Genomic DNA, 61,649 nt, shown 5'->3' on the forward strand with positions numbered 1-61,649 from the left:
AAAAAATATAATAAAAAATTGAATGTATTATTACAGTCATCTTGTTTGAACCAAAATGAAGATGAGGATGATTATAATGGTTGCTCAGATGTTTTAACATATGAAAGTCACTTACAAAGCAGTGATCAGGCAACTTATGATGAAAGTGATCACTTGCTTGCTTCAAACTCATCTGCTGGACGAAGGAATTCAGTTAGGCGAAATGCTTGGGGGAATGCATCTTATGCTGAGTTAATCACTCAAGCAATTGAAAGTGTACCTGATAAAAGATTAACCCTGATGCAAATATATGACTGGATGATTCAGAATATTCCTTATTTTCATGAAAGAGCAGATGGGACCAATTCAATGGGATGGAAGGTTTTATTAATGAACATTTATGTTTTATAAAAAATAATTCAAAATTATTTGTTTTGTATTCAATTTAGAATTCAGTAAGGCACAATTTGTCTCTACATGATCAATTTTCTCGCATTCAAAATGAAGGAACTGGAAAAAGCAGCTGGTGGGTGGTGAACAAGTCCATGTTAAAGTCAAGATTACCAAGAACAAGGCGAGCCACAATGGGCGACACTGCTCTACTTGATAAAAAAAGATTAAAGGCTGGGAAAAATCTCAAAAGATTACTTGGCTATACAAGTACAAGTATGTTGTACAATGAGGATAAAGGTGAAGATGGAGATGAAAATATCGCTATTGATGTAACAGTTAACACTGGTCATAGTTCACCAAAAACTGCTGAGGGTAAAGCAAAACGTGAGGCCACATTATCCCCTTCAGATAAGAGCTACTTGCAGGAAGACAAACGTTTTGGTCATTCATTAGGAGGTGTTTCCAAAAAAATTAGAACTTGTTCAGTTTCCACAGAAAATTCTGTTCCGAACTATGAAGTGGCTGTCCCACAAGATAGTTGCAGTCAGAGAAGATCATCTTTCACAGTTAGTTCATCAAGTAATGATTTTGAGGATGATACTGCTCAAAAGCCACAATCTAAAAAAGCTCAGTTAATCAATGTGCTATTAAATAGACAAAAACTGAAAAATTCTATGATAGCCCAACAAAAGCAACAACATCATCACCACCAACTTCAAAACCAACAAAACTTACATCCAATTTCACCAACATCAGTTTCATATGTGGTTTGTACAAGTATGCCACTAACTATTCAACCAGGTCAGTTGTGTTTAGCTATGAGTTCATTTAACAACAACAACAACAACATTGCTTCATCACTGCAACTCCAGCCTCAGGCTCTTCAATTTCAATCTTCGCACTTACAGCTGCAACAACCGCAAATACAGTTTCAAGCAAGACAAATCAGTCAAATACTGCAACTGCAACCTCAGCATATCCACATTCAACAGCAACAACTACAACTACGGCCACAATGCTTACAGGTTCAGCCTCAACATTTGCAGTTCCAATCTCATCAACTACTACTTCAACCACAATTACATATACAGCCACAAATTCAGCAGCAGGCCACCAACAACATAATTTTAAATGTTCAACCTCCTAGTAACCAGATTCCACCATTGACTATAAACACATCAACTAATGACCAACCTTTTGTTTTATACGTGGCCACAAGCAAAAGTAATGCTGCAGCAAATCAAAGCCAATCTAGCCAGGTTAGTTTGAAAAATTGATAAATATTTGATTTTTTGTATAAATAACCTGTGTTATAATCCAACAGCTACTGCTTACCGGAAGGCAATCTTTTTCTGATCAGGATATTGATATATCACAAGGAAGGTTGCTTCAGCAAGCATCACAAAGTGCAACTTTTGATCCTAACAGATCACTATTACATATCAACAAACCAAGCACATCTGCAGACTCTCAGATGATCAACAAATATATAAATACAGATTTGAACAAACAAGCACTGAACATGACCCTGACAGATCCAATGGCCTGCAATAAAGAGGAAAGTGATGAAAGTGATGATGAAAACTTGCTTCTTCAACAACACCTTTGGCAACAACAGCTGCAACATCAGCAGCAGCAACAACTACAACATAAGCAGCAGCAACTGCAACATCAGCAACAGCAGCAACAATATTATCAGCAGCAGCAACTACAGCAGATCCAACAACAAAGTTTATCTGAAAGATGTTCTTCACAGCAGTCACAAATCTCAGGCATGTCAGAAAAGAGACAGAAAATGTTGTTGAACCTGTTGCATTCGGAAAGATTTTGTGAAATTCGTAGGAACAACCCAGAATTTAATAAAAAAATTGTAGAAATTTTGGAAAGAAAGAAGAAAATGTTACAACAGTCTCTATTTAGTTTAGTTAATGTTCCTGCTGAATCCTGTTCCCGGCAACAACATCTAGGGGGAACGTTTTCAAGAGCAGAAAGGTTTGGTGAATGTTCTAGAAGTGAACAACAACAGTCTCAACAACATTGCCCGTTTCCTGAGCAACCGCCACAAAGCCATTTTGACATAGTCAATAATTACATATCAAATTTGAGTTCCTCGGATGACAATTCAGAAAAAAATGTTCTCCCAGATGATAAAGAACAAAATCAAGCAATCAGCAGCAGTAATATCGTGAGTGATGGTGATGACGACGGTAACTTGCCACAATTAGATGGCGCCGTTGATAGAATGCATACTGAGGATTTGGAGACAGAATCTAAAATGTCAATAAATGATGATGAAGTTGACAAAGTAATCAATGACATTAACTTTGAGGAAAGTATAAATGAGTTATTTAACGTTGAAAGTTTGTTGAATTGTAATGATGACTTTACTCACTCATTTCCAAATGACTCTCTCTAGATTGGATCTTTATCACCATCAAATAGACGGCTTAAAGCTTGTTCACTTATGAACGATGTTTGAAGTGCTCGTGTACTTTTAGTTCGTTCATCAAACATTTACAAGCCTTTTTTGTAATATAGTAATTTGGATTGCAATGTTTTTAGAACAGTCATCTTTATGTAGTTTGAGACAAGAATGTTACTTGGTCAACATCTTGTATTTGTGTGTCCAAGTTGAAGCTAAATGTTTTAAAAAAAAAGTTCCTTGGTTGCTATTAAAATTAAAGCATAAAATTAACTTTAAGCTTGTGCAATTAGCTATGATGTTGAAAATGATGATGCTGATGATGTCGCTGATGATGTCGGTGATAATGGGGATGAGGTCATGGTTTCGCTTTTTAGCTGTTTAATGATATTTCAGCATCATTAACCTTATTCAAGACCCAGCATCATCAACTTATTCAATGCTTGTAAATTATAAAATTATCACTTTTCAAAAAACGACTGCAAAACATTTATATTTAATTAGCGATTTATATTCATATTTAATTGTACCGTATTAATTTCATATTTATTGGTGTTTCAAGCTCCACGAACCATCTTTGAAAAGCGTATTAATTATAATTTTTCAGTTAAGAAAAGTCAAACAAATCAGTCCAGCTGTTCTGTAACTAATCATATTTATGCTACAATATTTCTAATACCAAAACTGACGTATTTGATTTAAATTTTTGGTCTGATTGAAATCTGTACTCATGTCATTTGTTGTTTATTTGACAGAATTTTGCGATCGTGCAAGCAATCATGGTGGCAGTATACAATTGTATATATTTTTAAGGTTGTGTCATTCTGCTGATTTGATGGTGGACTTGTAGGCGTGTGTGATGAAAATGTTTGTGAAGATGTCTATTCATTCATCACTACACACCGCTAGTTTTTCCATCCATTCATTCATTGTGTAGAATATTGAAATTTGAGTACTTCCGTCTAATGAAAATATTCCGTCTCATAGCAGCAAATCAATGAATTTTGATTTGATCCTAATGTACTGAGTTTATTTTAATGTTTTTACCATCATGTAGACCTGATAGTTTTCATAAATGCATAAAATTTTTGGAACAACTTAATTGTTGATTCATTATATATAAGCTTCTAGGTTGAGTTTTTTACTACTATTATCTATAAAATGTTTAATATTAATCGTTCTTTTTTGTGTCAAATGTTGCTCTTGTTTTTATAAAAGTGATTAATGGTTATTAATATTTCACTTATTATAAGCATAACGGCAGCTTAACTAAATAACGATTATATTTATGACTTTCAAAGTATTAAACAAATAAGACTTTTCATTCTTGTGTTATTTTTAACTGATCGAATGAATCGTTAAATTTCCCGCATTACGAATTTTGATCTGCGACCAAGAATTTCGGTAATATTTTGCTGTTAATAAAATATTTATACAAAAATTATGGGCACGGAAACATGGTGCCACCTTTTATTGGAAAACATAGATTCGGTAACATTGAAAACCTGGTGCTCCTCATTAAACGCTTAAAAGATTTTATATTTAGTTCAGACAGGTTATATGACGTACCCACTCTACTTGTTGGGTTGAACCTAGTGAAAACTGGTCAGAAATTAATCTTGCGCAACACGAAAAACAGATCAAGTGGAAAAACATTGGCGTTGGGTACAAATTTTTACTTAACGAATATTTTTTGCAAAACAGCAATTAACTTCATGTTTTATGAAAGATACAAGGGCTTATGTATAGAATTGATTGATTTTTTCTGTCTCCAGTCTTTTTTTAAGTTTTTTAAACGTCTCAGTCTCGTCGTGTCTCAGTTTTTATAATCTTTGAATGAAAATGTTGAAAAACCAAAATATTTTCTGTAGTCCTCCATATATCTTCTTTGATAAATTTTGCGTAAGTTTCTCTTTCTTTAAAATTCAAAAATCAAATTATATTTCAAAATTTTCCTTCATTTTTAGTACGAGAAAGTAGATATATTTCATTAATTGTAAGTCAGTTAATATTTTGAACAATTAACTAGTTAGGAAAACGACAAAATTGGTCATCATTTTTTAATCCACGTCAAAATGACTGTTTTATCTAACATTGTTTGGACTTATGTGTTTGTTGTTCCTAAATTTGTTGGTGGTTGTATTAAAAAGAGCCAAAGAGATATTAACATTTCTCTGTTTGCCATTTTTGTCATCGACATTTTCAATGTCTTCGTTCGTATTGGGGAAGTATATTAGAAATTGGAAAGAATTGAGTTAGAGAAGCTGTCATGTCTGCTTTTTCACAATCTATGTTTAATGACATTGAATCAAGAATAACACCAAATGCTACATTTATTTAAAATATTATAAATTTGCGTTCGCGTTTGAATTAATAAGAATTTTATATTGTTATAATGATGATAAACAAAAGTGGGTCTAAAAATATTATAAAATTACGAATATTTATGCTGGTCCAGGTTAACGTTGCACTATTGTTCGTTTTCTTTTTCATGTTTTTGCAGGTGCAGGTAACTCACAAAAGCACATTTTAGTCAACACACTATTTCACCAATTTGGCATAGTAAGCAGTACGTCTCTGTTGACCAAAATGTTTTGTATGAATTTTGAATTACCAAAAAACACCTTAGTTTGCAATATAATCTACTGAAATAATAAAAGCGCTCTTAAAAGAAGTTTTAACCTGTTAACCATGGTTTTAACTCGGGCAACTGAGGAATCTAGTGAGGCGCGCGCGTTTAGCCTAGTACGTGTTAAGCATTCACATTCACATTAATGCACCTTTGGCCGTTGTGAGAGATGGTGTTCTGTTAATTATGTACCTAATACCTGCAGTAGCAGAATCACAAATTCTCGACTACATGATATGCTGGATATGCTGGTAAAAGACAATAATTAAAGCAGTAATTTATGAAATCAACCAAATTTCTAGCGTTTTTTATTACATTTCTCAATATTTCGAACCAAACTCTTGTCGACATTTGGTTCGAAATATTGAGAAATGTAATAAAAAAAACTTTCCAACGCTAGAAATTTGGTGTATTTCATTAATTACTGAATATATATATTTGATATATATATATATATATATATATATATATGATCAGTGTTGGGGAGTAACAAATTACTAGTAACAAAATTACTGTAACAAATTACTTTTTCCAGTAACAAGTAATTGTAACAGATTACTTTTTGTGCAGGGTAACAAGTAACCGTAACAAATTATTTTTTTGCAGTAACAGTAACAAATATTATGCACTTTTGTTCTTCGTTACTTTTTTCAGCAGTGCGTGATTTATAACCATCATTGGTTGTCCTGTTGCGGCTCAGTCGTTCATTAGACGAACCATTTCCATGACTTGCCAATTTAATATTCTATGCTTGTATGCACTTCCTTTTCTTGTTTATGTTTACTCTCAGTCTCAGCATTTCACGTGGTTTGTGATTTAGTAAGTTGCGCGGATTTAGTTGGCATAATGGAAGACGAGAAGGAATTGGATTCAACTGATAATGAAGTAGGCCAAGTAGCTTGGATGGAACAACTGAAGGAATATTTTAACGTAGTTGAAGAAGAAGGAAAGAATGTGAGAGTACAGTGCAAGCGGTGCTTACCAAAACGAACGATTCTTAGCACATCGAAGATCAGCCCAGCGAATCTTTTAAAACACGTGGAGGTAAGGTTTTTTTCAATGTTAGCGAAAATTTGTTTTTTAATAAATTATCGGTTTTTTCGGAACGAAATAATGCCTGAATGGGATGCAATGAATTATCTACAACACCCAATTTTTATTCCGCATTCATCCGATGAATTAGCAAATGCTGTTATTTACAACTGAATTGAACAACATACATAACTGAATGGATATTAGCTTGTGTTTGTCTATTTTTTTAAATATTAACGAAATAATATTTAAAATTGAATGATGTGTGAACTTGTACAGAAGAAACATCAAAACATCTTGGAGAAAGTAAAGGAATGCCGGAAGAGGAAGGCTACTAGTGAAGTGTCCGACATGCCTGCAAAGAAAGCCTGCATACAAGCAACTGTGACAACATGCACCCCACTTGGTAGTTCTGTAATTTCGCAGGCGAAGGTCGATCAGCTGGTGACAAACTTCATTGTCGAGTATATGGAGCCAATGAGCGTCGTCGAATCTCAACTCTTCATCGAGCTTGTTCAAGGTCTCCAGCCAACAAAGAAAGTTTTGTCGAGAAAAACTCTTAATGGTTAGTTCAATCTCTATAATATAATATGATTTTTTGTGGTTCGTTACATTAATTGCTTATTTTGAACGATGTCAAATAAAAGTAAATACAATCCTTAAGACCCTACTAAATTTGCAACACGCGTCTTTCTGTTTACAGATAAGTTGGACAAACTCGCGGACACGATGAAGGAAAGCATCTGTGCAGCGCTCAGCAAAGTCGATCATGTGTGCACAACAGCGGATATCTGGTCATCCAACAACAGGAGCTTTCTAGGCATCACAGTGCACTGGATTGATCCTGATACTCTGGAAAGACGTTCAGCGGCTTTGTGCTCTGAGGACAATATTGCTGAAGTTTTTGTAGCTCTTGAGGTCCCACAATTTCGTCCCAATGACATCCTTTTCTTGAAAGAGTATTGTTGTGTTATGCAACCACTGGCAGCTGCATTGGACATACTCCAAGCAGAAACGAAGTGTTTTATTGGGTTTTTGTTGCCAACGTTAATGTCATTGCGTACAAAGTTACTAACAGTAAAACCAACTTTGAAGTTGACAGCGCCTTTGCTTACTGCTGTTTTATCCGGCCTTGATAAGCGATTTCAAGGTTATGATGAACGTCATGATTTGATCATAGCTAGTGTCATATTGCCTCAGTTTCGTATGAGATGGATTGACAATAACGACAGGAAAAAGATTGCTCGTAGTTTACTGTATGGCGAGTTGCAGGCTGCTAAACAGCAGCAGCAGGTCACTGAGCCTGATACTGATGACAAGCATGAGTCAGGTACTGTGTCAGATGATGAATTTTTTTCGTTTGCAAATGAACCACGTGACAACGTTGATGCTGCTGCAGAACTTGACTTGTATTTAAGTGATAATTCTCGTGAAATTGCATGCCTGCAAAAATACCCGGGTATTTTGAAGTTGTTCAAGAAATTCAATACACCATTACCTTCAAGTGCACCGGTTGAGAGACTTTTCAGTTTAGGTGGTCAGATACTGGTTCCTAGAAGGAATCGGATGACTGATGAGCATTTTGAGCGTCAACTGCTTTTGCGGGCAAATAAATTATTTTCTGCCAAATAAGTGATTTGTGTACATTGTAAATTTAGGTGCTACCAATTACATGTATCTTATTGACTATCTTTCTATGTATTGTATATGTATATTCATGTGCGCACCTATTAATGTTGATATTGAGAATATATGAAAGAGTACTTGCAGCGTCTGTTTACATGTATGCTGTACTGTAGTAACAAAAAAGTAACTTTGTTACTTTTTATAGTAACAAGTAACAGTAACAGATTACTTTTCTATAAATATAACAAGTAACAGTAACAAATTACTTTTTCCCAAAGTAACAAGTAAAAATAACAAATTACTTTCAATGAGTAACAAGCACAACACTGTATATGATATACATATATATTTGATATACATATATATTTGATATACATATATATTTGATATATATATTATATTTGATATATTTTGGTAACAGACTGTTGTTAACGCAACACTCCAAAAATTCAACACTACTTTCAACATTGTTCAACTTTTTTATTTCTTTTTAATTCATTAATGTCAGAAAAATTAGACATTTCATTGTTTTAAAAATTTTATTAAATAAATTTGCAGATAGCTATTTCGAGTTATAGATAATTCATCTTCAGTGCATTATATTTAATGTATGTAAGGTATTTGATAAGATCATGCATCTTCAGTGCATTATATATAATTTTTTTTAATTTATTTAATAAAATTTTTAAAACAATAAAATGTCTAATTTTTCTGACATTAATAAATTCAAAAGTAATATAAAAAAGTTGAACAATGTTGAAAGTAGTGTTGAATTTTTGAAATATTTGATATATGTATATATATTTTTATATATTTGATATATATATATATATATATGATATATACGTATATATTTGATATATATATTATATATATATATATATATATATATATTGGGTTTAGACTATCATAAATACAATTATTTATAAAGATCACTGCGTTTTCGACATTATTCAAATTGTAGTTGAGTTTCTCAATTTTTCTAACAAGATTTTTATCAGTTTATTAAGGTTAAATAAAAAACTTTTAAAATTTGACATTTTTGACAAAACATTATTAATAACGTTATTACTACAGAAAAGCTCTTTTCGGTATCAACTGCCATCATCAGTGTAGTTATATGGTTAAATTATGATGAAAAAACAGCTATTGCCACCAATCACCCAGATAATCGTACAGAAACTCAATGAAACTAGACAAAACAATTTCAAAATTTAAAGAGTTGAAAATCGAAAGGCCAATATTAGATTGCCCAACCAGATATAATATGATGACATCATCATACAATGCAAACAGTTTGGTTCAACCTCGATTACTATTTTTCTGGAAACAAATAGGACAAACATAATTCATTAGCTACTGCACTCCTTCAAAACATCTTTGTAATGATTGTTTTAATTTGTTGAAAAAAATATTAGAAACGTTTCCTTTTATACTGACAACATTTAAAAATCATTTTTGTTATTGATTTCTTATTATTCACAAGTTGTTAAATTTAATTCAAATTGACATAGTGGTGGATAGTGGGAAGTCTGTTACATGTTTTTAAGAAATTATGCTTGAAAAAATTAAGTTCTGGAGCGAAACCGAAAACCAATAAAGACGGATATTATTTCAGGAACGAAGCCGAACCGAAATTCGTTTTGCTGACTAAACGGACTAAACTGTGAACCGAAACGAAAAAATTAGGGTTCGATGCCCTGCATAGGACAGCGTTGTATGTGTTGAATCAACAACAAACAGACTCAAATGTCTATGCCTACGAAAGCAAAATTTTTTTTCAATAATCTTTCTTTGGTTTATTATCCGTTGCTACGATAGCGCAAGCGCAAAGAGGTTTCTAGAAGTTTCTTGTATTTTCGTTATCTTTATTTAGAAAGGTTTCCGCGAGTCGCCGGCTAAATTTACCGCGCGTTCCGAGTTTTGGCTTCTTTGTTGTGTAGTTGATCACCAAATCTTTGTTTATTGTTTCAGATTTGTTCTCTGACAAGAACTGATTTACAAACGTGCTTGGTAATTGTGGGCAGTCAAACCATTTTAAAAAATGTCGGTCATTGGAATTGATATTGGTTACCAGACCAGTTACATTGCTGTCGCCAGGCAAGGTGGGATCGAGACCATAGCCAATGAATACAGTGACAGATGTACTCCGTAAGTTTTGGTCTTCTTTGGAATGGCTGTCTTGTTTTGTGTTAAAAGTTAAATGGTGATTTTGAATTTTAACTTTTTTGTTAATGGTTTTAATTTAATTAAGTAAGTTAATTTTTAATTAATTAATAATTAAATATTAATTAGTATTATTATTAATTGGTTAGTTAATTGGTTAAGCTTCTAACCTAATTAATTAATTAACTTTATTTAATTTAATTTATCTATTCTCTGTAATTCACAATAAATAAATTATAATCATAATACATAAGTTTATTAAAATATTCAATTTAATTTAATTAATATATAAATAAATTATGATATGTTAAATTAAGATGTTATATAATAAAATAAAACAAATAGAATAAGGTAAAAAAAATTTTTTTTAAAGATTATATACAATTTCTCACACATGTTTGTTTATTTGAATTTGAATAAGTATTGCATTTGATGTTTTTATTTAATTATAAAAATTTACATCTTAGAAAGACTTTAGCTGATTGAAAGCTATGATTACAGAAATATATGAAAAAATCTTCATTTAGTTTTTTATTTTTACACCAGGATGATATAACTATTAGTGTTAAATAATTAAAGTTAAAAAAAAAGTTTGGTAAATATAGTTATATATAAATTTGTGTTTTTGAAATTTTGAATAGTTTCTATTTATTTGAGTTATTATAAACAAGATAGGATAGGATTAATTTATTCATATTTCAACAGTACTTGTGTGTCCCTTGGTGAGAAAAGTCGATTTATTGGAGCTTCAGCCAAGCAACAACTGGTGACAAATTTTAAAAACACTGTGTGGGGATGGAAGCCACTGATTGGTAAAAAGTACAAAGACCAGTCAGTGCAAAAGGTTCTACCAAATTTACCATATGAAATAGTTGAAGAGAAGAATGGTGGAATTGGAATAAAAGTTAGTTCTTGTTTAGTGATTTGTGAAAGTGTTGGTATGCAAACCATTTGATTAAATAAATTCTTACTGGTTATTATTTTTAACTGAACTCACATTATTGTTGCCTAATTTGTCAAAAGTAATATTTCTCTAGCTTAGGAGTTAAGAATTTTTCTGAATCTATCTTATTTCTCTAATTTTAACATGCTCCTAAGAAGATTTTAACTTTCCACAAATAAGTTGTTCTAGACGTGAAAACTTTTCTTAGTAGGTATTTCATTCTATGCATTTAAAGTTTTTTTTAAATGTTTTTAAAATCTAAATTTCTAATTCAAAAATTACACTGAATTATAAGGTAATTATATTTTTGTTTATTTTACAAATTCGTTTCAGGTTTCCTATTTAAATGAGAAACGTGTCTTTTCACCAGAACAATTCCAGGCAATGATGCTAACAAAACTGAAAGAAACTGCAGAAAACAACTTGAAGTCAAAAGTTGTGGATTGTGTATTAGCTGTGGGTAGTTGTATAAATTTATTTAGATTTTTAGAATTTTTAACTTTTAATTTTTCTGATTATATACTACAGTACACACTTTTAAAACATTGATTATGGTATAAGAACAGCATGAATTTTAATGAATTTGTAATTGTCTTGTCATGCACAGGTTCCCTGTTATTTCACTGATATTGAAAGAGCATGTGTCATGAATGCTGCCTCAATTGTGGGTCTGAATGTTTTGAGGTTGTTCAATGAAACAACTGCTACTGCACTCAGCTATGGCATTTATAAGCAGGTGTATATTTTGAAAATATTAAATGAATGTTATATTTGTCATATTTTAATGAATGGGAATTAAACATTTGACCATTTGTTGAATTTATGTCAAAATTTCTCATGCTGAAAAATTAATGCTGTTTATTTAAAGGACCTGCCAGGTACAGAGGAGAAACCCAGGAATGTGATCTTCTTAGATGTTGGCCATTCGAGTCTTCAACTGTCTGCTTGTTCGTTCAACAAAGGAAAGTTGAAGGTAGATAAATATTTTGTCTTTGTATGTTCTAATGTTTCACTCACCTTACCCATTCCAATTCAGAATAATACATTACGTGTATTTCTGCATAAAACTATAAAATGTTTGTGTCGAAATGGTTGTTCTGAACGTTTACTACTTTTTTATATTTCCACTCAATTTCAAATAAGTAATGTTTGAATGTTTATTTTGGTAAAATACTTGTTCTATTTATTTTATGTAAATTAGTTTTTAAATTGTAGATTTTGAATAATCTTAGATGTTTTATCATTTTTTGCTTTTGGCTTTATTTTTTCAAGTTGAATTTTTTCCATATTTGTTAATTGTTGAACTATGTGCTGATTTATTTTTCTTCTTAGATGTTGGCTACAGTAGCTGATCCAGAGCTGGGAGGATTGTGTTTTGATAATTTGCTAGCTGAATATTTTATTTCTGAGTTCAAAAAGAATTACAAGATAGATGTTCATTGTAACCCGAGGGCCCATCTGCGTCTCGTGCAGGAGTGTGAGAGGCTGAAGAAACTAATGAGTGCTAATTCTCAAGAAATTCCTTTAAACATTGAATGCTTTATGGATGATAAGGATGTCACCGGTCGCATGAGCAGGGAACTCATGGAACAACTCTCCAGTCATCTCCTTGTGAAAATTGAAAAATATCTAAGGGATATCCTTGTTAATTCGAGTAAGTTATGTTTTGTTTCAATCTAACAACCTCTTGTTTTTTTTTTAATTGCGCCTATGTTTCTGGAATAAACTATGAATTTGGTTTAAAAAGGATAATAAAAATTATGAAGGTGGTTCGTTGTGTATAGTCAGCAAAAATAATATTACAACAACAGATCTGAAAAGTGAGGATATATATTCAGTGGAAATTGTGGGAGGGTCAACGAGGATGCCTGCCATTAAGGAGCTCATTAGAAAAGTCTATGGAAAGGACGCAAGCACCACATTAAATGGAGATGAAGCGGTTGCCAGAGGGTGTGCTCTGCAGGTACATTTCATAACATCTTACTTATTCAAAAGATTTTTTTAAGTCTTGATCAAGTTACATTAAATGTTGAAATTGTAATTAACTTGAAATTACCTTTGCAGTGTGCCATACTGTCTCCCAACTTCCGAGTGAGGGATTTTGAAATAACAGACACCCAGTATTATCCCATCAAGTTGTCATGGAAAGGCAGTCTTGAAACTGGAGAGTTAGTTCTTTTTCAAAAATTTATCACTTCAAAGTTTAGAAGATACTTTGAAAAAATAAGGCATTGTCAATCTACACATATTTCTTACCTTGCAAAGGAGCTTTACCTTGTATTCGTTATTATTTAGACACTTCTAGAGCAGATTGAGTGCTCCCAAGGAATTTTGTATGCTTAATGCATCTTTTAAACTATCTAATAATGGGACTGATAAATTATAATTTCTTGCTGCCCTTAAGTTTGGCATACTTGTTAATTTGGTTGCATATCACCTTATCATTTTGTTTAACTAACAAAATGTCATTTGCTTGACTCAAATAAAAAACATAAGCATCAAAAAGCATGTTTTCAAAAAACCAACCAGCACAAGCATGGAATCAATACTGTATGTAATACTTTATTTATGTTATGGTTATAGGAAAACAATGCAGCAATAATACTGGACACTGATGCTTTGTCAAATAAAATTGACATTTTTAGATGTGTTTAAAAGGTATTTTTTATTTTAGAGTGGACAGTATGGAGGTGTTTCCAAGATATCATGCAATTCCATTTACAAAGTTACTGACATTCTATAGAAGTGAACCTTTTACTTTGGAAGCTTCTTACAGTTCTAAAGAATTGCCGAAAGATAAACTGAATATTGGTTAGACTTTTTAAATTTTTATTTAAATTAAATCTAGTTAGCTTGTCTCAAAAGTCAATTGCATTTTAATTTTTTCAAACTTATATATATTTAACATTTAGGTAGTTACACCATTGATAAGGTAACACCATCTGCAAATGGAGAAAGTTCAAAGATCAAGGTAAAGGTGCGAGTAAACATTCACGGTCTTTTTGGAGTATCATCGGCTTCAATGGTTGAAAAGATAGAAACTGTTAACGAACCGATGGAAGTAGACAAAAGTAGTGGTGAAACAGCTGGAAACTCAAATGAGGCTCTTAATGCTTCTAAAAACAACTCTGAGCAGCCAATGGATGAACAATCAACGCCACCAGTTGAAGCTAACCAGAACAACAATGCTGGTCATCATCCTGAGAATTCAAATACTGAAAATCCAGAGGTCCTTAGCTGAATGTTTTGTTAAATTTTTTTTGAAAGTTTTTGCTGGCTTATTTAACCAACATTTAAGTGGTTGTTTGTGTCATTTCATTTGATCTCAGATTTTATAACAGTAATTTCGTTGCTATGCTGTAGCAATTTATTATTTTGTATTCTAGAAATGTATTAATTGTGAATTTATCTTGATTCATTATTTTTATTTTTGGAATTTATGACTGTAATAACTGGAGTGTTGATGCTCCATAAAAAACGTTGGTAACTTCATTTTTAGATGTGCAAAATGACTTAATTTCATTCAAATTAATTTCATAGTGACCATTAAAGACTTCCAATGTTGACACAATTGCATTTTCCCCTTCTGTTAATTCAGGCAGTTGCTGAGAAGAAACCAGAGGCTAAAAAGCACAAAGTGCGAACTATTGATTTACCTGTCATTCCATCAAACACCAACGTTAAATCTGTTGACTTAAACAAACTTATTGAGATGGAGGTATGCATTTAATTATCATTTTTATTGAAATTGATAACTCAATGTGATCACAAAAATGAGAAAATTAGATTTAAAAAATTGTCTTATCCAACACTACAGAATGAAATGGTAATGCAAGACAAATTAGAAAAGGAACGTGCAGATGCTAAGAATGCCGTTGAAGAGTATGTTTATGAAATGAGAAACAAACTTTGTGATGAATATGAAAAGTTCATGAAAGAAGAGGTAGGTAGTTAGTTATCCATCATTTTAAATCAGACCACGTTTTTTATATAGTTCATCATTTAAATCTTTGAGATGCTTATTGTAATGCAACTGAAATTTTTTGAAACAGGATAGAGATAACTTTCTGTTGAAACTTGGAGATACAGAGAACTGGCTATATGAAGATGGAGAGGATGAGAAAAAACAAGTCTATATTGACAAACTGGCCAAGCTAACTGTTAGTATGTTTGCATGAGTTTCTTTTTTGTCCAACTTTATTCTTTTCATCTGTTTTTCTCAGCAGTTAACTCACCTTTTAAAATTTCATAATGATACCACAAATTTGTAGGAAATAGGCAATCCGGTAAAAGAGAGGTACCATGAATCAATCAATCGACCAATTGCATTTGACAGACTAGCCCAAGCTATTCATTTGGTTGCAAAAGCTGTTGATGGCTATGCCAATAAGGTATTCACTCACTATACTGTTTTTTTGGGTTTACCATCTTTTTTTTAACCTTTTTTAATAGCACTTAATGGCTGAGAATTGGTTTATCATTCCAGCATAATGAGGTCTTTGTTATAATCCTGTCGACAAGTAACCTGCATGAGTTTTTTCATAAATATAATGAGGTTTCCTTTTACAATTCGCTCTTTAGTGTTTCTCAGAGGTATCAATGACCAACACATGGCACAGAGGGTATTTAAATGCAGATAACTCAACGTACCAGAAACATTCTAACCCACTTTTAGCAGCAGCAGTTTTAGCATCTTAACCATTGCACCATCACATCACTCAAACTTGCATTCCTTAGAGTTTCATTGCCTCTGTTTTATATTTTCCAATTAGTTTAGATTTCTCCAATTATTTTCATTAATACATGTTATTTTTCAGGATGAGAAATACTCTCATTTAGATGCAGCTGACGTTGAAAAGGTAAGAAACTTAGTCATTGAGAAACAGCAGTGGTTTGATACCCATCTTAATATCTGCAATCAACAAAAACCTCATGAGGTCCCAGCTATGACAGCTTCACAGATTTCAGCTCATGCTGATGTTGGTTAAATTATTAATTCATTACTTCATTTTAATACTTCAAAATATGTGAATAGATTTTTCTTAAATATACATTGTCGATCTTGGTTTATTATTGTAATTTCTTTTTATTAAAACGATTCAGTCTCTGTGGTCATCATGCAATCCAATCATGAACAAGCCTAAACCGAAACCAAAGGAGGAACCCCCAAAACAATCAAAAAAAGAAACTGAAAAGCAGCAGACTAATGATAATAACAGTAATGCAAATGGCCCAGATGTGAACGAGCAGCAGAATGAAGCATCTCCTCAACAAGATCAAAGTCAGGATCCATCAGCTACGAACCCAGACATGGATCTAGATTAGAACTTATTTATGGATTATTACAACGAACTTATATGTATTTGTACGACTATGTCATGATTTTCACTAGGTGTTATTTATATCAGACATTATTATATTATTGCTGTTATTGTTGTCTACTGGCTAAATTATAAATTACATTCTTTGAAGCTGATTCAGCATGATGAAGTCTCAAATTGTTTAGCACTAACTTTAATACAAGCATCATTTGGTAAAATGGCTAGATATTGCATCTCAAAAATTAGATATTTGGAAATTGTGGGTTATTCATGAAGTAAATTCACCTGTTTGATGATGAATACCTATTGTTATGACTCACTCGTTTATAGGAGTAAGTTTAGAGAATGAAACTCAAAGTTTCAAAACATCAGCTGCTTATTTAAGTTTGCTGTGCTATGTGCATATTTTTTATGTGGTACATCACTCTAAATAATATGAATTTTTTTTAATTTGGTTAATTTTAATTTCTAATCAATACATTCTTTTGTGTTGACTGTTAATACAATAATTTAGAGCAATTATTTTTTGTGTCAAAAACAAATTGATTTACTACAACTAAATTTAGGAGAACAAAAAGCGAAGTTTTGTCAGATGGATTTTATACAATCATCTCTAGTTCTTTTGCATATTCAATTGTTTTTTCTGCCAGTTCAGTTGAGGGCACCAGATCATCCACTCTTTCAGGTCGATGGAATACAAAATAATTGTTTTCCAGTTTCCAATTTTTCTGTTATTGATTAAATTAAATGATTTAACATCCAAATTTATAGAATTAAATACATGTTGAAATAATTTGTCAAAATTAAACTGCATCTCTGAAGCTGAGGTTACAATATGCAATGTGTAATAATATCAATCAATCTTTCTTCGTTTAGCGTCCAGAGACCCAGTTCCCCGAGGTAGGACGTATAATAATAATAATAATACTATCACTTGTGAATTCTGGAACTAGAATTGTGGGCAGGACTGTAATAAGACATCATTTTAAAATACAGGACAGGTATTTGTATATAGAGAAGTGGTAGTTGATGCAGTCGTGGAAAGAAACAAAATCAGCAACTGGGGATCACATAAATTATATTATATATCAGATATGGTGTGGGGCTTCTTGGCTGAATATAATTTATTGAACGCAATAATAAACGAAAATTACAGAAAATAATGGTGACACAGGTTCACGGAGTTTTTGCAGCAGCCAATGTCTGTTCCTTGAGCTGTGGCCCGTGCGCATAAATTGGAATGTTCCTAACAGAACAATGCATTCGTGCACGAGGTTATTAACGTATAAATAAATTCTCACAAAGGGAATAGGAAAAAATGAAAAATTTAACGTTTTTTGCGTAGTTAATTGCAGCATTGGCTGAGTCTAGAAAGAGCATCCTGGCAGCCTCCTGGACGTTGAGACGCTCATAAGCCTTTTCAAAACATTCTGCAATCTCCTTCCTTTGAAATTAGTTTTGTTCAACAAACATTCATTTAACAAAGCAACAATATTATTAGATTAACAATGAATCTCAACGACACAATAGAATACAATATATATAGTCCAAAGTTCGAGCTGATTAACCACCGTTTCACGAGAGTATTTTTGTCTATACTTGGACTGCGAGACGGTATAGAGGTAGAATGCTGTGATCGAGTTTGAATGAAAAGAAATCCGCGCGCATCATACGCTGTTATTTCAAACACGCATGAGCGTCCGCTGTTTGTAAAAACTTTGAAAAGCGTCGTCGAACACTACGAAAATGGCGATAAACAAATTATGAGGATGGATTAACTAAATTCAGAGCACACAAAACCTTTCGGAAACAATAAACTAAAAATATAATTATTTGTGAACCAGAAGCGAATGTTTTTGAGCTGTCTTGATTTTTGAGCTTAGAAAAAACCATCTCAACCTGTACTATTTCTATCACTTGTATTGAGCAAATGTTTTGTTTTATATGATGATTATTACGGTTTGCAGTTAATATTATAAGATATCGCAGTGCCAAACTTTAATTGCGATTAAACAATAAATTTGAGCTGATAATTTCTGGAAAAAAGTATAACTCCATATACATAACTTTCTACACACGTGTAGTTGACTGCTGATGGCACAATGAGATGCCAATGTTCAATAATTTGATTTATGAGCTTCTTCAAAGAAACTTCTGAATTTGTTTTCTACATTCTACACAAAAACTACTTGTGTGCGCGTTGAAAAATTTTTTAATTTGTTTTCTATATTCTACACATGTGCCAAAATACTAAATTTTAAATAAAAAACTCTTGTTTGCTAATAAGTTCCAGTTTCCTCCCGTCACTTGAAAAATTTTAAATATTCAACATCAACTCTGTATCACCACCATCATTGGTGCTTAGCTGTATAGACCAACTAGAGAAGACTGGCACGTGGGCAGGTGTCCAGCAAATTATTATTACATTACTACTATCTGCAAAAAATCAACACTTTTCAAATTGAGTTATTTGGAAATCGTTTTCTAGCCCAATTTAGTATGGAATAAAAAAGAAAAAAGGTCGAAAACACACCTAATAGTTCAAGCAAAAATGTCCATGAAAAATGTGTAGTCGGCTGATGTACACTGTCTCTTTGCTAGAAAAACCTAATTTAAAAAAGTAATTAAAAGTTTTACATACCAACATTTAAATAAGCTGAATTGAAGTCTATTCGTAGAGTTCTAATTTATTCCAAAACAAATGATGAAACATGGTAGGAATTCTACCTGTTCCTAACAATATTTTTCAAAAATATAACGCTGGAGACATCAGGAACAACAAACACTTTAATAATAACGTGAGTGGGTACAAAACTGAAACTTTGAATCAAGTGCTAACTGAAAATTTCTTTCTTATAACACCAAGACACAGGAAAAGGTGTTAAAAAATAAAAACGTGGGGAGATTTTGTACTTTTGTAGTTAATAGTGCTTGAGCAAATAATTATTTTTCTAGCAAGATTTTTTAATGTTGAAAACGATGTTTGTATTTTAGATGTATGAAACTGGCTTAAATAGCCACCAGTTTACTAGGGAATGTTGTGAAAATATGTCAACATTTCAAGAACAGTAGATCAATTTAAAAAAGTGCAAAGTATACAAATTTCATGTTAGAACAGGCAAAAAAGTTTTTCTAAGAAATATCTACTTCTAGATCAAATAAATTTTTTTTAGTAATTCTTTTCAACTACAAAAAATTTCGTTAAATCGACATGAGAATAACGTCATCCTTATGTTGAAAAAAATTTGTATTAAAATAAATATTTTATCTAGCAAACAGGTGAGGCTCTGTGCAAGCAATACCTAACGCTTTTAAAGGGGAGATTTAGTTGCAGGTGGGTACAAGGGATTTGAAGATTTTTTAGTTGTTACATATCTTTTTACAGAAAAAACTGAAACGTTTTTTAAATTTATTTTTAATCATTTAATGTAGCTCATGAATTAAAAAGTATTGGAATGTTTATAAAGTCGGATCAATGAAGATTCAAGTACAGTTATATTACACAGTTGAATGAGAAAATTGAATGGATATTACTATTAATGTTATCACCACTACTACCTATATTGCATTTTTGAATAATTTACCTTGTTGTAGCTTCCTTCCATCATGTACTGCTCTATTTGAATTGGGTGTTTTATGTAGACGCTATTCTTCAAATCATCACTTTTCAACCGTTCCAATTCCTTTTCAACGAATTAATATAATTGAACCGGGTAAGTAAAAAACCAAATAATATGGTCACTGATATAAACCATACAGTCACAACACATGTAATTTAGTATAATGTGCAACTTATGAAAAACATTTTAAATTACTTTCCAAACAGCAGATGAACAATTAAAAGGAACAAACTGCTTTCAGTAGAGATACTTAAATTAAGCAAACAGACAATTATTAAGACTCAAATGAGTGCTTAAAAGGTCAAAGCTATACTTCGATGAAACGAAAATTAGCTTTAATAACAAAAAATTCAATTAATAAGTTTACAGTTTAATCTAAAAAATTAAAAAAATATGTCAAGAGTGTTATTTCAAAAGAGAAAAAAATGAAATATGTGTTTTCATTGATTTGTATTTGAGCAACTTAATCATTTACAGATTTTCTAAAATTACATACATACATACATATGAACAATCCTTTTTCAATAGCTATCTACTACACAATATCATAAAAAATAAATTACTTGAAAACAAAAAACATTTTTTGTCCACATGAAACAAAATCATCATGCTAACAATGTCTATACTTTAATATTCAGCTGGTTTGATTGATTTTGTAGAATGCATATTAGAGTGATCAAGTTAAATTATGGAAAAAAATTATTGAGAGAGCCAAGTGAAGCACAAAATAAAAATTTGTGATAAACGGTTATGAAGAATCAAACTTATAAGAAATAAAAATAGGAGAAATAAGAGAGAAGTGAGTTTCAAAATATAAAAAGGGATGATCAAGAATATGAGAATATGCACACAAAGCTACAAAGCCTTAAACTCACAAGCACCTCACCAAATGACCTAGGCCTATGATTTACTAAATTTCAGGCAGATAGTATTCAAGTTAGGTAATCATACAATAACAACTCAAGACATGGCTCTTCTGCCTCCTTAGTCACCAACAAATATAAGGTGCTACATTCAATGAATAATATAAAGAGAGCTGATCTATAAACCAGATATTGATGATACAAAACAACTCAAGAAAAGTTAAAAATGAAAAATAAAATCAAAATCAAAAAATGCAATTGATTTGAATATGTGTTATCAGATTATTTGATTACAAAACCTTTCTTACTAACGGTATGAAAGTCAGACAATTTGTTTTCTGACAACAACCTCAACAAATTCAAGCCAAGTAGCTGTGCTTTGTATGGCGATTCCATAAGAGATGAATTCCTTCAAAATTTCAATGATGGGTAGTATTTTAATGCATTCCTTCATTAATAAATCAACGCTCATTGCACAAGGGCCGGGTAAATTTAAAAAGATTGAAAAATTTGTTTATCATCTATAAAATTTAATGTGAAAAATATGTCATTATAATTTTTATAAAAATGATTCTCCTTTTCACTAAATAAAATTATCTCATGATTCATTAACCATGACATGTATAGAAAATTTAACTATACATGCTCAACCAACTCTGCCTCTTTTTTCCTATTTTTATTCAATACAAATTGTTATTCCACATTTCGGTATGTATGTGGGAATACTTGGTTCACAAGGGAACCAGCGCGATTGATTACTTATAGGTCAGGGGAACATAGATCGATGATAGACTATATATTGGTAAGGGCCAAACATAGGAAGTATGTGAAGAATGTGAAGGCGATACCTGGTATGTTGCAGCATAGTATGGTTGTGATGGATATGACATCAAAAGAAATGGGGAGGAGGAAGAAGGATAAGTTTGTGGCAAAGAGAAAGACATGGAAGTTGCAGGATGCAGAGGTGAGGAAGGCATTTGAAGTGAAGGTGGCTGAAAATTGGGAGAGTGGTAAGGATGGAGATGTTTGGGAGAGATACAGGGACTGTGTGTTGGCTACGGCAGATAAAGTATGTCGATGGACGAAAGGAAAGTGTAGGCATGGCGAGACGTGGTGGTGGGATGAAGATATAAGAAGGGTTTTGGAAGTCAAGAAGGAGAGGTTAGGGTATGGAGAATGGACATGATGGAGGAAGCGGAGTCTGAGTATAGGAAGGCTAAGAAGGTTGCAAAACAGGCAGTGGCAACTGCAATGACGAAAGCATCAGATAGGTTAATGAAGGAAATGGAATTTGATGTGAGTTCGAGGTAAATGTTCAAAGTAGCAAAGCAGTCAATGAGGGATAGGAAAGATGTTATAGGGAATAGATGTGTTTGGGATGGATCTGGCAAGTTGTGTATAGATGAGGAGGAAAAAGCTCAGGTGTGGAAAGCTCATATGGAAAGGTTGATGAATGAAGAGAATGAGCGGGATGGAGATGTGGAATCCGCGGTCACACACGGACCTATAGAGAAGGTGACGATGGAGGAAGTAGAGAAAACAGTTAGAGAAATGAAACTAGGTAAGGCGACAGGGGTTTCGGAAGTGGCGGCAGAACATATAAAAGCGAGTGGGGTGATAGGAATTGAAGTTATGATAAGAATTGCTAACAGTATGTTTGATGATGAAGGTATACCTGAGGATTGGCGACACAGTGTGTTGGTGCCGTTGTATAAGGGCAAAGGAGATGTGAGAGATTGTGGGTCATATAGGCGTGTGAAATTGCTAGAGCACGGAATGAAGGTAGTGGAGAGGGTGCTTGAGAGGAGGTTGAAAAATATGGTGACAATTAATGAAATGTTGTGTGGGTTTATGCCTGGTAGGGGAACAGTGGACGCGTTGTTCATGGTGAGAATATTGCAGGAGAATTATAGAAAGAAGAAGATTGTACATGTGTTTTGTGGATCTAGAAAAGGCTTTTGATCGAGTACCGAGGAAGGTCATTGAATGGGCGTTGAAAAAGAAAGGAGTGAATGAGAGACTTGTTAAAGCTGTGATGCAGCTGTATGAAGGGGCAAAGACAAAGGTGAAGGTTGGAAGGGGGATGTCGGACGCTTTTAGTGTTAAGGTAGGAGTGCATCAAGGATCAGTGTTATCACTGTTTCTGTTTGCAATTGTGATGGATGTTGTGTGTGGAAACATAATGGAGGGGTTGTTATTTGAGATTTTGTATGCAGATGATTTAGTCTTGATGGCTGATAGCATGGAAGAATTGCAGTTAAAATTTGACAGATGGAAAAGTGTTATTGAAAAGAAAGGGTTAAAAGTTAATATTGGTAAGACGAAGGTAATGGTGAGTGGGGAAGGTGGGGAGCAAGTGATAAGTAAAATAGACCCCTGTGGGGTATGTGACAGGAGAGTGAAGGCTAACTCGGTATAGTGTATAGGATGTCAGAAATGGGTGCATAAGAGATGTAGAGGTGTGAGAGGGGCACTGAAAAAGGTGGAAGGCACGTTCAAATGTAAGAAATGTGTTCATGGTGTGATTAATATAATAGGACGGACTCAAGGACGGGGTTGAGTGGTGGTATTGAAAGAGTGGAAAGCTTTGTTTACTTAGGAGATAAGCTGAATGCGGATGGAGGATGTTTGAGCGCAGTTACGACTAGAGTTCGTGTGGGATGGATGAAATTTAGGGAACTGGGTGGGGTATTGTGTGGAAAGAAATGGTCAGTGAAGATGAAAGGGAGGGTATATAAAGCATGTGTGAGAGCAGCGATGGTATATGGTGGTGAAACTTGGGTGTTGAGGAGAGAGGAAGAAAGTGTACTGCAGAGGACTGAAAGAGCTATGGTGAGGATGATGTGTGGGGTTAAAGTGAAGGATAGGAGGAGTAGTACAGAGCTGATGTCAATGATGGGACTGAATGAGGACATTGTGACATTGATAAGGAGATCAAGATTGCGGTGGTATGGACATGTGTTGAGATGGGATGAAAGGGTCGGGATTAGGCGAGCGTTGGAGTTCGAGGTTGAAGGAGTGGTAGGAAGGGGTCATCCGCGATTGGGATGGAGAGAGCAGGTGGAGAAGGACAGGGTGAAAGCGGGGTTGCGTGATACTAAGGCGAGTGCCAGATGTGGATGGCGTCGAGGGGTATTTCGGTTTCATCATAGGTAGCCAAACGGCAACCCCCGATCTCGGGGAAAATGCCGTCTAAACGTGTTTTGTTGTTGTATGTGTGTATATATGTATGTATGTATACAGATATTTAGTAAAAGTATGTTCAATATCACACTAGTGTACAAACAATCATTCCTATATCATTATAACACTTCACACTTTTCACTCATCTCCACTCATGCCTACTGCCAACAAAACTATCCTATTTCCACTTTTTTATTCTATATTTCATAATGTTAAACATGCTTGCATGTTTAGCATTCATTATCTTTATTTAGAATTTCTCAGTAAATAACAAATAAGCGTGATGGATTAATATCAATTGGAATAATTGCTGACTTTCTGGAAAACATGAAAACTTACTTGCATGTAAATAAAGAGGTGCACATTATATAAAAAGGTTTAAAATAAATCAATTATTAATCCTACAATAGCCCAAAATGTAAGAACCAATCTTCATTTGCTTAACAGGACTTTCTATAAGCAAGCTGCACTATCTCATTTAAACAATTTACATTGAAAATTTTCTTTGTCAAAAATCAATTTAGTCTTAATTTAATTAGTGCAAAATGTCAAAGTTGACAACATTATTATTTAATAATTAAGTCACCTACTTTCCTGACCTTATTTGAGACAACAGAAAAATTTAGTTTAAATTAAAAGAAAATATATATTGAAAAATTCTGAGAATTAAATTAACAAAGCATATAATAAAATATATTAAATGAAATTACACTAACATGTTACTTAATTTGCCATCACTTTTATAGTCTAGGTAATAGCATTTTAATTGTGCCATGTATCTTTCAAATAAATCTTTGTTTTTCATAGCTATGGCCCACTGAGCACCTATTTCTAACGTATCTCCTAAAATGGAAAATGTTACAAAATGTTTAAATAATGAAAAAAATTATGTGGATTATTGGAACAAAAATTGAATTATTGAAATAAGTGAAAATAATAATATAATCTTACTCGCTGTTACAATGTGCTCAATGTTTAATGTAGAACTCTGAGAAGGTAAGAAATCAATTTGATACTCAACCAAGGTGACCTATTGTGTCGGTTGAAGTGTTATGTATTGTAATGTGAGGAAAATTATTTCAATTTTTTAATTTTTTTATGAAACTATTTTCATTTCAATTAGTTAGTTTGCCTAATCCTTTCTCAACATAAAATATTTAAAAAAAATGTTAAAAATAAAAAAAGCATGAAGTCGTCATATTATTTTGTTTCTGTGTCAAAACTCATCAACATATTAGATCTGTTTCTGTCAAGTCAAAACTCAAAAATTTATATTAGAATAGAAAAAAAGCCGAATCATGATGATGGGCGATAAAACAAACCTTCAACTTTTCCAGCATCTTACCACATTCGTCCAGATTAACCGGCTTTTTATTCCAAATTTTCATTAAATTTGAGCACATCTGAAACAGAACGTTTATATTTTTTGCTTCCGACATTTTATTCGCAGCGGTACACAAAATGAAAAAGTCCAACAAAAAACCTATTTGCAAACACAACAACGAAAAGACGTTGAATAACAAAACCATAGACAGTAAACTTATTTCGTACATTTATAATAGTATATTCCATATAATAGTATATTCCATACATAGAACATCTCATAAATGATTGATTATTAGACTGACGTCATTATATAGAATATAACATTATATGTGACATAGTATACACTCTATATATATGACTGACGTTAACGATTGAACTACACAGGGAATATCGTACATTGCATTTTTGTAAGTAAATTGCCTTGCGAGGTTACCTTCGTTATGCTTAGCTTCGGCATTCGAATAGGTAAGCGGAAGCAATTTCAAGAAATACGTGCTTAAACGTATTACACAAAATTTAAATTAAATAGCTACTGGAGTTCGTGTTCGGCGATCATGAATTTTTTAAATGGAATTGTCCTGTCTTGTCTCTTTCATTATGCTCTCTACTGGAAACAAGAGAAGCGGTCATGCATCCATTATAATCGATGCATGGGAGCTACAGAGGATGATCGTTTGAAGCGTACAGTGTAATGACGTATTTACTTCCAGGTGACTGCTCAGATTTCGCTTCATACATGTAATTGAATAGAGCTATCGATAAACGACAATTCATGACCTTTTATTCATAAAGATATCTACCCTAAACTACCCTTCTTAGTTAGCAACTGTTTCAATGCTGTTTAGTTTTTCGTACTAATTACTCAACCTCTGGTTACCAACTTCTAAAGATGTCGACATGCAAGACTCAGAAGACACTTTTGGCACCTCTTCCTTTAGGCAACCAATAAATACATGATCCCACGTACATTTAAAGAGGGGAAACACATAGCATCTTATTAAACACAACAACAAGTAATAGTACTTTATTTTATAATTTACAACGCAATTTAAAAGCAAATGTTCAATTTTATCAACATCTTCTTTTCTTTACAATTCCTTGAAAATTGGTCTTGCACCTGCAAAAAAAACCTTAAATGTATATCACGTCGTTTATTAAAGGAACATGCCCTTCCGGCATTTTCAGTTTGTACTAAAGCAGCATTGACTGTTGAAACGATTTATACTCACCTTTTATTGATCATTTTTGCATCTAATGGATAGTAAGTATAGGGCTCCAGATTCCCTTTGAGTTTATCTCCTTTACTTTTCTGAAAAATAAAATAAATTTCAAAATGTTAAGATTGATATACCATTTATTATCACTATCTGATTATACAATTTGTAAGGTTAAAGTTTTAACAGAAGTCCGCGTCTGTCAACTTATCCCATCTCAGTCCTTCTAACTACTGTTTGCTTGGTCATTATCGCCCTTTGAAAATACTATCAATAATTCAAAAAAAGACAGTAATTTACACGCAATTAGCTTAATTTTCAATGAAAACTCTGAAAAATTATTAAAATGCAATACAATGATGCAATAAAAAAGAGTAACAACTTTGCAGGTTCCGAAATTTTTTCTTGGTAAAGTACTTTTCTTCTTTGGCTTTTCCTTTTTAATTGATCGATGAATTCCCTTTCCTCCAGCTTAATAGATTGTATAATAAATTGTCATTGTACTTATAAGCGTTAATATTATTTATATTTAGTTGCAATTTGATGAAAAAAGATTCAAGGCCCGTCTCTTCCTGGGTTCAGAGGAATCAACAACACACAAACAGCGTGTGTGATTGTGCTAAGCGACGCACGACATACGAAGCATGTAATAGGTGGGCATCTTTTTGCAATATTCGAACCAGGTCACTCCATGCACTGCAAAGCAGGCGATCTTAACCACTAAGACATCACGCCGCCCATAATGCCCATCATGATATCAATCGATTAATCAATCCTCCTCAGCTTGGATATGAGTTTGAATGAGTTTGAAAAATGCCCATCATGATCGCAAAATGAAATAAGAAAACAATTACGTTTGTAAGATGATTTAGAATAAACTTCGTTGTCAAAGTCGTTGTCATCATCATCTTCATCATCTGTGACGTCATTTTTTCTTCCAATGGATATTTTTCTTTTTCTTGTCTGTATTGAGAAACATCGATGCTTTAAGAGAGAGACATGCAAATGTTAATCAAAGATATTGCGGCGAAATAGATGAACAAGAAAACGTTAAAAAAATTGTTGAAGTAGGACTCCTTCCATATCTATGTTAATTTTTTTATTTCTAATACCCTTCTTATCAACAGTGGGGATATAATATCCTCTGTCTACATAGTTCCGTGCAAACATACAAATCCAACATAACTCAGTCCAAACTACAAAACCAGTTTAGGTTATAAATGTTCTTAAAGCAATATGGACAACAAACTACTGAAACTAAATAAAAAATAAATGATAGAAGTGTGCAGACGTTGAGACCGACCTGAACGAAGCAACGAAAAATGGGGACCTCCAATTATTTAGTGGAGGTATCAAATTATTCTAAATGTTTAATTTTTAGAATTTGTAGGTGGTTATTCCATAATTTTTTTAAACCAGCGTCTAATCCTTACCAGCCCACCTGCACCATTGTTACGCATACAGTCAGTTCAAACTAAAATGCAGCCTCTAAATGATCAAAAATATGTAGTACATAAAATAGTTCTTGCGTATACTTACACCTATGTATGAAACATAATCATCATAGTGTGCACGTTGAAATGTAATTGCAATCAGATAAGTGAAGTTTAATTTAAAAACAGCTCATGCAAAATTGCCTGATAGAAAAGAATTAATTTTTCCAACCTTTGTACCAGAATCACCAGGAAGGTTTACAGCATCTTTAACATTAATCTTCAATTCTGAAAGTTTGTATGGTAATATTATTGAACAGTTACGACTTCACATTATAACATCATTGAAAATAACAAATAATAGTTAATCAATTTTTAAACAAACATATAAACATTATTATCAGACTTCCTTAAATAAGTTAAGGGAAAGTTTAATTTTAAAAACAGAAAATTGACCTACGTAACAAGTTATACGCCAATAATGCAGTTAAAACAGTTTTCCTCAATATGATTGAAAAACATTTTTAATTACAGCTATACTGATAAAAACCTTGAGCCTCCTCACTGATGGGAATAATGAGTCTGCCATCTGGCATAACTTTGAAGTAATCCTTGCTGTTACTCTTCTTCTTCATTTTCTTCAAGTCAGAATTTGAGTCTGAAAATAACAGATGATTGAATAAATTAATGAGTTTTTGAATATCATCAACAATGATACTATCTAACTTTGATACTATCAAATTGATTCAAGAGCAGTAAAAGTTGGTTTAAAGAATAAAAATTTTGCAGCTGCATCAATTTTAATCTTGCAAATAAAAAGAACCACTCTTTGTCAGCAAAATAGAAAAAGCTACTCCCAAAACACTCTGCGTTATATTCTTAAGAATAAACTTCAAATAACTTCTTGTAAGGTCATTTCAATTCTCAAAGCTTTCATTTCGTCATTAAGAAAATCTTAAAAGACAGTGCAACGTGTTAATGCTTGCTATTATTTCCCAAAAGACAACCAGTCCAACAGTATTGGGGCAAGCAAAAGTAACAGCAGAAACATGGATGTGGAAAGCAAGTAGTTGAAAAAAAGAGACAAAAGAATATAAAAATTAATTAAGTCAATTAAGATCAAAAGCTTCGGTCGTGACAAAAAAAAAGATGAAAACTTTTTGAAAAACCTAAAGTTTGGTACGACAAAACATCTCTCGCATGGTTAATTAAATAGAGCTTAGGTAGCCAGCCAGAGTTGGTTAGGTTAGTTAATTTAGGCGCAAAAGAATGCATCAAAGGTTTAATTTAAGAACATGTTTAAAAATTAATTATACTTACAAATAAGATTTTGATTTGCCGATGGGTCCAAAAAGTCAATGATTCCGTTATCTTCCTTTAAATAAAATTTGTCCTCCTGCTCGCTGTCGTTATCGGATTCATCATTTTCAGAGTCGGTATCCCTTAGAAGATCCTCAATGCTACAAATTTTTTAAAATTATTAAATTCTTAACAAAACATAAAAAATGATGGAACTCTTAAGAATGTTCAAACGGTTAACAAATGTTAAACAAAAAGACAGAAATAAAAAAATATCTGAAGCAAACACACAACACATTACACACAGTCGACATGCTGCATACCCGTTCTCTGATTTGTTTTCATCATTACGTTTCTCTTTCTTTGTAGATTTCTCAGTCTTCAACTTTTTTTTCTTATGCCGCTGCTCTTCCTTCCTGATATGATTGAGTATTCGATGGTGTGAGGCAGGAAGGAGCTCGTACAACACTTCAATTCTGAAAATGTACAGTTGGGTTGTGATTGGTTAGTTCAAATTTTATCATCTTAAAATATTTTCGTTTATAGTTAAAACCACAGATTTTAACTGACGCACTTTCATGCATAGGATTGCTTCATAGACAGTTGTTATTAAAAATGGAAAGAGCACTTAAAATAACAACTTTGTAAGTGGAAAATGTAAAAAAGCGTCATAAAAACGGCAAGCCAATTCATGAAATATTCAATATTAAACCTAAGAAAGTGATGATAGAAAAAAGTTGAAACCTCATAACAGGCTAGGATAAATAAATTGAATTTCTAATCGAATCATTGTGACGATTACTACAAATTAATCCGTGAAAACATATTGAAAAATTTTAAACTAAAAAAGCTGACATAATGACAACAATCAAATATAAAAACATTATTAACTATCAACATATCAACGATCAACAATAATAGAACATTCTTGCTATTTTAAATTACGTTTATTTCATTAGCTGTCTATAACATATTAGAATAAGTTAAATCCTATACGCTTTAAACTGATTAGTTGTGATTTCAAAAATTATGTTATTAATGGTTTAGTAGAAAGTTGTAGAAAAATGAGAAATTGCACAAGGGGAAACTAACCCAAACTTCCTGACCAGTATGATATACACTTCTTTAGATTTGAATCTGAAGTGATGTCTGTTGTCATCCTTCATGGACACCAAACTGCTGACCTAGGTTTTTAAAAGAATGCAACAAATCGATGTAATTTATGTATGAAAGATTCGACAATTTCGTAGTTAGTATTGGGCCAAATACGTATAAGAATATCTTATAAAATTGAAAATTGCACCTACCAGTGGTTTGAGGAATTGGTCCATCCTATCTGAGAAGCCCAATAACAACGACTTGAAAAAACTCAACCCGGATCTCACTATTTCCCGACTTTTTGACTTCAAGAGAAGGCATAAATAGTCAACTAAAATTTTTAGCAAATCTGCTTCCACAAGATCTGGTGAATATGAAGGTTATACGACATTAAGACAGTCTCAAATAATTCTACAATTACTGTTTATCAGCTTAATTCTATGCAAACAAATATTCACTGGTAAACAATAAAAAAATAAAGTTTTAATGGCTTAAATTTTAAGTTGCACAAAATAACTGTTTAATCATGAAGAGGATGCAGCCACAATGAGTTAAAAGAAGAGTTGGATCATTCAACCAATCAAGTATTACATATTAACCTCAACAACAATTATCAAGGCAATGAAGAAAACTCGCTCAATGATTTTATTTATGAAGCATGTTTTCAATGCAACTTAGGTGCTCAGTTACACAGTTATTAAACTACTAAAAGGCTAATTTTGTTTAAATGTTATGCCACGTACTCTCTTGGGCTCGACATTAAATATTTGCTTTACTATTCCTTTGAATTTTCTTATTTCCGCTTCGACCACCAATCATTGGATTGTTTAATATTAAACTTCGAAAAATCAATACAATCGATTAAACATTTTAAATTTAAAAAAAAACAATATGTTCTAACATATTGTTTTGTAAGACATAAATTTTCAATAATACATCAATTAAGTTAATCAATTAAGATTGATTAACTTAATTGTGCAAGCAATTTATATGAAGCAAGTACTTTTACCTAAATATCTTTAAAATGAAACAACAACAAAAATCAACCACCTTTGAAATCAAAAATAACTTTGTTAATAGCCAATACCGAGCAGGATACCAAGTGAGCATTTGAACTTGCTAATCCAGGAAACAACATGACCACGAAGTCTAGAAAGGCACCTGTCACAAAATAGATAAACATAAATGAAAATTAAATTATTTTAGCCGTGCTATCAACACCAAACATTGCACCCACTTATCCAGTCAAAATTATTTCCTTCATACAGTCTGACCTAAATTTTTAAACACAATTTTCAGTTGATTTAAAATAAAACTTTGTGCCTTAAATAAAACAATTAGAATTTTCAACACGAATGATGTCATAAATGATGTTGGTTGATTTGGCTGGCACTTCCGATGGGCAACATGACATGAAGAAGCATTGATAGAAATGCAAGATGGTGGGGAGTCGATTAAAACTTTATGTATTAAGAAAGGAATGATAGACTGGCTTGTTTCTTGAGGCAACGAAAAATAAATATCCAAATAGGTATCTACAAGAAAACAAATATTTTGTCCTCCATCTTCACATCAAAGAAAGGGAGACTTGAAAGTGAAGCTGACCAAAGTGGTATCAAATGTCAAAACTCATCTAGTCAGCATCAGGCTCAAGCATCATATCAATTTGAAACAATTAATAAAGTAAAAGAAAAAATTTTTTGTGTGCTTTCGTACAATATTCATTTTACTTAATAAAAAAACGGTAAATAAGGTTCCTCCACAGTGCAACGCTAATTTTATGAAAAAATAAGATACGATTGGCATAATTTTGAAGAGAGCAAGACAATTTTTTCACATGGTTTGATGGGGAGTATGGCCCAAAAAAGTTGAAAAACTCAACCAAGAAAATATATTGATTTGCACAGCATTACAAGCTTTACAACTTCCAAACTAAGTGTTTGAAACTGAAAATGCACGTAGTCATAAAAGTGTAATCTACACTCACCTTGTCCATTCCATTTGATGTATGTTCGTGCCATTTCACTCAATAATGAAAAGGCTGCTCGTTTTGCTTTTTGTCCTGTCGCTTTCGTGCAGAATATGGTCTGTTGAAATATGAATAATGTGAAGCATAAATATTGTATTAATAAATAATGAATTTATCTATTTCCCATGAACATCACATATCTTTTTAACCTCCGTAAAACAAAACCAAATGATTTTTTTAATTAAATGCTTGAATCAGTTTTCATGAAATTGATAACCTTAGAACAAATAATCAGACTAGAGACAGCAGCTGATAAAAATGGACAAAACTTATATAATATACTTATATCTTTATTAATTTAAATATTGATGTATGCAGTTAATAAATATCACAGCAATTTCCACATCATATAATTTACAACTATGCTTTTCAATATTTCTAGAAATTTTAAGTTCTTGAAAAAATTCTTTAACGCATGATCTAGTTTACGTAAGTTTTATCCGGTAACATGATCTGCGCTAGTTAACTCCTGTGTTATTTTTCGATTTTTCTAGCGGTGAATAGTAAATCATTGTCAAGTTTCTTGAGTTCAAAACTTGAAAACCAAAATTTGTTTTAAGCGTGATAGAACAAAAAAGCTTTTTTCGGTATTCCTATCCCATCTTCGGTGTTCAGATTGATACGTTGTGTATGTGGCCGAATGTTCATCCTGTGCCTCTACAATGTTAACTCTTTATTCGTTCAAAGTGAATACTTAACGGTCATTTAATTAGTTATTACGATCTTCAACTTTGTGCAATATAGTAATTTTACGTGCCATCATTATTGATGATTCCTTTGTTTCTAAATTTATTAAGAGGAAGGATTCCAATTGCACGTTGTTAAATATCTATTATTCGGATGTCTTTTTTCTATGAGTCTTGACTCGGCTAATCTTAAATTATAATGGTTGTTATTGTAATGTAAGATTTTAACATTGTTGTCCTTGATTTGTATTTGAATGTCAAAATGATCGAGATTGCGGTGGTATGGACATGTGTTGAGAAGGAATGAAAGGGTCGGGATTAGGCGAGCGTTGGAGTTCGAGGTTGAAGGAGTGGTAGGAAGGGGTCGTCCGCGATTGGGATGGAGAGAGCAGGTGGAGAAGGACAGGGTGAAAGCGGGGTTGCGTGATACTAAGGCGAGTGCCAGATGTGGATGGCGTCGAGGGGTATTTCGGTTTCATCATAGGTATCCAAACGGCAACCCCCGATCTCGTGGAAAATGTCGTCTAAACGTGTGTTGTTGTTGTTGTCCTTGATTTGTATAGCAATTTTAGTTTCGTGTTTCTTTTTCATTGTTTCATGTGATTCTTTATAGCGCCTGTTTGTACGTGCAACCTGAATCTTCTCGATAGCTTGGCCGTCGCCAAACAGCCACCTATAAATTTTACATGTTAAATTATTGCCATACTCTTTATAATAATTTATGTTGCTTGTTTAATAGTCGCTCTACCGTTTTAAGAAATACACCTGATTTTTAACTGGATTTTTAACTACCAAACCCCTGTAAAAAGTGTCCTCTTTAATTCTATTCTTTCTGTTTCTCTCCGCCTATGGAATTTATTACCCGTTTCTATTAAGAATTCTGCATTTTTAGGTTTATAATTCATGATCTTATTTTAAATGATCACTTTAGTACGCTTCACAGCTAATTTTTTTTTGTTCTTTATTATGCAGCTCTGACATAAGCAGAACCGCTTACATATCATCCCTTTATTTAAACCTCCGTGCCACAAAGACGGTACTATCAACACCACACGACGTACATAAACACGGCAAGCATCGCATCGTACCTGCATGGTGAGTGAAGGTCTTTGAGTTTCGGACAGACAGTATTCGAACCAGGCCATCGCGTAACTGCACGAGACATAGCACATCTACCGACTGAGCTAACTCACCGACCACAATGTTATGTTATTATTTGTGATCTTATGTTTTTTTGGTTATTTAGTAAATTAATTTTTTTTTGCTTTTATTGATTTTGGAAATTTTTTTCCGTTCTTTTTAGTACTAGGTGGCCTAACAAGTGTAAGCATCGGGTTTCCTTGTGTTTTGCTGAATAAATTATTATTGTATTTTATTGTATTGTATTATGTGTGTGTGTACACATGAGAGAAAGAGAGAAAAATAAAATTTGGAAACTAGCCTCAGGGAGAAGACTTATAATGAAGCCGTCGTTTCGAGTATCCAACTTTTTTATGATATTTTCTAAACATCCAAGACGGGCCTGTAAAAGTTTGACGCATCATTAAATTATCTCTTAATTTTTTTCAACAAGCGATAAAATATATTCTTACATTTATTTTTAATTAAGAAAAGTAAAAAAATTTATAAGAAAAAAAACAGACCGCTTTAGATATGGGATTGCAGGATGAAAGTGACTTAACTAAATGATCAGAAATGACACTCATGTTATTCTGAACAACACAGTTAGATGTCTCCGACGAGCATGCACATATCTCTTCCAACATCCTATAACTCTTTTTTTGAACTGTTCTATCTTCTGACTAAAAGTTCATGTGTATTTTTAAATGATCATTTGTTAATTAATTTTACTGTAGTGTAAACTCTGCTCAATACAGATTATGAAAAAGTAATGTCATTGACATGTTAAATAATTTATTAAAAAAAATCCAACATTGATGTTTTCAAGAGCCCATGAGATTGCCAGCTGCATATTTTCAGCAGACAAACCAGGAACCAGACCAACAACTAAATCCAAAACCTGATGCCTGTGGTTTAATTTTCACAATTTGTTATTTGAGAATAAGGCAGTGTGAGATTACTTTTTAATTTCTACACACAACTTTTTTCTTACTTACAGCCTATTTTACAAATATTTGAAGATGAAGCTATAACTTGTTTAAAAAGTGTTGAATTATTATATTAGTATTTGTCACAAATCGTTTATCATGCTTAAATATTGAAGTGCTGTTGTCTTGCCTCTCGATTATATCTGTGCATTTGTGAACCCACCACATAAAATACATCACAGGTTTGTTATGCACCATTTGACTCTAAATTTTTTTTGAAACTTCTTTTGACTATACTATGGCGTAATTATTTAGTTTGATAAAAATGTTTCAGATGAATAGAAAAGACTAAAACGGAGACGAGAATGGCCACTGCAAATGAGAAGGCAAAAATCTCAAGAATTTTTTTAATTAAACGTTGTTTATGTTTGCAAAATGTTACCGTGAAGATATGATTAAACTACATAAAATGTTAGCAATAATCAAAAAATGATGTTTGAGATGTTTTCTATGAGGAGTTTGTTCATATAGTAAGAACAGCACGTTATAAATTATGGTTGTTTTGTATGCAGTTGCATGAAGAACGTCAAACACAAAAACATTAAATTAGAAAGTAAATAATGGTAAAAAGTTGAAAAATGAGAATAAATATCGATGAAAGTTGAAATAATTTTATTCAATTAATGAAGAAACGAGTTTTTTTGAAGCATTTTAAAACAAAACGAAAAAATTGAAAAACTTAAAAAATAATAAACAAATAGAATAAGACAAATAAGCAACCTTTGAATTAGCGATGTGTCTGGGTTTTTAATCTTCTCAAAGCACACCGACGCACACTTATTGACTACCTGCATCATATTGAGATGTAAAAAAATTCAAATTTTGTCCAGATGTAAAACATAATTATGTACAGCGATCGCGGCCGCTAAAAATGACCAGGACACAGTTTGCCCAACTCCATTGTAGACATTGTTATGTGTCACAAACATCACAATGATATTGCAGCACACACATTAGTTCAATGTCACTTAAAATATTACATGATGTAAAGCCCATCGTAGTACAGAAATGATGAAAATGTTGGAAAAGGAACAGATGGAAGTAGAGGAATGAATAGATGTTAACTTTAAAATAAATATCACGTTTTGCATTTGAAAAAATCTTCAATCTAACTTAATCGGGTGTTTGGATGATTAACTTTAATATTCTTAAATCTAATCTAATTGTGTCTTAACTAAGGAGAAATAACTCCTGTCTGTTTCTCAACAAAGCTTAACATCTTCCCTTCTTATTCACCTCACCAACCATGTGAGTTAGAAGCAAAAAACAAAACCAATGACCATCCATAATGCAAACCGGTGAGAATTATTACAAAATGGAAAATTATAGACAACACTATCAGTTTTTCCAAAGCTATTTAAATGTCTACAGCTTACACGCACATCTTTCAGTACCCAAGTGATCATTCTTATTAGCAAAAAAATTAATTTTTTAATTTTCCTACTACTCATGCTGTAAAAAGCAATCTCGTTATCTATTACTACTATTGAACATTTCATGACAAAAATTGTTAGCCAGTCGTTTCTTATCAGAGCCAAAAATATATTTATATATTTGAAACAGTGAAAAACAAACTGACCTCAGGAGGTGATATTTTAATATAAATCTTGAAAGTTTCGAGAATTGCAAGTGTATGAGTCAACGGATGTGTCAAGGTCTCACTAAACTTCAAAACATCAGCATTCGTGGGATTAACTTGTTTGACAGATTTTGTTGATGTGTACAGATTGCAGAACAATGGGATGAAGTTCTTTGAATAGTGGCTTAACACTGTTCGCTCCTTCTCTGTTATGATAACAATCAATACCCTTATACAAATTATTTATTAAATTATGGTTTAAAATGGATAACTAAGGTCGAAAAATGTTTAATCTTTCAAGATTTTTCTCTAATTTTTAAAATATTTATTAACATAATTTTATTTTTTAAATTTGCAAAAAACTAATGACCAAGTAATTTGTCAAAAAAAAATATGAGGACGATAGGATGTGACAAAAAAGGAGCATTGGAATGTGTACAATATGTGAAATAAAAGCATTAAAAGAATGAAAACTGGCAAAAATTAAAAAACATGGAAAGAGGATAATTTTTTATTGAAAATAATTCAAAGCCCTTGAAAAATTAAAGTGATGCACTAACCGTTTTCAGTGTTATGCAGTACAAGTTTCCTAATTGACGACAAAACATCAAGACGAAGATTATCATCCGTTGAAATTATTTTGCCTAGAATTTGTGCTACTTTAGGAAACGACTGAAAATAATAAATAAATTTAACTAAATTAAATCAAACTAATACAAATTTAATATTTTTTATTATAAACAATCTACATAATTATATGAACTATAAAATATTTGTTAAAAATCTTGATAAAAATTCTAATAAAAGATTTTCTAAAAACATTTGAAAAAACAATTATGACCATAAATATTACTATTAAAACAGCTATTAGAAAATTTAGTAAATAAGAAAATATTGTCATTTTTTCCATTTTTCCTTTTGATCATTTGTATGCATCACTTATTAATCAACCTGTAGCAAAAAAAACACACATGCCTCATTCGATGACTTGTGCCAAATTAACATACATGAATCAACCACCAAATGGCATGTACAAAAATTAATAACACGCATCCTTTACCTCAACCAGATCGGTTGTCTGAGGACAGAAGCCCGGCAAAAGAGATGAAATTTGATTAACAATCGCCTCATATGATTTAAACGTGGCTTGATCACCATGTTCCTCGGTTTTTGACGAAAAACTTTCTGATAGTTAAGCAAAATTTGACTACGTTATTTCCGTTATATTTATTATTTTTAAATAAATTTTTAAATTAAATTATAAAAATATATGTTAGCATAAACAAACAAGCAAACCTTAAAAAATAAAAACTTATCAATATCTAAAAAGCAATATAACTAAAAAACTGATATCAGATGCAAAGATGCAAATTATTATTATATTTTAAAAATGTTAATTTTAATCGCTAAATTTAAAATAGGTGCAGCTGAAGATACCACTGAGAGATGCATTAAATGACTTACTTGTTCACTATGTTATCATTTAAACAATGTTTATCGACCACTGATTTCAAATCTGTTATTAACATTTGTTGTACTGTTATTCTATTCTGATTGGACTACAAGGACAGTTTCAAAAGTTAATTTTCATTTCCAGAAATACATAGAATAAACAACAGTTAGCGATTAAAGAAGTTTTATACTTTTTAACCAATAACTACAAGTTATCAACATTACATTCGACTTTTACAGTTTTGACGAAATCTTGGCTGCCTTCAAATTAATCAAAAATCACTTCAATCTTGTCAAGACTGATATTAATTTACCTATAATGTTTTATGACCACTTGGATAGAATGCATGCACTTGGATGCTTCATCGCATAAGATTGGCCATCTGGTATCAATGCTACCACCAGAGTACTCACTCAATCATCTATTTTCAATAAAGAGGCTCTTCAATAATTCTTATTCTAGTAGCCAAGAAGGCTCATGGGGTACTATTACATCAAAAAAGGGAAGGATCCGGGATCTTTCATGTTATCAGCAGCTGCTCTACTACCCACAAAAATCGTCTTTTCGGTAGGTAAAGTGAAGAGTCTTTTCGGTAGGTAAAGTGAAGAGCTGCATCGAAGAGGAACTTCTGAAAGCTATTGAACTAACCGCTGTAGAAAGCATATCAGCCTTAAAATCTTCCCCAGCCCGTTCTCAGCAATCAATCAGCGACCCTTCAATAAAATTTCTCATAACCATTTTAAAACGTTAGCAGGTTGTTTTTAAAAATCCTGAAAATTAGCCAGTTGGTGTGGAAATTCACTCATGGTAGTTTCCACAAAATAAAATAAAAACTGCTACTACTACTACTTCACCACTCTATTTTAACCCTGTCAACTGTCATCGTCGCTGGTTAAATCACATCAACATGAAGAAAACTCAGTTGAGGTAGTTTCAACTTCATATAAAGTTCAACCAACCAGTTGAGTAGAGTGTATCAACAACGATGGGCCCTGCTGAATTGGTCAAGCCACATCAACAACAACAACAACAATAACAAATCACATCCATGATGATGATGATGAGGCATGTAATTCTTTAATCTTTATAAACTTAAGTTTAAACTTCCCAATCACAACATAAAGCTACTTTACTATTCACTTAACTACCCTTACCTAATTTACTGTCTCACTTTAAAATTACATTATTAAATAATTAATATAAAATAAATAAAATATAAATATTACAAAACATTAAACATAATATTTCATTTTGATTTTATAATTTATAAACAACTAACTAATATTTTTTGAGCCATTCTTTTTTTTTCCTTTTTTAACTTTAATGCAGGTCGTCTTTTTTTTAACAACTTTTCGAGGCATTATTTTCTTACGATCGATGTATCCAATAAACAAATCAACACGTGCAGAATTAATTTTTAGGACCCTAAGCAGTAAGTCAGATGGATGTTTTCAGCAACAAAAAGTCTAAAATCAAAGAACTTTGAAAAACGAAAAAAAATATGGAAAAAGAAAAATTTGTTTAGCACATAAAAATTGAATATACTTTATTCTTATTACAATGTTGTAATAAGAAAGGCAGACAAAGCTCCAACGTATGTAATATAAAATACAAATATATTTGATATATATAGTTTAGTATTTTTTTTATTATTATTATTAACAATCAAGATCTGACAGACGCAGAAACTGTTACATCATGAAGGTATAAAATGGTAACAAAAAAATGCATAAATAAATAAAAACGGAGAAAAAAATGTTTAAACATAAAAAGTATTAAAAATAAAACAAAGTAATAAAATAAATAGGCAAATAAATAAAGTAATTTGTTAATGGACCAAATAATAACTTATTAAGTTAGTGAGATGATCGATAAGTAAAAATAAAGCTAGATTGTGTAAATAGTAAAATTTTATTTGGTGCTAATATGTTTAAGGTGTCTTATGATAAAGATCTTTTTCTGATATGCTGATTAAGTAGCGACTATTATTGATCATAAACATGGAATACCTGAAGAAGCCAATCAAATTTTGAAATTTCAACTTTTTTATAGTTTATGAATAAATATTTATTCATTTTTTAAAAATTTAATTTTGATTGTTTTTAATTGATTTATTTTATGCATTTGTTTAATTTTTGTGTCATTTAGTCACGCTGAGCAACACATCCACATAAAAAAGATGCAAGCAAGGAAAAAAAAGCTGTACAGAAGTGGTGCTCATAACGTTTTTGTTCTATGCAAAAATTGATTCACAGATTTTGTTGCCTGCCATGTTTGTTGATATTTTTAGGTTAGTGAATAATGCAGGCGACTAAAAATATTGTGGCCCAAGGTTGCCGCCATCTTTAGCGATTGACTTGATAGTTTGACGGCTTGGTGGATTGTGTTTTGTAATTGCTCGGTTTTGTGCATAACCGCTTTTTCAACTAATTCTAAACGACCATGATGACTCAATAGCAAATACATCAAATCTTCAAACTATGCCATTTCCAAATAATAAATCGTTTTTTATTGAAGACGTACTTTCAAAGGAGTAATCAATAATTTCAGAAATACCTTATCTGCTGGAAATGACAATATATCAAATTTTACTCTCATAATAATTATTGTCAGCATTTTAGAGTTATTGACGCTATGCATCAATTTAATATTTACTGCTGAAATATTTTCTAAATGCCTTAAAATAACAAAAGTTTTTCCAGTTCATAAAAGTGGTCCGACTTTTCAGGTTTCAAATTATCGGCCAATATCCTTAGTATCAAAATATTCTAAAGTTATGGAAAAAATTTTGCATTCAAAAATATCAAAGTTTTTTGATGAGTGTGGCCTTTTTTTGCATGTCAGTATGGATTTTAAAAAGATTACCTACTCTACAAAGTTAGTGGTCTTAGACGTGATGCAATATGCTTTGAAAATGTTTTATTTAAAGTTATCTACAATGTTTCATAGATATTTCTAAAGTATTCGATTCCATCAATCATGACCTGTTGTTAAAAAGATTCAACATTATGGAATTTGTGATCTAGAGTAGAATTGGTGTTGAACCTATACATATAATCGTCCTTTATATGTAATCAACAAAAATGTTAAATCTAATTTGTTACCAATAGACGACGGTATGCCACAAGGATCCACACTCGGTCCAGTATTCCTCAACATATTCATTAATGATTTAGCAAATGTTAGCTTTTTCCTTATATTTCTTTATATTTGTTATGTATGCGGACGATACAACGATATTAGCAAGCGGCTGCTTAGTGCAAGAAGACGAAATTCGCGTAATAACTAAACTTTTACAATTTGTCTAGATGGATGTTTTGCAATTATTTAAAAATTAATATATCAAAAACTTATACTATTTTTTTGATCCTATAATTGTAACTATTTCAAAATTTTGTTCAATAATTTATATTAATTGTACTATAAATAGAGTGGAAAATATAAAGTTTCTAAGTATTATTATGCGAGTAATTTAAAGTTGAAAGATCATATAGGTGTTATATATATAAATTAAAGATGTTATTATCTAAACCAATTCTCATCAATTTTAATTATTTTATTATATTTCTTATGTGGTGTTACTATTTGTCGTATGTCATAACTAACTGGTTGTCAAAACTTTTTTATTAGAATTTTTTATAAATTAAAAAAATTTGACAAGATTTTGTTTTATTTTTCACAGTTTGGCTTGTGATCCATTATTCAGTTGCATATATTAAAAGTTTTATTATTTTTTTTAAAATTAATTGTTTTAAATAAATATGCTCACTGCTCAGTTTCATTTTTTTGTAGTGACTTCATCTTTGACTAGTGTTCGGGTGTTGCGTCATACCCCGGTGTATTGTTCTATTTTATCCCGTACAATATTTCATTCTAATTTTGTATTAAATTTAGATATAAAGTTGTCTGGGATGTTTAAGAAAAGAATTATTACAAAAAAAATATCGCTTGTTCTGACTTTATGTGTTTTAAACTCAATCTTTCTAAACTTGAATTAATTTGTTTTAATAAATCTAAACGTTCTATTGTTATTTCTTCTATTATCTTGCCTAATTTTAAAACTTTTGATGTTTCTCACAAGTTTTGTAGCCTAAACCTTATTTTTTAATTTAGCCTGTCTCATTCTTTTCAATTTAATAATGTTGCCAAAAGTTTTTACTTTTATCTACGTAGAATAAAAAACTTTTGCCTTTTTTGACGATCCTACTTCTCTCATTCTTGTTACCTTTTATTTTATCTAGGATTGATTATTGTAACTTGCTCTACTAGGGTCTTCTTGATTTTACACTCTATCATATAATTAAAACTTTTAACTCTGATGCTCGTCTAGTTGCTCGTGCCCCTTTTTTCTCTTATATTTCCATATTTTGTTGTCTTGCACTGACTACCTACAAAATATAATTTAATTTTTAAACTTTGCACTTCAATGTATGTTTCAATTTAAATTATTTTCTTAGTATTTTCAAAAATTTTAATTGTGTCTAAACGTCCCCGTTTACGATCGTCTTCTTTTTTCTTTTTTCTGGAACTTACTATTTCCTTCTCTAATTATTTATGGATTATTTACAAAGTTTAGAACAGATTTCAAAACCCATCTGCTTGCAAAATTCATTGAGGAGCTCTTTGAACATCGCAGAAATAGCGCTTTGTAAACTAATTGATTAACTAATTGATAATATTACATAAGAGGTTTGTTTTGGTTGAACAATTTTTTTGAAATTTTAATAGTATATTACATGTTTTTAAAAGACAAAAATAACTTTGAAAAAATGTGATAAAAAAATTACGTCTTATATCATTAAAATGCTACATCCATAGTGTCAATCATATATTCAAAATATTTATATTGTTCTGCGCATAACGATTACTTAATTTATAGATATAAATATATATATATATATATATATATATATATATTATTGTAAAAATCAATAAAATGTCAATTACTACGAAAAAATGTTTAATGTTTACGCGTTTAATTCCATAGAACAAAGAAAAGTTATTAGGCAGGTAACAATTATTATGCCATATCCATTATACCCATGACTTAATTGTAGAAAATATTTTACTTTTAAACTATTTTTTAAATCAATACGGCACCACGGTGACGATTTGATTATTAAAATCATTTTTATTTTGTTTATCGTATAAAATATCTTGGGAACATTAAAAATGGCGTCACAGACTTTTAATTTGTCTATTATTATAGCTGGTGTTATTTTAACTTTAGCGTACATCAAACGTAACTACGATTCTAACGAAACATATTTGCAAAATATTTTAGAAGGCCTGTTGGTTGCCGAAAATTCGGCTAGAGTTGCTGACGGGTTAAAAGTGGCCGTAGGATTTGGCAGTTGTATAGATGTCATCGTACCTGCTTTAGAAGTTTTAAGGCTTTTGAATGTAACGGCGCCTAAAGTTTCTCAACACCATCACGCCATTCATGACCTGCAACAATTTACAGATGCCTTTGCCTACTTTTTCAGTCATGGAGCTGCTGCTGAGTATGCTATTTTTTATGCTATATTATTTATTATAATACATTGTTGTGTTACCAAACTTTTTTCATTCTGGTTTATTTAATTTTGTTTTTATTTTGGTTTTTTATAATGTAAATTAGGACTCAAGGCAGCTTGTGTTTGTTTGTTTGTGTGTGTTTGTGTGTGTGTGTGTGGGTGTGTATGTTTGTTTGTTTGTGTGTGCGTGTGTGCATGTGTGTCTGCGTGTTTGCTTATAGGATAGGATGAATGAACATATAAATATAATAGACAAATATACAAACATGTAATCATTACATGTTTGCATATTTATAATGTAATGTTATGTGTTTAAAGCTACTTTTAAGTAAAAGTTTTCAAATTTTAAAAGAAATGATTTTTTTAAATCTTTAAATCAAAAAAGGAAAAAATATTTGGTTAACATTGTTTTTAAGCAAAGATCATGGGAATGATTTGAAAGTATTAAAATCAAATGATGAATATCTTTTTTAATGCTATCTGTAAGAAAACAGTTGGTAGATCATAAATGTGCAAAATATGTTGTTTGATGTATTATATAAAAACTTTTTTTTACATTAAAATAACAAGAAAAAATTGACAATAATTTGTATATGCTAATATTAAATTAAACCCATTTGGTATTCATTTGTGTTTTGATCTAAGATGTGAGTGCATTTTAGTGCTGTAATTGCAGTGATTTATATCCATTTTGGCTTATCCACTTAACTTTTTAATTTAATTTAATAATATTTAATCAATAAACATGTCTGCAAGTATTGTTGCATTTCATTCATTCATAATGCTTAGATTTATATTTATTCTGAATGATTGATGCTTTACATCAGAGTTATTTTGTACGATATTAATTAACTATTCTATAACTTTTTCCCAGTTTCAAACGAACTACCACCATAACTTGAAAGATTTTTAAAATCTGAATTTTGTATTAATCCCTTTTGCACATTCAATGCAAGATCCATCTTTCTACTTATCCATTTATATCATTTTGCTTTTTTTTCAATTACTACTTGTTAAGTTAGCCAGTATAAAACTCCATTCAATTCATTTATCCCAATAATAATTATATTCATTATATAATTATATAATTATATGATCCTATATAATTATATGAGCATGCCAAAAGCACTTGCTCATTACCTAAACCTAACTTCTTTCACAAAAATGCTAACATAATTTTAATTCTTTAAAATATTCTTCTTTGTTTCTTTATTATGAATTTATAAATAATAGTTAATAATAATAAATAAGTAATATAAATATAATAATTATAATTTTAAATTATGGTTGCATTATGCAGGCATTATGTGACAGATGACAAGTTTTTCAAATCATTAGTCGACGCTGCCTTGGAAACAAAATCAGCAAGGCAGGTTGTTGGCGGCAATGCTCCAGTTATGCTGAATAATTTCAAGAAGTTGGGCTTTCAAGTGCTCTTAGGTGCTCAGATGACTGAAAAATTACGGAAAATGATTGGCGATGATATACTGGGTTTGTTTTTACCTTTCTGCTTTTTTTGTTTTGCTTGTTTTATCAATCAGTTGAAAAGCTGATCTTTACTATTATTTAGAAATTTGACTTAGTAAAATATTTATTTCTTCTATTTGTTTCCATTATTTTAGAAATGTTTATATCTCACTCTTGTTCATTTTGAACTATTAAACTCTTTATTTATACCCATCAAATTGTCTGAAAAACATTAAACTTCGCTACATTGTTAATATTATTTATTACTGGGTGTCATTTCTTAGATAATTTTTTCAAATATCTGTAGCTATCAAATATTACACTATCATTGTTTTGAATGTTTGTTTCTTGGGTCTTCTCTATTTCAATTCCAACCATTTCGTTTCTTTTTTGTTTTCTTGTCAATTTTGTAGAATTGTACTTACTGAATTATTAATTCTGCCAGTTGCTGGAAGTAATGTGGAACGTGATGACATCCATCTAATTTTAGAATACGGCAAAGGAGAAACATGGGGAAACTTTGAATCACCAAGGGCTAACAGGTGATGTTATCATCATTATCATTATTGCAATGATCATGTCATTGTTTTTATTATCTGGTGTAATTTAAAGAAAAAATCAGTGAGTTTATTCAACTTCCAGCTAGCTTAGCATAGCTAGTTTATTTTTTGAAAATTTTGGTATGAGTTTCATTTAATGCTCTTTTACTTTTTCTATTTATATTCAAGGCAAGAAGAATGCATTGTTTTTGAGTGACAAATAAAAAGAGATTTTTTTTATTAGTTACAAACTAATCAGGCCTATCATGATGCTATGTTATTGGTTGAGATTTTGTGAACCTCGTAAATCCTGGTTCAAGTCATTGTACAAATATGCACAGCACAGACCTGTAGTATCATCTGTTGTGTTGTAATCATTCATAAAGTTGTACTTACATTGGCCGTCATTACAAAGCTTTGGAAATTGAATCTTTCAGATTGAGTAACTGTTTGAAATGACATTATCAATAGTCCTGTCACGCGGGTCACAATATTTCTATATTTTTTATGTGTTTAACTCTTCCATGTTATTCTATCCTTTTGTTACTCTTATTTCATTAATATCCATACGTGAATACATTAGAAGACAGACTCTAATATTAACCTGCCTTTCAGTAACATGCATTCAAATTAAAATCTGCCAAACATTTTTAATGTGAGGCGCAAGTTTATGAAAATCCTTTATTATCCTACAAATAATCACTGAAATTAAAAGCTTTTCGAAATATTTCTTTCACAAACAAACTTCTTTTCTTATTTTTAATAAATTCTCTTTATTCCACATTGTCACTCAAATGACATTTAATTTTTTTCTGACATTCTTATCTATCCACTTCTCAGGATGTAACCTTGCTTTTGTACTCATAGCCATCTATATTAATAACATTTTATTTATTGCCTAACTGATTGCAGATTCATCATACATAATGACCACAACAATCCTATGCTGAAGTCACTGGAAGAGTTTTCAGTGAGTCTGAAGACGTTTAAGCCACATTTGGTTGTTGTTGGCGGCTTGCAAATGCTTGACAACTTCCCCTTTAAAACTGGTTCTCATTTTTTGTTATTCACTGCACCTAATTTATTTGATATGATTGATCAGACACTGTGATGATGACACATAAACATTTTTTGCTGTGATGAAATGGTATTCTCTAAGTTTGAATAATTTTTATGTGAAACAGAGTTTATTTTGTTTGTGGTTCTAAAAAAATTCTCAATAATTATCTTAATAATTTGTTTTAATAAATTATATCCAAACTTGGATTTTTCAAATTTCTTATCAAGAAAAATAAATGCATCTGTATGCAATCCAAAGGTGAAAGACGAGCAAGATTGAATGAACTTGCGAAATTGCTGGGCGAACTCGATGCTGACACACACATCCACTTTGAAATGGCTCATTTTACAGATGCTGACTGTCTCAAGGATATCTTGGATACTGTTGCTTATCACTGTGATTCTTTTGGCATGAATGAGCAAGAGCTGCCGAATTTGTTAGGTACTTTGGCTTTTTCTTCTAATTTACTTTTTAAACATTTTGTAGAAATTCAAAGTTGTTTATCACTGAACGTTTTTTAAGCGTTTATCATCATTGTTATTGGATTGAGGTAGGTTTATTAGAAGATGATATGCTCACTCCCTCATCTGATCCGAGTCCTCGCATTGCCACCACTCTCGATCAGATGAGACTTCTTTTCAAGCTACTCAAGACAAGGGCCTTTGAAATCGACGAAAAGATTTTGAAGCACGAGAAACTAGATGACAGCAATAAAGATGACATTGAAAAAGCAGAAGAAAGTAATTCTAATGACGTTGATGACGGATACAAAAAACAGCCGTTACGAAAACACAAAATAACTCGTCTCCACGTGCACACACTGGCATTTCAAGTCATCATGACAGAGAACAGCTCGCCGTGGAAGAACAGCATGCAGGCTGCGGCCAGGGCGGCTCTCACAGCCAACAGACACACCTGTGGCTCACATCAGGTAACAACAACTCTTTCGATTATTTTCGTCATTCTAATACTAAACTTTAGGCGTAATTTCATTATAGAAATCTTCGTTGATTTTTGTTTAAAATTAATGTAATTTAAATTTTGCTATAAATGAATGAAGAAATATGTGAATATTCAAAAATTAATTTTTTATATTCTTACAAAAAATACTATATACAAATGATTGTCAGAGAGTAAAATTGATTTTGTCGGTTATATTCTAATAAAATAGTTTATGATTCCAATTTTAAATTAGTTTTACCTAATTGGTTATAAAAGATAATTTTTTTTCTACAATTTGTTCGTTTGCAGTCAATTTTTAGTGATTTCTCATAAGAAATTTAAACCTTATGTCAGCATAATTGTTATTAAATAAATTAGAAAATGTCAATATGCGTGCACCGTTTAGAAAATTCATTCAAATTAAGTTTTTTAAACTTAATTCTTCAACCTTAAAAAAGTATGCACTTTGAAATTACTGAATTTGAACACATTTGAAGTGAACGTAGAACCGTTAATTGAATGTTATGTGGAGATAATCAAACTACGATAGCAATATGCTTGCTATTTTATGCGTAATCTATCTATTAAAGAGGTCTGAATTTTATTGCAGTAGTTTCAAGCTAGTTACATAAGAATAGATAATTTCATTTCAACTCTGTTACACTTCTTTAGCTACATTAATGACAAAATTAGTTTTTTTTTAGCTGAGTTTGTCCCTCACACATATTCTTGCGGATATCTGCATTACATTTTCTATTTGCTGTTAACTCAGTGTTATCTTGCCTTCATTGTCTGGTTACACCACTTCTGCCTACCAAGCTAAGGATTTCATTCATTAAATAAATTATGCTATTGCACTATTTGATTTAAAGAAGTAGTAAATAGTAAAGGCAATAAAATTTTATTTATTAGCCACTTTTTTTGTGACAGATAAATTTGGAAGCATCAAAAATCTTGATGGATGATTCCTTCTCACTGACGAGAAGAGAGAGTGGTCCAAGGTTGCAGGTTGATTCATCGGAGCCAGTGACGTGTTGGTACGAAGATGATACGGACTTTAAAGTTTGCTTAGCTCCTGTGATTGTTTGCACTAAAGTCGTTCAGACTGTTGGAGGGGGTGACAACATATCATCTTCTGGACTCGTCTTGCAGATTTAAGCATTGTAGTTTGAGATGGTTTCATTACGATGCTGTTTGCACATCACTCGCGTTAATTTAAAATAATATTAAAAATCAGCTCTGCAAAGTATATATCGTTTTGGCAAACTTAAGTTTTATTTAATTACATGAATTTTTTACATTTTATTATTATTTTGAGGCATAAACATTACCATTCAACGGTGATTCCTATAAAACATGATGCTTATATACAACATCACTGAAACTGTTAAGATGGTTTTTTGTTGACGACACATTCATGTACGACATTTTTGTGTAATTTCTGTTGATTTTGTTCATTCATTCCCATATTAACTTTAATTTTAGTTTATGCATTTCAACACAAGCCAGATTTGAACGATGTTACCGTTTCTCTATTTAAAGTTTAATTTTACGGAATCTTATGTGAAGCAATTAGGGATAATTTTTTCAATCTCAGGTAGACGAATGTCTCCATCGATAATGAGTTACGTCATTTGCACCATTCAGTTGCGAGCCTTAAATATCTTCGCATAATAATTAATAATCTGCTTATAACTCAATATTTTTGAAAAATGGTCTGATTGCGTCTATTAACTTGTAGATTTATAAGAATGATTATATTTTTGTGATCAGGTAAGGATAAGCCGCAGATGCTACCACATTTTTAACTGGGCATTTTTGTGCTTTCTCTTGAAAACTCCCGATCAAGTGTTCGTCCATTTCTCTTTGTTGTACTATACATAAATATTTTGAACAATCATTCCGAATCCTGCTGATGTAATATTATAATTAAAATCTAATAATCGACTTCACGGACCACTGGTAAATGAATACACTAAACTAATTTTCCTTCATTGTAAATTTTCATATTTCATTTTTTTCAAATGTAAATAAACAGTGCTTATTGGTATAAATTTGATGTTCCAACTTTGAACACGCACATTTTTGAGGTTATTAATTTTTAGTTGGATTGAAACATGTGCAAAATGCATTTATATCAGACTAATTAATATTTATTAACATCTTGAGAAAAAGTCATAATTTTAATAGTAACCTGCATTGCATGTCAATAAAATTCAGTTTGATCGTAATCATTGTTGTATCGTTGGTCACTGGACATTTCGAATATTCTCTGGTTGGCTTTAAATATATTTTTAATCTTACACTCTATTTATATTCAAGCAAGGAAATATTTGTTCTCAAAAAAAATTGTGAACCCAAAGACCGAGAACGATTTGGCGGCGAAGATTTTTTTAAATCTCAAAAACAGCAATAAACTGAAAGAACTCCAATATTGTTTGTGCAGACACTTCTTAAGTCCTGTTTTTAAATTTCTTCGAGTTAAATATAAAAAAATTCAATTTTTTAAAGGAAAACCGAATTACGTGTAAGCTTGTGCGGCCTGTATTTTGCTCATTTTGGAATAAATCGCTAACGATGGCACATTGTTTGTTGTACAGTATTGATATGGCTGTTGGCAAATGTGAAAGCGGCAATGCATTTATTTCACTGATTGATTGATTGGACTTTTAATTTAAAGGAAATTCGAATTTAGCAATTTTGCCGTCTGTTCCATGATACCATGCATTTATGTCCGAAATCATGTTTAATATTTGTGAGAATTGAAAATTTGTAAAAAAACCTTTTCATCGTCTGAGCTTAAAAATCAATTTATAAAATCGCAAAACAATTGTTTGTCCATAATTTTTATTGCATTACAATAGCTAATGACGGCAATAAATGATAATGAATTAGAATAATCATTTTTACAAAAAGTCTAAGATTCGGCAGTAGAACTACAGCAAGAATGCCAGTTTCATCCTAACTACACCTGATGAAATGAATTCATAAAAATAAATCTCCGGAGCGATGTGCATGAAAGTTCCGACCTAGTTAATTTGCAATATAAGTGAACTTTATCAAACACATTATGGTATTATTCAACAATTATCGCAATTTAAACCAATACAGAAAATAGTAGAATTATAAAAAAATGCCGAAAAATATTTAAATTGAATAATCGATTACAACTGATCCTGAACTCGAGAAAAATGTGTATTTTATTATATTAGTCCCGGAAAAGATGTTGCTTTTGAGAATTAAAAGGGAATTTGAACCATAACGGCTTATGACTGCGAAGAAAAGACTTATGTAAAGATGTTGAGCCAAGTGTGAGCTCAAGTAATCTATAAAAGTACGAAGTTAGATTAAGTAAGAACAGTTATCCTAAAATTTGGTGCATCATTTTTATTCGTAAAAAATAAGCATGAAAAATTCGTTCTCGGATGTTTCCATCTTATCGACTTCAGCTAGGACAGCACAGGTAGGCTTCTATCAAAATGGGCATGACTTTTGAATAAATCAAGTTTATAAAGATGGACTCCTCCGTACAAGCAAAATGCATTGAAGATCGTATTTCAAATTATAATTTTAGTGAACAGGAGAGAAATAATAACATTCTGATCTTTAAAAAGTATTAGTATATGGACCAGTTCGGTGTTATATGCATATGCTCGTCAACGGCTCGATCTCCTAAACTTTTTGGTTGCTTTGAAATGCAATTATTTCAAAAAAATGAATAAAAAATAAATTAATTTCTTTTAATTTAAACAAGATACTGAAGAGAGCCAGCAAACTTTTAAATGTTTTGACACGCCAAACCGAAATATAAATTTAACAAAGCAGTAAAAAAGTTTGATAGTCAATGCATCTTAAATTTACAAATACAAAAAATCAATAAGAACTCATATTGGTAATGATATAATAAAACAATATTAACTCAGATAAATTTCTTAAAACCACTAACATGTTGAAATAGTAGGAAAAGATTAAAAATCCAAGCGACAAAATGATATAATCTATGATATGAAGAACACAAGTATTTAGGAAACAAAATACAAATTATCGTAATTTACAGGTTAAATAAATAAATTGTAATCGTGGAATGTAAAATATTTGCTATCTAGCATATTCATCAATTAGAAATTACAATTTCTCTGTGTTAGGAAATTAGTTTTTCATATATTGTAATGTTTGATTTATGAAAAAGCGCAGAGACTGGAAATAGATAAAACGCACGGTGAATCATAACAGGTGATTGAAAATGTTTGCTGGAAACTAAAAGATGTCAAACCCATTGTGTTGGTAAGAGACTACTGGCAAATGATGATAGGTTGATGTTACAAAACATTAGTGTTTGGATTACGTACTGGGGGGGCAAACTCAGTGAGTGGTCATGCAGGATTAGGAAACCTTTAAACACAGCTTATATAAATATATATAAATATATATATATTATATATATAGTATAATAGTTAAATAATATATGTATGTATCCAGTGAAACAATGATAAAACCATAACGCATCATTAAAATAGTTAAATATACATAAAAAGCGTAATATTAAAACTCCACTTTATCTACTAACTCACATTTAATTTACAATGACACATTAGTTAGATAATCGAAACGAATTTATTTTATTTACATTTAAATCATTTTTTGACAATTAAATAAGTATGTTATTATTAATAGCAGAAAAATAATTTTCTAGCATGGAACATCTGAGAAGTTACGCTTTCAACACGTGACAAACATTCAAATCGACATCGAATTAAAATATTAAAAACCATTTAAATTAAATTATATAATATATATGTAGGTATGTATATAACTTAAACACACGCTTATTGGTATAGAATGAGAATTAATTCATCAATAAATACACTATAAGTTGGGATATTAGAAAGCATTCTTCTGTTCTAACTTGAATGTTTTAGCACACGTTAGGACAAACCGTTAAGAGCAAGAACATAAACAACTTAACCACTTTTGAAACGTCAGATAAATAAAAACTCAGGGAATAAATATAAAAACATTAAAAAAATTATGGAGCACAACATCTGAATTGTGTAGTGCATTTTATAGTTTATATTTATATCGTGATTTCAATTTAATTGCTATTTTTTTTCATTCATGTATTTTTTAAAGTAATAAATTAAATTTTAAGAATTGCTTCAATTAGCAAAACATATTTCATAAATAAGAAAAGATAAAATATTGCTAATAAATCCGACTGACAATTAATTTCAGAGAAATGAAAAATTTTTTGAAAGAGGTAATAGAAACTTTTGTAAAGTTTTCATAAAAATGGAATCTGACAACCGAGAGAAAAAGAGGAAGAGAGATAGATATACTACAGTGGTTGTATCGGGTGCTCATCCAAGTCAGGATTCCAAATTTGACATTTACAACATATGCACCTACTGAAAGTTGAATCATCCTATACAAATAATATTTTCTGAACAATTATTTCAAAAAATCCTTAACAAATGGTTTTTTTTAATGAAATAGAATTAGTTACGAAGAGCCATTACTTAAAAGTAGTTGCTGTTGCAGGTTGCTCAGCAACTGCTTTCTATTCATCTCCAAACTGGTTTGATTTTGTTGAATTTGTAGCACGATGTCGTCGCTGGATTGGTCGTCCTCCTCTGAGTTGTGGTTGTTACTTTGATTCAGACCTCCAAGTTTACATTTCTGTTGCTGTTGCAACTGCAACTGTAACTCCAACTGTTTCAATTCCTGCAGTTGAATTTGCTGTTGTAGCTGCTGTTGAATTTGTACTAGCTGTTGTTGTTGGAGTTGCTGCTGAAGAGTCAAATTATTTAGAGGTTGCTGAAAAGGTTTTTGCTGTTTTGACTGCTGCAATAATTTTGTGGGTGATTGTTGCAATTGTTTTTGCAATGTTTGCTGTAACTGTTGCAGAGTCTGCTTAAGTTGTGGTTGTTGTTGCTGCTGCATCTTTTGTTGTTGTAAAGTCTGCTGCAATTGAAGCAATTGTAATTGAGTTGACAGCGATTGTTGGTTCGGTTGATGGTTTTGGAATGATTTTGAAGGTTGCTGCAGTGGGATATCACTGCCTGTTGTACTGAGTGATGTTGTTTGAAATCCAGTCTGCATGAATAATAAAAAAATGTTAAAAATTTATGCCTATCATGTTTACAGCTATATTATGAAGCACATTGGTAGATAAAGTGCATTTATTAACTTTAGAGAGTAGAGAAAAAATGGGTTGAAAAGCTCCGGATGTTGAAAGCAAGAGAGATAAAAATATAGAGGGGGCTGTAGAGAAGAGAGAATGTTGTGATGTGGAACTGCTCACATAATAAGGTTCTCTAATGGTTGGATTAAAAAAATAATGATTAATTAATATATAAACATGGAAAGATTAAAAAATTGAGAAGAGTAAGATATATTAGGAATGATGCTGTTGTTGTTGCAGAATCATCACGGGACTTCTTCAATATTTTTATGAGATATAGACGATAAAGATAAGATAAAGACGCATGAATGATAAGTGAGGTATATCTGCAATGCAAACGTGCAAACAAGTTCACACAAACTTGCCAGAAATCGACTTTGAAAAATTACAATTAAATTGTGAGCTGTGAGCCTCCAAACACAGTTGATGATGAATGTATGATAGTATGTGAGTGACATAGGATTACTGCATCAACATCAGAGGATCATTCTAGTTGTGCTACAACACCATGATCGAGATGGCGCAACAAAATATTTAGAAAACAAAATTTTATGCCAATAAATGAAATGAAATGTAATAACCACTGGTTGTTCAAGTGAAGTACTGTTAGACAACGATGCTAATAATTGTCGTTGCTGTTGAAGTAACTGCTGTTGTGCCAAGTTCTGAGCCAGCAACTGCTGAGGTTGGTTCATCAAAAGCTGTTGCTGTTGTTGTTGAAGTTGTTGATTCTTCAATCCTAAAACATTAGGAGCTGCAGCGAACGGATCAATATGACTGGCTGTTGAATTCAACCACTGCTCTGCCTCTGAAAGCTGATTGCTTGGTTTCTTTGTGCCATTTGTTGCCCATGGATTGCTCTGGGTTATTGGCAGTGATGTATTGTTTGATAAACCAAAAATATTATTAGATTTGCTGGTCTCAACAGCTGGCTTGATCTGATTCAGTAGAGTGTTCAGGTCGGCTGCTATTTGTTTCAAATGCTGCGGCGCTGCAACGAATAACATTAAATTAACCAACAAAGTTTTAAAAATAATATAACATAAATCAATCAATCAATCTTCATTTAGCGTCCAGAGACCCAGTTCTCCGAGGTAGGACGTATAAATAAATAATACATGAAATTATAAATAAATAAACAAAATTATATAGTTAAAAGAAATCAATCAATCTTCGTTTTGCGTCCAGAGACCCGGTTTCCCGAGGTAGGACGTTGTTCTCTTTGCCATCAACTTTTTGCGTCAAATTAGACGATCAGTTGTATCCATTTCATTTAAATTTAGAGCTTTCATGTCTTGCTCGATTGTTTGCGACCAGGACTTCTTTAGACGGCCTTTGGGACGTGTGCCAGGTACTTCAACATCTGCAAGAGAAGTTATGGCACTGTTTCCACTTCGTTTGACATGACCAAACCACCGCAGACGGTGTTGCCGGCATTCGTCCTTTATATCATCTAAACCAGCACGACGCAAGATTTCGGTAAATTTGATGTGGTCCTTCAGACTAATTCGTTGCATCCATCGGAGCATTTTCATGTCGGTTCGTTGAAGTTGTTGTTCCAGTTTGGTTGTCATTGGCCATGTTTCTGCACCATATAACAACACCGGACGTATCACAGATTTATAAAGTCTTGATCGTAAGGAGATGCCATTTATTCCAGGCTGCGCGTATGCGTGCTCGAACGGCAGCTTCAGCTGTTCCAGTACAATCCAGAACATCCCCTAGATATTGAAACGATGTGACTTTCTCTATCTTAATGGCTTCAAAAACAGTGCTATTTCGAATTCGTTGTTGAGGATTGATGCAAGCAGGACAAACAAAATTGGACACTTTAGATAAAGTACCAATTATTTTTGAACAACGTTTGTGACACCACTGGTTACACTGCTGACACTTGATTGAATTGTTACCAACACCAGCTTTACAAACTGAACAGGGCCATCATCCAGTAGCTGTGGATTGGATAGGTTCACCAGTGTTCATTGCTTTGGTTTTGCTGATGTTGACTTTGAATCCATGATCGGTGAGTCTGGTGTTCCAATCTTCAAACATCTGTTCTGCATTCTGCTCAGACGTGGCTGTTAAAACGATATCATCAGCATATACTAGATTCCAAATGTCACCAGTGCGTATCGGTTTTGTGATTTCTTCCATCACAGTTATAAATAACAGTGGACTGAGAATCGAGCCTTAGTGAACTCCAACGCCGATGTCAAAAACATCTGTGTTTCCAACCGTTGTATTGACAAGAGTCTTAGTATTCGTATACATTTCCACCACAAGTCGAACAAGATGTTCTGGAATGAGTTGTCGTCGTAGATTCCACCTGATTGCTTCACGGGGAACTCGATCAAATGCTTTTTCAAAGTCTACAAAAATGTGTGATAGTTGTTGATACTTTGCGAGGTACTTCTCTTGCAGTTGCCGAAGGATGTGAATTGCATCAATTGTTGATTTCCCCGCTAAGAAACCAAATTGATAAATTCCAATTGTGATGCACGACGTTAATCTTCTCTCAATGATTTTCTCGACAATTTTCAGGAAGTGTTCTAACAGACGTATACCCCGATATGATGAACAGTTCAATGGATCGCCTTTGTATAGCGGGACTGTCATGCTATAGTTCCATTCAGTCGGCATTGAGCAATTTCTCCAGATTTCACGGCAAAGTTGTAGTAACGTTTAGATACCTGCAGTACCAGATGCTTTGATAATGTCATTTGTGAGTCCAGAGGGCCCTGCTGCCTTTCCATCCTTCATAGCTTTCAGAGCTTCTGTAAGCTCCTCTATAGGGATGTCTGGAATTGGACCTTCGATGGGTGGAGCGTCAAAGTTAACATTGATGGAATTTGTTTCGTTTAACAGACGGTTGAAGTATTCTCTCCACTGTAGCTTGATCTCATCTTGTTCAAGAACCATCTCATTTTTGTCATTTTTGATACATGAGGCACCAACTATGTCTTTTTTCGTACGCTTTGCTTATTTTGCTATACGTATATAGTTAAAAGAATCAGGAATGTTCACATAACAAAATTGCAATTAAAATGGTTAACTGAAAACAGATAATAGCTTAACTTTTCCACGATGTTGTCTTAGAAATAAAATTCTTAGAATCACGAAGCAGCAGTTGACTTGGGAGAGAATAATATGAATATTGCTAATGAATTAAGTTGAAATGATTAATTTATTAGTCTGGGGGTGGAGTAATTTTTGAGAACTAGTTGAGAGTTATATATTTTAATCCTGATTGTTAAAAATGTATATACAGAATACACATATGGACTGCACCGTCGGAACAACGGATTGCGTCATTGGTTAGAGCAAAGAGTCAAATTCTTAACAGGCATCCCCGTGAAAATGACAGACCTGTGCTATCGCCGCTTTGGAAATTGCATTTACGACGTTTTCTTTTATCATCAAATGCAGCGATTCGAGTTCTTTCAAATCCATCGACCACGGACTTGCATTTTTTTTCCCCTCCTCGCTTGCCGCTTGCGAGCTTGCTTGCTCGCATCCATACAACTAGGCCGCCTGCGAGACGGCTCCTGTGGCCAGCTGTCGAAAGAACACCTGCCTGGGGATTCTTGAGTCCGGCATGCGAACGACATGACCAGTCCAACGAAACTGGGCCCGGAGTATAAAGGCTTCAACGCCCGAAACACCAAATATTTTTAGAACATCTGTGTTGGGCACTTGTCCTCCCATCTGATGTGTGCAGTTTTACGGAGGCATCTCATGTGGAGCCGGTCAAGCCTACGCATGTGGCGGCGATATGTGGTCTAAGTTTCGCATCCATACAACAGTGAAAATAACACGACTGCTCTATAAACAGCAACCTTGGTGCACAGAGATATAATGTATTCGTTCCACAGCCGTCTGTTCAGTTTCCAAATGCATCCCATGCCCTCCGCTAACTTTGCAGTGACGTCGTCGTCAGTAATAACAGATAACAACCAAGGTAGCAAAATCTACCAACAGAATTAATGAGAACGCCATCTGCCATCACGTCGGCCGCTGCCTCTGGAGACACAAGATACGATTGACATAAGGTCTCTGTCTTTTTCAAGCTGATTGTGAGTCCAAATCTTTCAGCTATGTCGTGAAAACAATTGAACGGCGGCTGGATTTTCTGAGGCAAATGTGCAACCAGAGCCCAGTCATCAGCAAAGAGAAGGTCACGAACGGTAGCCGTCAAAATTTTTGTTTTTGCCGGCAAGCGGCTGATGGTTGAAGACGTCGCCATCGCAGCTGTTTGAAGTTCTTGCGCCTTTTCCGCCTACCGAAATTCCTTCAATTGTCGAAGCTTTTTTTGTGGTAGATTAGGAACATTGAAATAGAATGTTTTCTTTGCGCTGTTGATCTTGTCGATAGCGCAGGCAATGCGCGCCGCTCTCATGGTGTTTATTAGCCGACAAGCCTCCTTGTCTTGATCATTGAACCAATCCTGGTGGGCGTTTTGTCGAAAGCCAATGACATTTGACGCTACTTCATGCACGGTCCGTTTGAAAGTAGGCCATTGATTATTATCATCACTAGCCAGTGCTGTGTCCAAAAAACGACGAAATGATTTCTTGATTTTGTCGTCACCCAATTTGGCAACATCCAGCTTTTTAGTCCTAACAACTCTGTGGATTTTTTGGCAGGTTTCGCTGATAGAAGAACCATTGTTTTGATCAGCCTGTGATTTAACAAGAAAGTTTTAGTGTCTATTGCTTTGGTGATACGAACTTTGCGGGTAGGGCTGATGGTATTAATTAAATACCAGTGGCCCGAAGGTGGATGTTTCCAGCTGGTTTTCTTTTTGTTTGCTTGTTGAAAGACTGTATTGGTCACGATATGATTGTGCTCAGTAAAGAATTCAAGCAGCATATAACCATTTTCATTTTCTTCGCCAACACCGTTGTTTCCCAGTACTTTGTGTCAAAGCCTATGGTCGCATCTAACCCGGACATTAAAATCACCTAGGACAAATAATTGGTGTTTGAAGAGATTGAGTTGACAACGTCACTGAGCTGCTCGTAAAACGAGTCCTTTTCCTCTTGCGTGGAACACAGTTTAGGAGCATAGCAGTTGATAAAAGTAGCTGCGTTTCCATCTACTAAGGCCAGCTGCAACTTCATCAGGCAAGGAGATATACCACACGGAGTTTCACAAAGTGCTTTCAATAGTGAGCTACGAATGGCAAATCCAACTGAGTTTCATCAACCGGATAATTTTGACAAAAAAAAGTGTATCCCGCTCTCTTTTCTTCAAATTGAGTTGATGCAGGAAACCTTGTTTCGCTTAACGCAGCAACATCAATGTCGCAACGTGCTAGCTTGCGTGCAATGATGACAGACCGGTGTTCATGATGCTCCCCGCTGTCCAGAAATGTGCAGACACTCCACCCGCCAATTTCAGCAGATGTCTGCTTTGTGTTCTTTTCTTTATATCATTGTATTGACCGCAAGTACCCGCCGCGGTGTACTGACAGAATGGGTTAGAGCCAGCTTTGTTTAAAACACCTTTTATAGTCTCCTCTTACAATCGGAGAAAGCAATGCTATCCCTAAATAGGGTTGCTTCGTCGCTTAGGCAAGATACAATCAATGCTCTGGCTCTTGATTTAGCACTGAACGACCGTCACACCTAAGCCGCTCTTGTGCAGGTTTGTGCCTGTGCACTCCCAATAATATCCTTTACCTGTGGACGTTGCCACCCCCAGTCGCCGAGGGGCTTGGAACATTTTTAACTCCCATGAAGAACACTCAGTCGACGAGAACCTTCACAAATGGGTGAATTATAGCGAAGCATGTTCGTGCGGCATGCTCCGCTCCATCTTACGCAGCGATCCTTGACTGCAGGCACAACAAGTTGCGATGTGCAGACTAATCAAGGCAGGCACAGCAGCTTGACCGAGGCTGTGACCGGATTTGTGCAGCAGAATCGCCCTTTATCTAGCCAGTTTGTTCTTCCGCCGATTCTAAGGTTGTCTAATTCAAATATTTCAGATCCTCCCCCAAAAGAGCCGAAATGCATAAATGCCGGAAGCGATTTTCTGTTTGGGTTTACTCCCATAGCCTCATTCATGAATGGCCGCAAGGCAGCGGAGATTAGAATTCAGTTTCCCTCTCCTAGGTAGATGGTCAGCCAAGGCTAACGTGCACTACCTGCCCAGAACGACTGGTTTTGGCTTCAAATGGATTGACTAAGCTGGAAACGGGGGTGGGAATTGAATTCCCATCTTTTAGAAAATACTCCCATTGGCAGTGGGTGTCTCACCCCGGTCAATCAAGTCCTACTCCTGACCTCCACCACGTGGCGAAGCTGTTTAAGCTAACAGGAGAGGGTGACGGCGAGTAACTGGCGCCTTAACAAAATAAACACACACACAAACACACATGCCACACACACACAAACACACGTTAATTGAATATAATTGAGAATCAATGATAGACATGAAAAGCGGAAAAAATTAAAAATTTTGTTGGTGCATGGTGTAGCATGACTTGAAGCCTCTGTGTAAATAAGTCTAATTGTAACTAAGTTAGTGAGGAGAATATGTAGGCACTTCTGCATTTGAACTGCACAATGAGGAACAAAAAAGAATTCCAACCATTGAGTTGATCCTGTTGCTGTTGTTCCAGTTCTTGTTTCTGCTGCAGTTGCATCTGAAGTTTCTTGGCTGATTGAAGTTGTTGCTGTTGGCTGAGAACCGAAGCCAATGTACAGAATGTAGATGTTGATGGAGCTTGTATGGGCTCTGCTTGGTGGAAGATGTTGTTGAGTGGTAGTGAAGTTGAAATATCTTTGTTCATCATGTTCTTGTGAAACAAACTTTGAGACAAAACATCATCTTGAGGAACCACATTTTGTTGCACCAACATGTTTGGTTGGTTCAAAGGTTGCTGTGTCAGCATTTTTGATTGGTTCATCATATTCGGTTGGTTTATCATCGCTGGTTGGTTCATTATAGTTGGATGGTTTATTAAAGTTGGTTGAGTCATTACATTTGGTTGAGCCATTATAGTTGGCTGGTTCATAACATTTTGCTGGGCCATCATACTTGGTTGTGAAAAGATGCTAGAATGAAGTTGCAGGGGTACATGATGATTGGATGAATAGGGTGCAGCATTCTGTTGCACAGAGTTGCTGATATGTGTGCTGGCAGTGGCAAATGTGTTGTGAAGAGGTGATGACGACACTGATGAGGATTGTGGTGAGGATGTCGCTGCTGGAATGATTGAGAACGGATCACTTTCTTCACCTTCCATTATTGTGCTTATCACTGTAAATAAAATATATTTTCATTAATCTATCGCCAAATATCTTTCTCAATGTAACATAATATAATAATGCAGAATAATAAATGAATGATTTATAAACAATTTTGTATGAGGATGCACAAAGGTCAAACATACATGAAGAGATTTTACTTAACTAAATGATATGATTGATGCCTTTATACATGCAAGCATACATTTATGTACCGTGCATCGTGCATACAAGTTTTACCTAACATGGCAAATACTTGCTCAAGGAAATTGTGTAAGGAACAAAGTCA

The 61,649-nt window shown here is 32.7% G+C and overlaps 6 protein-coding genes across 6 annotated transcripts; 4 read left to right on the top strand and 2 right to left on the bottom strand.

Moving 5' to 3' along the window:
• Positions 1 to 180: 180 nt before the first annotated feature.
• Positions 181 to 605, top strand: HELRODRAFT_64772 (hypothetical protein; the record flags this gene model as incomplete). Its single annotated transcript, XM_009017262.1, has 2 exons — positions 181 to 360; positions 429 to 605. Coding segments are annotated over 2 exons (357 nt in total), but the record flags the coding sequence as incomplete, so codon positions are not given.
• Positions 606 to 10,083: 9,478 nt separating this feature from the next.
• Positions 10,084 to 16,688, top strand: HELRODRAFT_106017 (hypothetical protein). The gene is made up of 16 exons (XM_009017263.1): positions 10,084 to 10,232; positions 10,953 to 11,151; positions 11,524 to 11,646; positions 11,798 to 11,926; positions 12,059 to 12,163; positions 12,523 to 12,844; positions 13,002 to 13,153; positions 13,255 to 13,358; positions 13,865 to 14,001; positions 14,103 to 14,419; positions 14,801 to 14,908; positions 15,008 to 15,133; positions 15,243 to 15,350; positions 15,462 to 15,581; positions 16,008 to 16,169; positions 16,294 to 16,688. The coding sequence occupies exons 1-16, from the start codon at positions 10,126 to 10,128 to the stop codon at positions 16,513 to 16,515; spliced, it is 2,541 nt and encodes an 846-aa protein (XP_009015511.1). The 5' UTR covers positions 10,084 to 10,125; the 3' UTR covers positions 16,516 to 16,688.
• A 348-nt stretch (positions 16,689 to 17,036) lies between these two features.
• Positions 17,037 to 25,658, bottom strand: HELRODRAFT_188276 (hypothetical protein). Its single transcript, XM_009017264.1, has 8 exons — positions 25,500 to 25,658; positions 25,129 to 25,207; positions 24,894 to 25,020; positions 21,307 to 21,403; positions 20,096 to 20,194; positions 18,080 to 18,141; positions 17,844 to 17,955; positions 17,037 to 17,239 (listed from the first exon to the last, which is right to left on the bottom strand). The coding sequence occupies exons 1-8, from the start codon at positions 25,614 to 25,616 to the stop codon at positions 17,111 to 17,113; spliced, it is 822 nt and encodes a 273-aa protein (XP_009015512.1). The 5' UTR covers positions 25,617 to 25,658; the 3' UTR covers positions 17,037 to 17,110.
• A 15,478-nt stretch (positions 25,659 to 41,136) lies between these two features.
• HELRODRAFT_64063 (hypothetical protein) lies at positions 41,137 to 41,361 on the top strand (the record flags this gene model as incomplete). Its single annotated transcript, XM_009017265.1, has 1 exon — positions 41,137 to 41,361. A coding segment is annotated over one exon (225 nt), but the record flags the coding sequence as incomplete, so codon positions are not given.
• Positions 41,362 to 43,733: 2,372 nt separating this feature from the next.
• Positions 43,734 to 49,081, top strand: HELRODRAFT_140484 (hypothetical protein; the record flags this gene model as incomplete). The annotated part of the gene is made up of 7 exons (XM_009017266.1): positions 43,734 to 43,906; positions 45,219 to 45,409; positions 45,831 to 45,927; positions 46,837 to 46,973; positions 47,243 to 47,425; positions 47,539 to 47,915; positions 48,857 to 49,081. Coding segments are annotated over 7 exons (1,383 nt in total), but the record flags the coding sequence as incomplete, so codon positions are not given.
• Positions 49,082 to 53,425: 4,344 nt separating this feature from the next.
• Positions 53,426 to 59,831, bottom strand: HELRODRAFT_160294 (hypothetical protein; the record flags this gene model as incomplete). Its single annotated transcript, XM_009017267.1, has 6 exons — positions 53,426 to 54,019; positions 54,689 to 55,098; positions 58,641 to 58,785; positions 59,111 to 59,298; positions 59,447 to 59,626; positions 59,735 to 59,831. The coding sequence occupies 6 exons, from the start codon at positions 59,829 to 59,831 to the stop codon at positions 53,426 to 53,428; spliced, it is 1,614 nt and encodes a 537-aa protein (XP_009015515.1).
• Positions 59,832 to 61,649: the final 1,818 nt, after the last annotated feature.

This window comes from Helobdella robusta (assembly GCF_000326865.2).
Source record: "Helobdella robusta unplaced genomic scaffold HELROscaffold_2, whole genome shotgun sequence".
NCBI lineage: Eukaryota > Metazoa > Annelida > Clitellata > Rhynchobdellida > Glossiphoniidae > Helobdella > Helobdella robusta.

Excerpts from the sequence above, each read along its gene's own strand:
- HELRODRAFT_106017 (XM_009017263.1), top strand. The coding sequence starts at position 10,126 with ATGTCGGTCATTGGAATTGATATTGGTTACCAGACCAGTTACATTGCT. Across the intron at positions 14,420-14,800 it reads CAAATACTGAAAATCCAGAG|AAGAAACCAGAGGCTAAAAA; the intron begins GTCCTTAGCTGA and ends GCAGTTGCTGAG. Across the intron at positions 15,134-15,242 it reads AAAAGTTCATGAAAGAAGAG|GATAGAGATAACTTTCTGTT; the intron begins GTAGGTAGTTAG and ends TTTTTGAAACAG.
- HELRODRAFT_188276 (XM_009017264.1), bottom strand. The coding sequence starts at position 25,616 with ATGTCGGAAGCAAAAAATATAAACGTTCTGTTTCAGATGTGCTCAAAT. Across the intron at positions 25,208-25,499 it reads AGATGCTGGAAAAGTTGAAG|GTCACCTTGGTTGAGTATCA; the intron begins GTTTGTTTTATC and ends CCGACACAATAG. Across the intron at positions 18,142-20,095 it reads TGGAAGGAAGCTACAACAAG|CATTCTACCTCTATACCGTC; the intron begins GTAAATTATTCA and ends ACTCGATCACAG.